This window comes from Corvus moneduloides, chromosome 2 (assembly GCF_009650955.1).
Source record: "Corvus moneduloides isolate bCorMon1 chromosome 2, bCorMon1.pri, whole genome shotgun sequence".
Taxonomy (NCBI): Eukaryota; Metazoa; Chordata; class Aves; order Passeriformes; family Corvidae; genus Corvus; species Corvus moneduloides.
In genome coordinates this window covers 93,796,781-93,859,919 of record NC_045477.1, presented here as the reverse complement: position 1 = coordinate 93,859,919, position 63,139 = coordinate 93,796,781, and the positions used below count along the sequence as shown (strand labels likewise).

General features: G+C 40.1%; 2 protein-coding genes across 2 annotated transcripts; one reads left to right on the top strand and one right to left on the bottom strand.

Moving 5' to 3' along the window:
- The first annotated feature begins 9,217 nt into the window (after positions 1 to 9,217).
- MFSD9 (major facilitator superfamily domain containing 9) lies at positions 9,218 to 17,317 on the top strand. Its single transcript, XM_032100415.1, has 6 exons — positions 9,218 to 9,575; positions 11,530 to 11,617; positions 12,898 to 12,941; positions 14,147 to 14,276; positions 14,681 to 14,890; positions 15,413 to 17,317. The coding sequence occupies exons 1-6, from the start codon at positions 9,474 to 9,476 to the stop codon at positions 16,195 to 16,197; spliced, it is 1,359 nt and encodes a 452-aa protein (XP_031956306.1). The 5' UTR covers positions 9,218 to 9,473; the 3' UTR covers positions 16,198 to 17,317.
- A 4,519-nt stretch (positions 17,318 to 21,836) lies between these two features.
- On the bottom strand, positions 21,837 to 56,499 carry SLC9A2 (solute carrier family 9 member A2). Its single transcript, XM_032100414.1, has 12 exons — positions 56,217 to 56,499; positions 50,250 to 50,713; positions 44,727 to 44,977; positions 37,952 to 38,169; positions 36,395 to 36,597; positions 33,744 to 33,833; positions 32,354 to 32,424; positions 30,750 to 30,911; positions 30,058 to 30,154; positions 29,027 to 29,158; positions 27,038 to 27,128; positions 21,837 to 24,990 (listed from the first exon to the last, which is right to left on the bottom strand). The coding sequence occupies exons 1-12, from the start codon at positions 56,497 to 56,499 to the stop codon at positions 24,620 to 24,622; spliced, it is 2,433 nt and encodes an 810-aa protein (XP_031956305.1). The 3' UTR covers positions 21,837 to 24,619.
- Positions 56,500 to 63,139: the final 6,640 nt, after the last annotated feature.

The following is a 63,139-nucleotide window of genomic DNA, read 5'->3' as shown; positions in this document are numbered from 1 at the left end:
ATGCTTTCCCAAACACATGCTTTGGCCATTTTGGAAAGTTATGAGGTAAAACATTTAACTTACAAGTCCTCGCTGTACAAGAAAAAGGCTTTTTCAATAACTTCATTTCATGCCAAGCAGGCCTTCTCAGTCATCTCTCATGGCTTACAGGGCATGCTTCTATAGAAATTTATAGAGTTTATAATGTGCAACAGATCTTACAGTCCTTACCCAATAAAATTTCATTGGAATTATTTATCACCAGAGTAGAAAATTTTCATTGATAACGTGTACTGGGAAGTGCTGGGCTCAAACGAATTAAGCCAGTTTACTCCAGAAAACACTTGTCACAGCATTTTATTGCAATAGACTTAAGACTCCAGAGGGACTCCTACTTCCAGTATTGGTTCGGACAGTGCATCAGCATGCTTGAGGAGAGCAAAGAAAACACTGTTTCTACCACCTCCATTTCTACACAGATGAACTGGTGATGTGTCCTCAGTGGTTTTATAACACTACACTATCTGCCCAAAATCATATTCACATTTGTTATGAATCGTATTTTTTTCAAACCTGATACTAAACTAATTTCATACACAAGCACATCTAATATTTTGTGGCCTTTTTGCACTTCAGAGTTTCAGTGTATGCAGAGCAGCAAATGAATATTCAAACAGACTTTTTGTCATATTTGCTTTTCCTGACACCACTGATGCAGTTCATTTTGATACAGCAGAAAGAGGTTTTAGAAAACCTAATTTTGGAAAGTGATGTTTTATTGTTCATTATTAAAGAAAACAAAAAAAAAAAAACCACAAAAACAAAAACAAAACAAAACAAACAAAAACAGGAAAAAGAAGAACACATAGAATGTGCTGTAAAAATTATTACTTCAGGTTTGGAATAATTCTTTAACTTTTGGTCAGCCTTGAAGTAGTCAGGTAGGTGAATTAGATAATTGTTGTAGGTCCCCTCCAACTGAAATATTCTATTCTGTTCTGTTCAATTCTATTCTAATGTGTCTTAAAAAAAAAAAAAAAAAAAAAAGTAGGATTCAGTTCAGCACTAACATGCCCAAATTTAGACAATTTCATATAAGCTATATGTCTTTCCATCACAATCAATAGTGATCTGGCTCAGTGGAGCCAGAGAGCAGTTCATCACAACCTAGATTAGTCTCAGAGGGCTCAGCTCAGTCACTCGGGCAGACACCTAGCTGTAGCCAGAGTATCCTGCTGGCTGTCAGCTGCCCCTCCAGAAGGGCATTATTTCCCTCTCTGTTTTAAAATATCTGCTAGCCCCACGCGGGGTCTTACATACCCCCTCTCACCTTGGATGACACTAGGACCCTGCATGATGGTGACTGAAACATGTCTGAAAAGAGGTGTACGGTTGCCTTACTGTCATCTCCTGCAATCAGGTGCTCCAGGATGTCTAAGACATCTACATTTGGCAGGCGGGTATAACAAGGGATTTAGAGGAGGCCAACACCTTTCTTGAGTGACAGCTACAGGCCAGGTCCACACCACCTGAAAGTGATCCACGCTACCTCTGTTAAGATGGCTGAATCCAGGCTCCATTACCTCGTCAGGCCATCCTGGACACACCGCTGAGTGTTTTAGCCAGACCTCAATCAACTCTGGGCAGGAAAGACCCATGTTTCACATGGAGATGTCTGAAAGCAAAAGTCTTAATTTGCAACTGAATCCCACACAGTGAATTGGACTTCCCAACCATTTTGCTGGTGTATGGGTGGCCTTAGAAAGCATCAGCTCAAAGTTCAAGAATTTTATTCAGAGAAAATCAAAGATATAGATAGTCACAACATAAACAAAACCCATGATATGAAGTTTTTCACAATATCCATTAAAAAATTAATTCTGATGCACTGTTTATCACTTAGCTCATCCTAAATAATGAGAGGTCATAACTTCACAACAGTGAACTTTTCCAACATTAAATCAGAAGAAAAAAGAGAACTCCAGACCCCTGTCTTAGCCACTGAACTACAATTAATAAAACAACCAACCAGAAAATACCAAATGGCTAGCTCCAGTCACATTGCACCTACCTGGCTTCAAGACAGAAATATGTCAGTGACTCTGTGAGCCCATTTCTGCATGAGAGCAACTTACTGTTGTGAGTAGCTTCACTGAAATCACTTTGCATGAAAAGTTTCACTGAAGTCAAATGACAGCTGAATTAATGCCTGTGCAGTGCAAGTATTTATTTTTAATATACTGTACATGCACTCGGGTCTCAGTTTAGCGTGTTCATCCTGAGAGGATCTAATTTAATTATTCTCTTTTATATTTATGGCACATTCTTTGGCAGTGTTATCTTCCAAATACTCTAACATTGCCAGCATTATGCCCGTCTATGTCAAGAATGAATCAGAAGCCATGTAAGGACTTGTTATGTCAGCTTAAAAATTCATGTTATCCACCACTTGAATACTCAAAGAAAGTCTCAGGGCACTTTTTCTTTAATTAAATTAAATTCTGAAGGTTCCTCAATAGAAGAAAGTTTCAAGGCAGAGAAAACAGGGCCAGGCTTTTTAAGCCAAAACAATCATTATTCTGAATCTTAAACAAAGTCATTCCCCAACTCCTTTCAAAACTCCTAATTTCTGCAGAAATACTGTCAATTTAAACCAAAATGACTTTGCCAAATTTATCCCTACTATAATGACAATGAAGTAATTAAATCAGTTTTAATATTCAATCAATTTGGCCAATTAAGCCCAACATTCATTGATTTTGTTGACTTGTAGTGTGAAGGTTGAAGGCCCCACATAATGGATGGATTCCAATCTCATTTAACAAAGCTGGCAAAAGTTTTGTGGTTTTATTTCTGCTCTTTCACCAGATAGATAGGGCTAAACTAAGTCCTGAATCTGCATATTTTATTTATGTATATAATAGCTCCAGTTTCAATATAGTATCTGAGCCCCTCCTTGTATATAAAAATAGAAAAAAAAAATTAAAAAACAATAGCAGGCTGTTTCTTCTTTCCTTTTCCATCTGAAGGGGAAAAATGATATTTATGGGAAGGGGAGGTTGTTTATTTGCTTGTTTATGTTTGTGTGTGATTACCCGAGTAAGTGTCGGGTGCGTATGTTTGGAATTGGCAGGCAGCTCCTTATCTGTGCTGGCAGATATGTTCATGATCTAAAAACAGACTTTTAGAACTGGCTGCAAGTCTCACTGTATACCAAGAAACAATTTCAGCAACTGCCACAGAGCTGAGTCCTTCTGAGACCTCAGTGCTCATTTACTGTTCTGAACAGTAATGGGAGTATCTCACCCACTGATTCCAATCCTCATCCTGTCCATCTTCCCCAGCTGGGCAGGATGGTACCTATTGCGCCTACATGATCACTTGTCAGAAGAGTACTAGGCAGACATACAGCCACACACTTTACACAGCATACCTGCACACATCTTGTCCATTAAATGTCTGTCTGGAGCCCTGCAACTAAGCTGGTCACTTCAGGTTTCCTCTACAGTCATACATCACTTTTATGGCATAGTCCATCTGACCCATTTTTGGATGACCACCTCAATGTGCAAAGAACTGTGCCCTAAAAGTACAATTACTTTGGTTGGTTGGTTGGTTGGTTGTTTGTATGGTTTGGTTTTTTCACTGACTAAGAGAGAGTCTGGAATAACTAGTTTGAGATATGACCACTTTTTTCTTAATACTACAGTAAATCAGACCACAAGTCACACAGTCACAGAATGATTGAGCTTGGAAGGAACGTCTAGAGGTCATCTTGTCCAGCTTCCCTGCTCAGGCAGGACCACCTGGGACTAATTGCCCAGGACCATGTCCAGGTTGCTTTTGAATATCTCCAAGGCTGGGTACTCCAGAACCTCCTTGTGTGACACGTGCCAGTGTTTGACACACTTCACAGTAAAAAGTGTTTCCTGATGTTCAAAGAGACCCTCCTGTGTTTCAGTTTGTGCCCACCGTCTCTGGTCCTGTCAATGGGCATAACTGAAAAGAGCCTGGTTCCATCCTCTTTCTACTTTCCTTTCAGATATTTATATAAAACCCTCCCTGAGCCTTCTCTTCTCCAGGCAGAGCAGTCCCAGTTTTCTCAGCTTTTCCTCATAGGAGACATGCTCCAGTCCCTCCATCACCTTATTTGTCCATCATTTGACTCCCTCCAGAGTGTTCACATGTCTCATGTAGTGCGAAGCCCAGAACTGACACAGCACTCCAAGTATGGCCTTACCAGTGCTCAGTAGAGAGGAAGGAACACCTCCCTCAACTTGCTGGCAATGCTTTGCCTAATGCAGACCAGGATACCATCCACCTTCCTTGCAGTGAGGGTACATGGCTGGGTCAGGTAAAACCTGACTGGAGGTTGTAGAAATGTGCTGAAGTCCTCTACAAATGGAGGAAATAAAGCCATTCTGAACACAGCTATCACTGAGTCATTCATTCTGCATAAGCTATACTGAGATCACACAGATAATGATGGTAAGAACAAAAGGGACATAAGCAGCCTTTATGTCATCAAAAGCTTCAACAGGAATTCTAATAAACCAACAAGAAAAATCTTCTTTATGAGGCATTACTTCTACACATCTCCATGTACCCAGGACCCACTGTTAGACACCCGCAGGAACACACAACAGACTTGCAGTCACCCTGACAAACAAAGCTGTAGGGTGTACAACCCGTTTGGACACTGCCTTACACCCTCTCTGTGCTCAGGACTTTGACACTCTAAAAAGCATCACAAATTTATTCATCCACAGAAAGGAAGACAAAACTTCAGTATGACTGAGTGGATCACTCTGTTTCATATATCCCATTCTATATTATATCTTGCATTAAATCTACTTTAGATAAAATAGGTAAAAAATATGGCAAAGCACAATTTCTTTTTTAATTGTGTCATAACACTGATTCAAGGTGTGATGAATCCATGTCCTTGCATGTTGGGCAAGATAACTAGAATCATCAGAGGTACAAGAAAGTACATACAAGAAAGTATGTGAGTTCCCTTATCACATCACCATTGTGAGTGCTCTAAATTTTTTATACTATTATAGGAAAGCCAGGCCAATGCCATTAATTTTTCCTACAATACTTCAAAGTCATGACATATCACACGTGTAATCAGAAATGAATGAGTTGCCTAATTCTAGGAGGTATTCCAGACAGTTTCCTATGAAAGCAGTTATGCATACATAGTCAGAAATTAAAAGCTGGCTTCTTCTTCACCATTTTTATTGCTGCCCTACATGGGTCCTTCCACAGCAGGATGCTATTATGAATCTCGCTCTGAGGCTGTAACACCTTCCATTTACTGCATAGACACTTTTTAAGATAAATATTTTTGGATTTATTCAGGAAGCTTGAGGAACTAGCCTTTAGTTCTTTCTGTACCTCTCCAGCTTCTACAGAGCCACTGATCTTGAAATGAATAATTAAATAAATAAAATCATAGACTGGGTGAGGGATGTGTAAGGGGGAGATGTGTGTGATGTAAGGGTACTGTAACATGATAGAAAAGAGACTGAAGTTAACAGGAGTCACCCCAGCTACCTTCTGCTCCAATAATATCTAAACCATTCCCCATGTATTTATTTTATCTGTTAAACATTAATTGAGAGAAACACAGAAAGATATGCGGCCTTAGTTACGCTGCCATGAAAAACTCCAGAAGGGAAGAAGTAGGCCCAATGCCTGAAATAATTCCTTCCTTTAACAAGCTGTTTTATAAATGCTTTCTAAGTCTCTCTGACGTACCCACCTGATTCATTTACAGCCTTGAGGGTGGAATCAATTAAAAGGTTTCTTTCCACATTCGTTAAATTTGCAGATCTTTTCAGACAGATTACATTTTAAATGTCTTTAAGATTAACAGCAGATTCCAAACTCAAATTCATTTACAAGTACCTCTTAAAAAGTTCTGGACCACTGGATTGTAACTTTTTCTACTTGGCTCAATTTGTATATGAAAAGTTGAAACGACTGTTGAAGTTACCCTAATGATCTGAAGCAGTAAACCAGAATGAAATAAGTCATTGTTAGATTCACTAAATTGGAAAACAAATTGCACATTTGGGGGTCTTGACCTTACCTATTTGTAATGCAGGAATTCAATAATATATTACATTTACTGGAATAAATCAGTGTAGTTGTCTTAGATCTTTTTCACAGAAGTAATTTAAAAATTTTATTTAAGAATTTATGAGGTTTAAAATTTTCTCCCCTACTGAAGAAATGTAAAGATCTTTTTTTAAAAGAATTTTATTGGATTTCAGATGACTTCCATCAGTACTTTCCCTATGTCAGGGCTTGGAGCACACACAGCCTCAGAGCTGGCTGAGGAAGGGCAGCTGCAGACTGCATCAAGTCCTCACTTAGCAGGTGACACCAAACATTTACAGTAGATGTTTTCACTAAAAGGCTGAAGATTCCTCATCCCTTCCCCTCACTACCAAACTGAATCTCAGACATTCTCGCACAGACTAGTTCTCCTCCCATTCATAATCTAAGGCAAGAATACCCCATCAAGGCTGTGGATAATCTGATCTCCAGCAGCCCAACACTGTATGAAATGTTCCTTCTGCCATTAAAATGTCTCTCTTTTTTTTTTTTTTTTTAAACCCTGTTTATTCAAAATTGATCTTCAGTTAGGACAGCAGACCTAGACACAATGTTGCATTAGTATACAAACTGAAAAACTGATACAGATGTAATAAAGTCTTCCTGCTTTTTTACTTCTGGGTCCTCTATTTCTTATCAAAAGACGGGTGCTTTTCCAGGGGGCCACAAAATAGCAATAAAAACTTATGGTTGCTGGCTGAGTACTACGCCTACCAAGTTCATCTCATAATCACTGTCACAACAGAGAGGCGCTCCTCCTCTTGCTTTGTTTCTAGCATGATACACTTCACACTTGCATTACTTACATATAATGGAAACAGAGTACTCTGATTGTGTAGTGACAGTAGTCTGCATATTCTTCCTGGTTCTAGTCTTATCCATAAAATCAATAATGTTCATTCAATTGCTACTACCAGGTCATGGATAAAAAAGATAGAAATAACAGGATCATCCAGATAATTCTGGATACACATGCTGCAGCTTGCCTTTCTGAGTATCTATTGCATTCCCATTTTTAAGAATCATCCTGTAACAAGTCAAACACCTTAAAGTAATGTACGTGTACTATATGGATAATATCATTTTAATCAACCAACTATGTAATTCTGCCCCCAAAGATATTAGACTAGCTCTATTTCCCATAAGACTCTGATAAATGGCCTTCATTGTATTTCATTCCTTTAATTGCTAGTCAATTCCCTTATCAGCCATAAAATCACTTTATTTGAGAACATTTATCTTAAGATTTCTTTATTTGGGAGCCTTTATCTTAAATTTTGTAATTACAATGACACAACATGAATGGGAACCTTGAGGCAGCTGAAATCATCTGCCCTCAGTTCAAAGGCAACAGAGATATTTGTCACATTTACTATATATTAATACCTTTTTCTTATATATTATGTAAATTATGTAAGCATGTAATGTGCACAATTCTTTAGCAAGATGATCAAGTTCACCAGGACAAAAGCAGTAAGAGATCAGTTAAAGGAAGAGACACCTATATGTTCTCTAAACGCTTGTTTTTTTCCATGAACAGTTTGCACTAATGTCACAAAGTTTGGTTATTCTCTGCTTTACAAGTCATTCTGCATAGAGGCAGCTTGAAATAACATACAAAACTATTGGCAGGGAATTCAATATTCCTGCCTGCAATATTTTGTCCCCATCACATTTGATCATTCTCATCCTCAGAACCTAAGAAGAATGCAAAATAGCTAACTGGTTTCAGAGACTTATGGCAGAGACTAACACATAAAACCTTAAAAATTTCAGTTGGGCTCAGTGTTTCCACAGAAGTCAATGTCCCTTAGACCCAGGAAAAATACCTAAACCCTCGCAACATCTTTTAATCATCCACTTCTTTAAGTTTCTTCTGATAAATTTTCAGGCATTTTCCATTTCTTCTATCAGTTAAAATGACCAAGGGTAAAATTAGTGTAATATTGAGAAGACAATGTAGCAGCAATTCCCAGGATGCTCTAATATTTCAGTATCTTGTCACCATTTTGTCGATTTCAGAGGAATTGTGTGCAACTGATCTCCATTAGTGTTGTATCCAGAATTTTAAAAACCTCACTGAGAGAATTTGTTATTCAAAGTGGCCTCAAAGAGATAAATTAATAGGATATATTGGTTAACCCAACACTAAAACATAACAGCCAGTGGGATATTAAACAACTGAGTTATTCTTGTCTGGACTCTGATAACATCTTTGTCCCTATGCATATACTAAGTTAAGTTTTGCCTTGGTATCTTATAAATAAGCTGCATATCTAGAAATATGTCTTGTTTTGGTGGTTTGGGTTTTTTTAAATTTAGATTTTAATAACCGTAAGGAAAACCACATTCCCCTCTCCTTTTTTTTTTTTGTGACCTAAATCTGTAAAAGATCCTCAACCGTGTGATATTTATTTCTTCTGAAAACATGCAAATAGAACTGAAGTTATGCTATTGTCAGTTATTGAATGATCATTCTCAAACTTTGTAACTCGTGCTAGCTTTTAAAGCATGTGTCATCAACATTTTCAAAAGTTTCTTCTTACTGATAATTAAAAACAAGTTAAAGCATCTCCTGTTTATTTGTGCATTTTTAGAAGTATTTAAAACTGCAGCACTTTCACTGATACCTGGACAAGCAACTATACAAAAGAGCACCTCTGACTCCAACATAAAGTTAGATGGTCACATTTTGCATATCACAGTCGTTTCCACCAGTGCATCTGAGAGATTTATCAATCTCTCTTTGCTTTGGATGCAAAAGCATTTCAACATTGTAGTCATCAACAATTCCAGCTATCCCTGACTTTTAAGAAAAACACAGCACAGCAGTGAATAAGAAAACACTGCTGCCAGAAACACTTGCTGCAGGCACCGGGCTGAGCCCGAGAGATGGCCGAGGAACGGCAGCGCTGGGACACGGCCGCTTTCCACATGGATAGGCAGGATCGGAGGTGCACGGGCCCAAAACCCATCTTTCTACAGCAACCGAGAGAGCGGTGCAGGGGATCCATTCCCATGCTCCTATGGCATATTTGTTTCCAAAGCCTCTCGGCTCCACCTGGCTCTTCTGCCTTCCACCCAACCTCAGGCCCCGAGGGGAGGGGTTGCAAAATTCTCCCCGTACAAACACGCAAGGGGCCGAAGGGCAAAGTCCTACAGAGGTGTCTGTGGGAAGGTGGAGGCAGGGGTCCCGAGGCTGCCAGGGACCCTTACTCTTCCTCGTCTTCGCCCGAAAAAGAGGACACACGAGGGATACCGTGCCGAACGAAACAGCCCCCGCGGCTCTGCCCCGCCGCCGGCCCCGCCGCCTCCACGTTTCCGCCGCGCCACGGGCACTGCGCAGGCCCGGCGCCGCCGCTCGCATGGAGGAGGAGGAGGATGAGGATACCGGAGGCCGGAGGGCCGCGGGGAGCCCGGCCGCGTCCGCCCGCTTCGTGCGGTGCCTCTACGCGGTGGGATTCCTGGTAAGCGGGCGGCGGCGGCCATGGGGCCCGCCCCGCGGGGCCTGCGGCGGGCGGCCGCGCCCGGGAGCGGCAATCTTCTCCTTTCCAGTCCAAGGCTGCTGGGTTCCGGGGTGCATCGCTGCAGCTGCTCCTGGGGATGCCAGTGTTCGTAGTGCTGGTGGTGGGTAGCGGCTGTGCTGTTTTACCCGTGCAAACAGCCCCGCAGTTTGACACACAGGCCGGATTTTTATCCTGTGAATGTCATGGAATAGCGCAGCACCCTAAAAGCTGAGTCTTGCCTTGTGCTTATAAGAGAGCTGTTCCCTGTTTCCTTGAAATGCCCGTTGTTCCTGTAAACCTACCAAAAAAAAAAAAAAAAAAAAAGGACAAAAAACCCTAAAAATATGTTCTTTCTAGAAGAAAAAAAAAAAAAAAAGTCCGTTATTGAAAGAACACAGACTTTAAAGAAGGTTCATATTCTGTAGCAATTCCCGAGCCTCAGGAAAGTGTCATTTAATTAATTTGAAATTAAAAGCGATGGCTTGGAAAATGAATACAAAATGAGTAGAAGTTTGCACTGTGAAATGTCAAGATACTGTCTTACCTACTTTTAGATTGAGCAATAGAAACAACCCAGTTGGTTTGTGTCCTGTGAAAGGTGCATTAGAACAAGCTTTGCTTCTTTTAACTGGCTTTTAAATGCTGTGGTTCTCCAGCCCTGTAACAGCTTGTTGATACTGAGCTGGGGCACACAAGAAAACCAACCGAGTGTCCTTTTAGAGGGTGTGGTGATGCAAACTTCCTGTAGCCAGACAAATAAATACAGCGTATCTATCATTCCACATGAGGAGTTAGATGTGAAATGAGAAGTAACTACCCCTCAGAGGATAGTGGTTAACGGGTCTTGCTCTACCTGCATGCCTGTGACAGTCCAGTACTGCCACGGTATAGTCTGAGTCTTGTACTTTTTAATGTCTCTGTTGACAACCTGGACAAGGTCGCTGAACCTCTCTTCAGGTTCGCAGATGACACCTGAGATTGTTATGGAAGATGTTTGTAAGTGGTGTGCTCTGTTTGTTCATGCTAATGTATTTAATGATTCTAACCTTGTAAGCCTCAATTTCAACCCTCAAAAAATAATTGATGACAGACTGTGAGAATTCACTTAGTGATACACACCGTTAACAGTTAATCAGGCTTTGAGGTAGTCTAGTTCAGTTCAAGCAGTCAGTGATGAAAGATGATCTTGCTCCAATAGATCTTCTCCAAGGGACTCTGAATGCTGTGCCAGGTTGTAGTAGTACTGAAAGAACTACTGGGTCAATGTGGTGAGCTTAACAAAAGGTAATAAAGCAAAAGGAATGAGTAGGAGATCCTTGTACTGCTCAGGATGGGCAGTGTCCTTTACCCTCCTCTTACAAAATGTTTTTCAATTATGCTTTGCCTTTTTTTCTTTTTTTCTTTTTTTCTTTTTTTCTTTTTTTCTTTTTTTCTTTTTTTCTTTTTTTCTTTTTTTCTTTTTTATGAAATGTCTTTTCACTACATTTCTTAAGCTATACACAAAGGCAGTATGTAAGTAGGTTTAAATCTACTGTAGCTTATTCCCCATTGTAGTAGGGTTAAAATACTGCTTTTCAAAATATACATTCTTTGCACAAATAGCAAGTATTTTTAGGTGATCGAAATTAGACCACTTTGAATTTAAAACTCTGGTTATGAAGTACTTTTCTTGTTAAACAGGTAAAGTTTAATGTGTATTAAAGGAATATTTGATGTTTTCATAGGTGTAACTCCTCTGTGAGGCAGTCCTTTATATTTCAGTTTATATGTTTTGTAATATGAAAAATTTTCTTTTGACCTAGTGTTGATACGGAGATAATTTACTTTTTTTTTTTTTTTTAATGTTGGCTGTTATTAAGCCAGGTTGCTATTATCTTTGTGAAGGTTACTAAAACTTTTCTTGACTTCTTTTCAGGACTTATTTGGGGTGAGCATGGTTGTTCCTTTAATGAATCTTCATATCAAATCTCTAGGAGCAAGTCATACAGTTGCTGGAATCATAGGTAAGTTGCAGTACTTGATTTACAAAATGGCCTGGATTATGCCTTACTGCAAATTGGACATTGTAACATAATGCTTCCTTGCTAATAGCATAATAAAAAGTGAAGACAATTTCCAAGTAAAACTGTAAGGGCAGCTGTACTCTGTTAGACCCAGAGACCTGTCCAAACTCATGCACTTACAGTAGCCAAAAGCATGTGCTTTGGAAAGAGCACACTTGGAAAGAACAAGGAAGTCTTGCAGTAGCATTTGTACAGCTCCTTTTCCAGCATCCAAGAATTCACAACTTAGCAATTTAGGGAGCCAGAGGTGTTGCTTGTAGTTTTACTGCTATTTACACTTTGCAAATGGTACTTCTGCAGCTGGTTCTCCAAAGCTTTCCAATGCCCGTGATTGCTCCCAGTTTGATTAAAATCCTTACAGCCGTCTTGGCAAAATATTTATTCACTTTCAGGAGTGTTTACAAATAAATTCTGAACATTTGAAATTTTTTCTTAAAGTATTTAGCGCTAAGGTAAATTCTGTGGCTTTAAAGTGCCTTTTATGGCATTGTTTATGGTGTCGAGTGATACAGTATATTCTTTATGTGGTTGACTTTATGGGAGCTGTTATTCAGTTTTATTATTTTGCTTTTTTATTTAACACGTTGTATGAAATAATTCTGCCTCTACACTGAGTTGACAGTATTATTTTAAGCAGCAATTAATCAGAAATATGTTTTCATTTCAACAGTCTGCATTGATTTTTAACTTCAGAAAAAACTAGGGTTTGAGGTGTATTCTTATAAATGAAAGAGTCTGGCAGATGTTTCTCTCTGCTTCTCTTTGTTCCTTCTCTTCTGTCACTAAGTGCTGCTAAAGTCCTAGCCTCCAAAATGAGAAAGTAGGGTCCGTGTTTTCTTCAGGGCTTCTGTGGTGCCTTGCAGTAGACTGAAGCACCAAGTGGGAAGTCCCTTTCAGTAGTGAAATTCTCTCCTGATTCTGAGAAAGCAATTACAAATGCCAAGATCTGTTTTGTTTAATACACCATACAAAGCAACATCATTTTAACTTACATAGTTTTTTGACTTTTCAGCACTTTTTTCTTTTTTATTTTGTCATTCCCTGAAATTATTTCCTTGATTAAATGCTAAAGTCCACCCTTGGTTTGCCCTGCTCCCTCTTCCCATTCTTCTAGTAAACTATTCCCAGAATTCCACATTTTTTCATCATTTAAAATTTTGTGCAATTTTCATTTTTGAAAAAAAGCTTAATTTTTAACATTGGTATTTTGTTTGTTTTAGGATCTCTCTATGGTGTAATGCAGCTATTTTCCAGCACATTTGTGGTGAGTTCTAACACTGCATTCCAGACCATATTGGTATTTCTATGGATTGTAGGGGGAAAAAGGGTGGGGTTAATAATAGCATTTCTTGACATTTTGAAAATGCATAAACTGTTCATATAAACATTTTGGTTGGAGAGACCAATTATCAGTTTGCATGAAAAATGTCGGTTTCGTTTATAAGGAATTGCCAGGTTTTCCAGACCCAAACAGAACAGAGTTTCTAGACAAAAACTAGAATACAGATCTTGGCTCAGACACAATACTGAGCAGGTTGCAGTTACACAGGGTTATCGTCTCTCGTGTTGGTGCTAGTAAAGCAGTTTCCTTCTATGCAGTAGCCTGTCCAAAAAGCAGTCTCATGAGTCAGCTCTTCATAGCCTGTGATCTAGTTTGCTTTCCCTGCTTAATGAGCAGTGACTTGTAATTCACTGTATGGTCTAAAATTAATCATGCATCTTTGCTATTTCTTTGGGGTTTTTTCTATTAGTTATTCATTTTTTTATATCCTAATATTACCCTGGTACTAGTTTTCTAGTTTTGAAGAGAACAGATTATGAGAATGTCTCATAAAAAAACTGTTTCAGGCTTTGTTATGCAGGCCACCTGGGATAATTTCCTGCTATAATTTTGTGGCATTTTCTTTGAATTGCAAGACCATTGTCTACTTTCTTAAAAACTATTTCCTCTTAGGAATCAAGCTGATTTATAAGCATGATAAATGCAAGTTTTCTGTTTGCCCTCTGCATAGCTACTTCTTACATGTCTACGCTCAGATGACAAACTCCTCATAGCCAAGATCATTGCTGTTAGGATGTTCCAACAAGTGTCTAATACATAGCAGCCAGTGATGCAAACAAATATTTGTGGTTGGTTATGGTAAGATTTTCAGAAGGCTCTTACTGGTAATATTTTGTGATACTTACTGCAGGACTGTCTTTTTAAAAGGGAGATTTTTTTAAAAAATAAAAGCTCTATATGGTAACACTAAATGGAATCATAGTTTTGGCAGGTACCCTGCCAGCAGGCCAGAACTCTGCTTGTGACTTCCAGATTTTGAGCACTTAGGAATGCTGTGTAATAAGCTTATTAGGCTTTCATTGACAGTCCTTTGATCTCTTTTCTCAATTTAATTTAGAAGTACTGATTGATCACTGCACATAGCTTAGTGTTTCAAAAGCTAATCTTTCTTTCCTACTTTGTGAAAGGGATGCTGGAGTGATATAGTAGGAAAACGGTATTCCCTGCTTGCTTGTATTCTTCTCAGTGCACTGGGTTACTTCCTTCTTGGAGCATCCACCACAGTGTTCCTGTTCGCCATTTCTAGAGTCCCTGTAGGTGAGTAAACACTTGGCATTTTGCAGTTTAAATTCCCTGTAGTCTCAGCTTGAGAATTACTGCGGGAGAAATCATGGTAGGTGGATGGCTGTATAAGCATAATCACCCAACAGCACCAACCGAACCTTAGTATTGGAAAAGTCTCTACAAATCAGGAATTCTCATTATTTTTTCCTGCATATAATTTGAAATGTTGAAGCTTTACCCACCAGACAGCTAAACCTCACAAAGCTGCTTACTCTAGCACTGAAGAATTTGTGATTAATGGAATTTTAAAAATATGAATCATACAGACTTGGACCATTGTTTTTTGAGATACCTTCTGTCTTTTTCTTTTTTTTTTTTTTTTTTTTTTTTTGTACTGAGAAATACATGTTTGTGAATTGATTTATATTTTGTTGCAGGTATTTTCAAACACACACTTTCCATCTCTAAAGCCCTGCTGTCCGACCTGGTGTTGGAGAGAGATCGCCCTTTAGTAATGGGGCGCTTCAATGCAGCCTCCAGCGTGGGCTTCATTCTGGGACCTGTTGTTGGTGGCTACCTTGCAGAGTTGGAAGGTGGCTTTTACCAAACGTCCTTCATCTGTGCCTCTATCTTCCTTCTGAATGGTGGTAAGTTGTATGCCACATTTTGCATCTTGGGTCCCTTCATTCCTCACTTTTGTGTCTTTATGCCATCTGTAATACCTTGCTTTCATAGTGTGTTTATCATCTATGGCATAAATATTTTGTGTGCCAATACTACTCTTTGAATTTGAACTTGTATGGAAGGGTGGGAATTTCAAAACAGTTATCCTCCAGGTGCTTCTCCTTTGTTTTGCCTATATCTCGTTTACATTCAGACACAAATGGGAATTTCTGATGTGCCCAAAGATGAAGACTAGAAATCAGAATTTTGGCTTTAATGATTAGATTTGTTTATATGGTGTGAATGGCATCTCGGTGCTTTCCTTTCTTGCTTTCACTGCATTTAAAATTGAACTGATACTGTGAATAACACTAGACTTAATATTTGCAAATTTTTTAAGGACAAGTATTGTTGAATTTTTTTTTATATTGTTACAGTCAAACTGAGATCTTCCATGTAAAGTTGATGCAATTGAATGAAATCAACTAATTTCTTGATCTGTGTAGGTCTTGTCTGGATGTTACCCTGGAGTGAAGAAAACACTGGCAATAGGGAGCATTACCAAGACAAAGGAACAAACAGTTTCTCAGCAAAATTAAATCATGACGTGCACTTGAAATCAGCAACTAGTAGAGCTGTGACAAACAGTTTTTTCCAGTCTCCATGGATCCAAGTTGCAACAGTGCTGAAGAAGATCAAAGGAATTGCGTGCTCTAATTTGTGGGATATATTTTTAGTGCGGTTCCTGATGTCTGTTGCTATTCTGCTGTACTATAGTAATTTTACTCTGGCCTTGGAGGAGAGATTTGGGGTGAAACCCTTGTTTGCTGGATACCTGATGAGCTATAGCAGTGTGCTTGGAGTCCTGGCTGGTTGTCTACTCGGACCAATAACAAAACTCTATGGGCACAACACTTACAGACTTCTGTTGCACTCCAGCACTTTCACCTGTGTGCTGATTCTCCTGTATGCGTCAGCGCTGAGCATATGGATGGTCATTTTGTCCTCTACGTTCTTGGCCTTCTCCACTACTATAGGCCGTACCTGTATCATTGATCTGGAACTGACTGTTGGTGGGAATGAGGCCAGTGGTACACTCCTAGGTGTTGGACAGTCTGTGACATCGGTGGGACGAATTATTGCCCCACTTCTTTCTGGAATTGCTCAGGAGTTCAGTCCTTGTGGCCCTCCGAGTCTAGCCGTGGGACTAGCATTAGTTGCTATTGTGATAATGAATGCAAACAAACAAAAATACTGTAGTCATGGAAGTGTGAAGTTAAAAAATCAGTAGTCCCAATACTGGATTGCACAGATGTATCTTCACCTGCCAGGCTTTTACAGTAATTGCATGATTTTTAAAGGGAACACATTGTGTTCACATGGAAGCAAGTACATACACATATTTCTGCTGCAGGGATGTTAACTCTAGACAGACATTATTATAACTGGTACCACTGGGACATTTCTAAGAGGGGCAGAGGTTGCTATATTGTAGTGGTTGTGATTTTTTTAAATGGATTTTTAACCGTTTTGGAAGGGAAAAAAAGAATGTCAGTAAACGCACAAATCCTGCTTGTGACTAATTTTTGAAACAGTGTTTAGATTGAAAGATTGTTTAAAAAAGCTGAATCAAAGGTCAATTTTTGTTATTTAATCAGGCGATTTTGCAATATGTTTGGCCTTAATTTCTTATGCTGTGGTCTGTTTCCCTTTGTCTGCTGTGACAGTAGCCTATATAACAGGGTGTTTGCTTATGTGATTTTTGTGTAGCCTATTTTGTCCACAAAGCTTTCTGCAGACCAAGATTAGGCACTTTGGGGTAATCAGGCAACCTCTGCTGATTCCTGGTCTTTCCCAAGTAACAGAATTGGGTATATGCTAACTTCATGTACTAGAAGACCTAATTTTAGAGTAATACAAGGCCATTCATACTGAAACTGAGGCTGAATTTAAGTTTTATTGAAATTTGAACTGGTGGCTTCTGTTTAGTAATAACTTCTACTGAGCAACTGTGTCATAAATTATTTGTTTATATTTCCTGTGCCATTTTTCTACCTTCATTTTAAGAATAGATTTCCTTTTTAATTCTCTCAAATGACTGTAAAGGTGTGCTGGAGCAACTAGCCGTAGTTCATGGATCTGGATTAATGCATCCTGTCTCATCTCAGGCATAAGTGACATTTCAGTGACAAGAGAAAAATGGTGCTGTTGATATTTTAGTCTTCATTTGTGTGCACGGCTTAACTGTAGAGAGGTTACTCTCAGAGCTGTACAGAGAGCTGTGGCACTCCTGTGCTATTTACTGTTCAAGCTCATTACTTGCCAGTCACCACTGTTTGTATTTCATATGAAACATGGAAAAAATGTATTTTGCGCTGATAATGTTCCATATCAGCTTCGTTATATTACTTGATGAAAGTACAAAGTCAACTATGTATAAGTGTTTGGTTGGGGGTGGTTTGTGCAACTTAGTTATCTCCTTGAACACATCAGTGCAAACACTCTTCCTGCTTCAGGTGAGTCCTGGATGGTGTTCTGCATTTTTCATTTTCATTTTCTTCTTTACCTTTTCCACTGCCTACTAGCATTCAAATATTTGTTGAAACCTTAGTGATTCCAGTGGCAGCACCATAGGAACTCATATATAGAATTCTGAATTTATTTATTGGCATAATCAGTGTATTATTACTACTGTGATTTCAGTACATATCCTCAGAATTCTTTATTACAATAATCTGTGTTTCACTTCTCCCTAGGAGCTTGAGGCATTTTCAAGTCTCTTATCTCATCTTGCCTTTCTTGGTAGATGCCCAAAACATTATTGCTCTAAATTTCCTATTTTCTTTCTTTCCATCTTTTTTTTTTTACCTAAAACCACCCTTCTGTTAGTAAGGGGCTTTTGTTTTGCATCTCTAGCAAGGGGTTAAGGAAAAAGGTTGAAAGCAAATTAATATATATAAATGATTTAGTATTTTTTCCAATACTCATTGATTATATGACGTTACATAGCATTTACCCTTCTAAATTGCTGCACTGATTTAATCTGACTTCTGTAAGCATCTATCCTAGTACATATCCTATTGGTTGTAGAAACCTCCCAGTTGAGAAATCTGTGGAAGCATGTCGTCTTGGGGACATGTTGCAACACATTTTACAGAAGTTTTTTACTTGTAGACCAAAATGATTTCTGAAGTGCCACAGAAACATTTCTTTTCTGTACAGGTACAGAAAAATTGCGCTTTTTTTTTTTAAGGACTAGAAATAAAATGAAGTGACATTCCACATGTATCATTTTGTCACTGTGTTTTTTTTTCCCATCTTCCTCTGCTGAAGCTACAGCACAAAGTAGAAGTGTTCAAGTCAATATGAAGTGCAGATACTTTTTTTTTTTCCCCTCAAGCTATGGTTAAAATCATTTGAATCTCTCTACAAAGGGCACAGGAACCAAGGATTCAACCAAGAAGTGTCTTGGCAGTGAATGAAAAGGAAAAAATAAAATGGAGGACTCAGAAATTTTGAGATGAATTCCTTAAAGCTGCTATCCCTAGTTCCTGGAGGCCGCATTTGCACCTCTTGTGTTGCCTCTTAGTTGCCATAACCATTCAAGTTCAGAGAGGGAAGATTCAATGATATTCCTGCAGATACAGAGATGTCATTCCCCTTTTTAATTTGAGGGAGGAGCAGTTGCAGCTAATTTTGGCTACAGTCTAGGGCAAACTACTGAATTACTCAGCACTTTCTTGAATCCAGTTGTAGTATCTGTAGAAGACTGTAACAAACCAGATCTGATTATGGACTAAAGAAAAACAGTCTTTGCCAGAAAACCACCACAAATTAAGATTTTTCTCTTGCTTGCTGTTACTTTATTTTGGGTTGGTTTCTTGGGCCTATAGGAAGGGTTGGGTTTTGGTTTGGTTTGTTGGGTTTTTTTGCTCTTTGCCCTTCAAAATTTTCCCTTTGGTAATAGTGACTTTTTTGACCATTTTGATCAGGTCTTGTTGAAGAGGCTGTGTACACAAAATAGTAATTTATTTCTGCAGAAGAGCTGGTATCATATGATATGTACTGATTTTGTTGCTTTTAAAATGATGAACAAATGTAAGATCTTTTTTCCTGTTGGGGTAGGCTGTGTAGTTTTGAAGAGATCCTTTATAAACATACCAACTGTGGGGAGTTGACCATGGCTAGACACCAGGTACCCACCAAAGCCATTCCCCTCTGGAACTGGACAGCAGTGAGAAAATACAACAAAAGGCTCATGAGTTGAGATAAGGACAGGGAGAGATCACTTGCTGACTACTGTCACGAGAAAAACAGACTCAACTTGGGGAGATAATTGAATTTATTACCAATTAAAATCAGAGCAGGATAATGAGAAGTAAAATAAATCTTAAAAACACCTTCCTGCCACCCCTCCCTCCTTCCCGGCCTCGACCTCCTCCCCTGCGGCAGCAGTGGGAGACGGGGAGTGACATTGTCAGTTCATCACACGTTGTTTCTGCTGCTGCTCAGAGAGAAGTCCTTCCCTTGCTGCAGTGTGGAGTCCCTCCCACAGGAAACAGTCCTCCATGGATTTCTGCAATGTGAGTCCTTCGCGCAGGCTGTGGTTCTTCACTAACCACCCCAGCGTGGGTCCCTTTTCCACAGGGTGCAGTCCTTCAGGAACAGACTGCTCCAGTGTGGGTCCCCTGCGGGGTCACAGGTCCTGCCAGCAAACCTGCTCCACCGTGGGCTCCTCTCTCCATAGGTCTACAGGTCCTACCAGGAGCCTGCTCTCATGTGGGCTTCCCATGGGGTCACAGCCTCCTTCAGGCATCCACCTGCTGTGACATGAGGTCCTTCAGAGGCTGCAGGTGGATCTCTGTACCCCTGTGGTTCTCCATGTTCTACAGGGGAAAGCTGCTTCACCATTGTCTTCAGCACAGGGTACAGAGGAATCTGTTCCAAGGCCTGGAACACCTCCTCCCCTCCTTCTGCACTGGCCTTGGTGTCCGCAGGGTTGTTTCTCTCACTCCTCTCTTCTCTGGCCACAACTGCTTCTATGCCATAACTTCTTTTTTCCTTCTTTTATATATTATTAGCCACTGATTATCTTGCCCTTGGACAGCAGTGGGTCCATCTTGGAGCCAGCTGGCATTGGCTCTGTCAGGCAAAGGGAAAGCTTCTGGCAGCTTCTCAGAGAAGCCACCTCTATGTCCCCCGTTACCAAAACCTTGCCATCCAAACCCAATACACCAGTTCTGCAGACTTCCATTTCTTGTCCATTTTTCTTTGTTCTGAATTTACTCACTGCGTAAATCATCACAGAGGTCAGTACCATTCTCATCTTCTGAGAACAAGTTGACTATTGAGCAGATAATGCAGCAACAAAACAGGACAAGTGCTGTTTATGATCTGGCTTGCTTGTTGCTTCAGCCTCTCTGTAGTGCCATTTCATTCCTGCTGCCGGGAACCTCTGTGGGTGCTGCCAGTCCCCATTTGGTTATGGGTGTTACAGGACACTGGGTAAATGATCCTTTATAGCTTGGCACTTTGGCATCTGAAAACCCAAAACTTGCCTGTGCTGTTATTGCTATAATATTGAAGACTCATTCACAAAGAGCTGATCATGAATCTTGTAAGTGTGTATTGGAGTCTGAACTTTGAGAATCAAATGATAGTGAGTGGAGGTCAGACTGCTTTTAGAAATGAAAGAGTATACAGTTTATTTTAAAGGGAAGTCCTGACAAACTTGTGTTAATTTACAAAGAGAAATTAATTCAAATTTTTAATTATTTTAAATCTCAGCACCAAGGAACCCTTTTTTGAGATGTGCTACACAATAGGAACCAGTCTTCCATTCTGCCAAATATCTAATAAATAGGAGGTCTCAGAGAGGAAAAATGAAGTGAGCTGAAGTATTTAAAATTTCTTTTCCTTTTTGTGGCAAAAAATTACTTTTTGAAACAAAAACTGTGACAACTAGGGTGCTATGTTTATGCACACTTACAAGGATATTTTTATAGGATCAGAGCTCTTGTGGTACAAAAAGCATCCCAACATCCAATTTCAAAATCCTTCATCTTTCCTTCGGGGGATGGGGGATGTTGCCAGAACTAGGACAATTTTGGAAATGGTGACCAGCTAAAGCATTTCTTGGCGTGTCAGCTGATGTCTGGAATTGGTAGACTTGGCAGCTCTTGAAAAAGTTGGTGCAGGGTGCCATGTGTTTTCTCCCAGAGAGCCCAAGATACTCTTCATAACAGCAGGCATGTTATTTTGGCAAAAAAATTAAATTTGTTTTTCCGTGTGATTTCTATGTGGCTTTAGTGCAGAAGGATATTCTAAAGTTTTTAATTGTTATGCAGCATGGTTTTCTTTTGTTGAACTGGTTTTAGTGGAATTTGCATTCTACTTTAGTACCAAGTAGGACAGCCCTTAAAATTTTGCCTCTTTTGGCAAATTATTCTTGGGGTTTTTTTCAAGTATCTGCCTAAAAAAGGTAACTGGGTGTCTATCTCCTCTAGGCCTTGCAATACTTACTTTCTTATCCTATTTACTTTCAATTTATAGGCCTCTCAGGAGCTGAAGGGGAAATCCTCAGAAAACCCTAATTCAGAGTGGAACTGAATTTTCCTGCTATCCCTAAAACTGGACTTTCTTCATCAAAAATTCATTAAAATATCTATACTACAGAGTGTGCTGGGGAGTCTATCTGGAAACAAAATATTTGTATGTGGCTTTGGCAAGTTTCCCAGTCACTGCTGAAGATCTGGTTTCCTCGAAAAAGCGAGAAACATTGTCTTCAGTCAATACATGACTTTCCCCATCAGGTGGTGCTCGAGGACAGATTTATTGGGCATCTCATTCTCCAGCAGACAAACTGATAAAACATGAAGGATGTATCTCCTCTGAAGGCTCAAAAAACTGCTAACTTGTTTTACTTTGCAGGAAAGAAAAAAAAAAAAAAAAAAAAGAAAAAGGCAAAACTCTGACCCAAACCAGAGTAAGAGTTGAATGGGAAGGGCTACCGAGGATGGTGCCCATTTCACCTGCTGCTGTCATTGCTACTGAAAAGGAGAGTATCCAGGAAATCAGTTCCCAGACATGACAAGCGGCTGATTCAGCAGTAGTGGAAAAGAGCCTGAAAAGGGTGGGAAGAGCAGAAGTGAGGAAGGCAGAGAGGACTCTCAAGGACACAGAGTCCCAGGAGATTTGTGATTCTGCTTCACAGTGTGACCATGCTGGAGATGTGCCTTGATGCTTGTATTCTGTGGATTTCAAAGTTCTTTGGAAAGGTAACAACATGCTATCATGTTTTGGAGCACCAAGAGCTTAAGACCATATTTCATAAAAACGACCTTCAATTTGATGTGCTTGTACTATGGGGCACCACTTTAAGCACAAATAATGTGAGCATGCCCTGCATTAATGGGCAACCAGCATAGCAGTAAGGTTCCTGAAACCTGCATTCATTATTTAAAATTGTACCATAAAAAATAACAACTGTTTGAAAAAAAATGAAAGGCAGCTCTCCCCAGACAGAAGCCAAGTGCTTGGTCATTACCAGCACATGAACAAGAAAATTCCACAGAGAGTAAACTAAATGTTGATGTGCAACATTTCACATTTATTTATTTGGTCAGATTTCAGATGGGCCTAATATAAAACAGCTCATCTAAGCAGTCTGATCTGTCAGAAGGATGTTGCCTCAAAACTGAAATCAAAACTCGAGGCTTTTTTCTTAGTCAAAAATAATGCAGTGACAGAGCATTCCCTGACAATCTTACAGATGAAAATACTTTCCTGTTGAAAGACAAATTTAAATTTGTTTTTAAAACTTCCTGGATTTGTTTGAACCCAATTTTATTTCCAAACACGAGATGATCATTAAAGGACAGCTAAGTGTTGATTTCCACAAAAATCATTTTTTGAGAATAACCATGAACATTTGACTGAGGTTTATAGGGTTCACAAAGCCATTCCTCTGCAGCTTAGACTTTGCATTTGCCACACAGCAGAAACTTCCACAGCTGGAACAGAGGAAAAAGATCAAAGGACTTGTGCTAAGGAAAGAGTTTAGGAAGGTTTGATATCTCAAATACATACATGAAATAAATGTTTTGGAGATGCTGTTGGAAGAAGGAAAGTCTTACATTCCCATTTATCAACCCCCACCCATGAACATTTGAAAGAAATCTACCTTGTGATCTGAAAAGGAAACTCTGATTTTTAATAGTTCTTTCAAAACAAGCTTAAATTAAAAAAAAAAAAAATTAATCTTATTGCCCACAGATTTAGAAATGTGCTAATGAAAGAGAAAAGTTATGATTTCACAGTGTACATTCTTCAATGAAAGTTATCAATCTTGTAACAAGTAGAATGAAAATTATTTCTGCATTGTACTGAAATGTGTATTTGTGCTAAAGCAAGCTCAGTACTTAGATTAAGTGGGACAGAAAGTGCAAATTCCTGAGAGCTACAGTTAAGTATCATTTATTTCAATGCACCCTCCCTTCCCATATGCCCTCAAATGGCAGCCATTGACGCTAGCATCAAGAAGTCCATGTTACTAAGGTGCACAGTGACTTCAACTGATTCCAGGGCCCCACTGTGCTACTTTTCTGTAAAAACAAATTAGATGGAACATTTTTGTTCCTTGGAGTGCATAGCTCAGACAAAGAAAAGATTATCTTTCCCCTTTTACAGATGAGGAAACAAAAAGTAAAACAAATTAACCAGGGTCACAAGCTTGAGTGAATGAGCTTTCTTGAGTCTCAGTGGTCCCTGACTCAAACGGGAGACTGCTCGCTTTGTCTACGCGCAGTGCTCTGCAACTATTCTACTGCCGTGTTTGCAAGTAACTAAGGTGCAAAAAAGCAATTTTGATTCAGAACATTATTTATCCACTTGAAGTTTTCTCTTCTTAGGCCTTCTGGTGTCCTGCTAAGTGCTCTCCGTTCTTGCTGACATAAGTGAAAGCCAAAGCAATTCAGTTTCTCTTTGGTGATCCTTAGTACCTTTCAAAGGTAACATATTGCCAAAAATTCAGAAAGTAAAAATTCAAGCTATTCAGGTCTTGTGTCTGTTGCGAGTCCTTTTTATAAGCTGTATTTGCAATTCTGCCCCTACAGCTTGTTTCTTCTCTTCTTCCTCTTTTTCTGTGTCAGAGGTCTTTGAGCAAGCTAGGCTTCAGGAATATATTTATTCTTCTTTAGAAGTCTATATGATAGGTGCATTGTGCAATTTTCAGTGTAATTCATATTAAAGCTCTGGTTAAAATAGGCATTATTGATTATAAATAAAATCTGAAATGACACACAAGTTTGGGGGCATTTTTTAAGAATCCATTCATCACTGGACTTTCAACAATGATTTATTTCAATGGAAAACTGTGTATTGAACCTTCATGACTTGGTTCCTCAAGAGACGATGTTTGGTAAGGCACATTTCCATACTATCTTAACAGTGAAAATAATGTAATTAAATTAAAGTATTGAAATAAGTTATTTATAAAAGAGATATATATATATATATTTTGTCTTTAACTTTGCAATTGATCCAGTATTCTTTTCACTTAGTTAATGGAGTTGACTTAACTCAAATGGAAGTGGTTAGACCCAGAGTGAGGCTTATTTTGTTATTTTAATGGATCCCATAGTCTGATCAGATAGTTTAGAATCCTAATTCAGTATGTCCATGGTTTATTATCAATAGTTCTTCTTTGGCTATGTTCAGTATGGCTGGTTATCAGGCTTATTTCTCTGCCTTTCCCCTTGTGATGCCTGCCTAACTAACCGTGGTGGTGGCATAGGTCTTGCTGACCCATGGTCTGCAGTCAAGTCTTCCCTGCTCAGAGTGCCAAATCTTGGTCTTGTCAGCAGTGGCTGCCTGAACCCAATGGATGGCTGAGGCAAGGTGCTTGGGTCCTGCTGCTCTCCTCGTCCGTCCTGGCTCCCGTCAACTTCATTCTTCCACTCCACCCTAAACTCAGGGAGTGGCCTCTGTTGTCTCAGTCTCTGGTCTCTCAAGATTTTCCCTGCTCTAGGTCTTAGATTGAGCACTGTGGTAGCAGCATCCAACTCTGAGTCACTGCTGTCACCCACTGTTAATTGAAAACAAAATTATAATTTTAGGTGCAGAATATAACTGTTTCAAGAATATTTGAGTAACAGCACACCGAGCCCTTGCAGCCACACAGTAAAGTTTCCCCATGTTTTCTATATTCAGTACTTTCTGATTAGACCCAGTAACAGCCCCCTAACTCTGCCAAAATAGAGGACAGATTTGACTTTAAAATATCCCTCCCCTCAAAAGTATGATTTTTATGAAGGCCTCACTCAGCTGCTCCTTGATTGCCAAGTGCCCCCTTGATTGAGGTGACATTTCCCCAGTTCTCTGAAATTTCCCGTTCTCTGGACAGAAAAATCTGTCTCTCTTTGAGCTTGGGGTCTAGTCCCTGCTTATATCCAAGCAGGATACCAAAATTAAGATTTCTTGCCCTCACATCTCATGAAATCTAAACTGAGAGGCATTTCCAGAGCACAACATGTACAGGGGCTCTAGAAACCTGACTTTGGAAAAGGAGCATCAATACTCTACCAGGCAAAGGATCTCTCAAGGTCAGTGTACAGATGGGTGGAAATATCCCATCTTTAATAAGCCTGAATGTAAGACACTGAAACAGAATCAACAGAGCAAATCTTATAGGTGGCAAGTGCTGCAGACTCTTCCTCCCACTCACAGCACAGTAGATAGAATATGCTCTAGGGAAAGCTGGCATCATTGTTTAGGGAATGCTCCTAAATGATCACTGCCAGGTAAACCAAGATGGTGATTGCCTGGACGTGCACGTGTCCCATATATTTTTCCCCAGCTGACTTCTTTAAAATGAACTAACAACTTCATCAAAACTTGCACGCTTGAGTCATTTGGTAATAATTTCAACAGGAGTTTATGAATGCCTCAGATTTGTTCTTAGACTTTAATCAGATATGATGTTTTAAATATATCAAAGTAAACAACTGTGTATTGTGCAACTGTCATAAGAACAACTGAGATTAGTAGCCTTCGTGTTATTTCTTTTAAAAAGGTGAGGAAGGGGTCAACAAAATATATCACCATGTAATTGTCCATTCACCCAGATAATTATATTTCAAGGAAGGTCTTCATCAGACTGTGTTTTCAGGCTTTTTCCCTTCTAAATATGTCAAATAATATATTTTTTGACAATTGAATAATCTGGAGGCACATTTTCTCTTTAATTCTAGGTGACAGTAGGTGACCTCTGCAGACTAACTACAGAATAAAAGGCATCCTGCACTCAGGAGAGCAAAGATATAATTAGTAACAGACAAAAACACAGTCTATTGTTAAATTAATTTGGAATAGTGGAAAACTAATTGGGATGGAGATCAGGAAATTTTAACAACTTTGCAGATATATCTTCTTCCCAGTAAGAGATCTTGATGACAGCTTGTCATGAAAGAAAATGCTCCCGAGTATGGTATAAGCATGGTAATGAAACCAGTAACAATCAAAAGTAATATATAGATTGGGCAAAGTTTTCACATCAAATAGTTGTGCTCCTACAGATTTTTAAAATTTTCTTTTGGTTAGAATTCCAGAACTCCAATACAAAACATTTGTGAGTTTAGGCAGGGGAAAAAAATAACAATTTGGTTGTAAACCACAGCATTTTTGAGTTCTTCATGACAACAATAAACTAGACCAAATGTCCTCATTGCCCTCTCTGCTTAGGTTCTCAGAGCAGTGTCCTCTACCCTGATTCCAGAGAAAAAAAAACCAAATAGGCTCATAATCCAAGAGGAATATCTGGACATTATGGAATAAAGATGAGGAGAATGAACCATGGCAGTGTTCCTGGTGCAAAAGAGTTGCAGGCTACTGCTTGCAGGAGGAGATGAGAAGATGTGCTGGGAGGACTATGCCAGTGTGGAATAGGAAGTGAGAAAGCCCCACAAAACCCTGCTGTCCAGGGCATATCTCTACACTCAAATTTCTGCTTTAGGACCCAATGCTTTAAATGCTCTAACATGCTGATTTCTCTACATCATCCCTGGAAAAACTTTCCTTCTATGTAAGCAAAATGATTGCAGCACAGTAACAGAAAAGCAGAAAAATTTCATTACCTCTGGAAGATGTTTTATTTCGCACTCGTAGTTTCTCTGGGAGTTTAGTGTTCTTAGGAAGTGAAAGGAATCTTTTTGTATTTGCTGCAGCCTGCATGCAAAGGAAACAGAACATTTTAAGTCACTGCAGAGTAGAGTACCTGCATAATGTATGTTCAGATATACAACTGAGGCTTGAACAGGTTTATGCAGCCAAAGGGCTGGAGAGTAGTTTGGGATTAGCTAATATGTGATGTTTTACTAGATACTCAGTGCTGATTGCTGGCTGAAGTCTGTGCTAACTAAGATAAAGACTGAATAATCTCAAGCAGTTTAATCAAATGAAAGCTTAGTGATATGCCCTCTGAGATCAGAGTTAATAAATGTATGGTCTCGAACCTCAACCTTGCCTGCACAGGTTTCCCCAAGGAAGGCAAATGCTGCAAGCATGGCACTTCATGTAGCTCCATGTTTAAAATTGGTTTGAAACTTTTTATCAGCCAGCTGCAAAAGTTTGGTTAAGACTGAATCTTAGGCTCAAGAACTAATCTGTATTCTGATCCTGCAAGTGCTTTATACATATAAATGACTTTATGCAGTTGACTAGTCACACTGAAATTGATGAGGAAGTTAGGCACCAGCATGATCATTTACCAGTTCAGGGCATAAGATCCTTGTTTTCCCCAGACTTAGCTTTAAAGGCTCTGGGTGCAGACCACACTTCATACTTCCTGGAACATGAGAGGTACTTTCCAGGACAAGTTGCTTTTTTTAAACTCAAAAGTTTCTCAAGGACATCCTTTCCTACATTTGCTAAAAAGATTTTTAAAATTTTTACAGTCTACCAGCTCTCCTCTGCTCATACCATTCCTTGTGGCAGACCAAAAAGGAACCTGAAATTTTTTTTCCCTTAGAGATTTTCTCTCTTTGGAGTTTTATTCTTTTCCTCTTTCTCCTCTTCCCTCTGTGGAGGATTTATCCAAGGATAATTATTCTTAAAACTATAGTCTGTGTTTTAGAAAGTTATTAGACATCCTTTTTCTCCCTGTCCCAAAAGTCCTGCTGAGTCTCCTCACTATCCCACACAGTAAATAATTCAATTGTATGAAAAAGACAACATATGTAACTGTGTTTGAGAGGAGAAAAAATCATTCAGGAACAGTCTTATTGTGATAATTAACACCACAGTAGCTCTGGTAATGATCACCTATAAGATACCGCCCTTTTAGAGATATTATTCCAGCCTCAGCTGCTGAAGGACAACTGTATCAATGAAGACAACAGTCACTAAGTATTCGCAACATGAAAGTAGATATTTATAGGATGGCTAATTTCCTTGATACCTGATATGATTCAGAGGATCAGTTTCCCTGCTTAATTAGTGTGTTCCATTCCAATATGGTTGGAAGTTTACAATTGTAGGATTGCCTCAGAGACCCAAATATTATCATGCCACAGCAATCCTTGTAAACGGAAGTTTTCCCAACCAGTGTCAAAATCTGAAGGCCTGACTACATTTTATGAGTACTAAAGAGCATACAACATTTTTCAGGTGAAGAGCTGCTCTAACTGATGTGGTCGAAACTCCTCTCCCATATTGTAAGCAGCTTTTCTATCTCAAAGTCATTTTTAATCTCAACCATCATCAAAACATCAACCTTCACCAAAATACTGATAGAGAATACCGATCATCCCCACATTGTGTACAGAGCCTGTCCAGCTTCTCTGAGGTAAAATTATGGCAGCAGATCCCACTCCCATATCACATTCTACAAGACTGAAGCTTTGCTGAAGGTGTCAACACAAATTAAGGGGCTCATGTGTGCAACTCAAGGTGTGTGGTATTATATGTGCAGTAGTCTTCCAAATTCAGGATTTTTTCCCACATGTCAGAAGATTGTTTTTTCTGCATGAAAATTAGCTACAAAGAGCTGCTTTCAATAAAAATTAAAATTAAAAAAACAAACAGACAAAAAAAAGAAACCAAAAAACACCACAAGATGCAAGTACCGGTCTTTCCCTTGACAGGCTGTTTGTTTTTCTCAGGCTTTCCCTAAGGCTGTGCCGGCGACGGATCAGAATTTCTTTGGCCTGCTTTTCGTTTGCATCTGCAGCCAGGCTATGTCGGTTGTAGGACATTGTCTGAAATATAAAAGCAGTGATCACAGCCTGGAAAGCATGATGTCAAATGTGTCAGACTATATGAACAGGGAAAAACAGGCTTTTTGCTTTAATAAGCATCATAAATCCTTGTGAACAAGACTGTATTGCAGATGATTAAGAACAAGCAGAATAATTATACTGAGAATGTTTTTATTCATGTCCTTCACAAGCACTTGTTTCTTTTGTTGGTTTTGTTTCATTTTTTTTTAACCTGCTGATATTTATAATGAAAGAGAAAAATGAAGAAGCTGGCTTAATACCGTGTTTACCCCCCCACTGTAGTAGCTTGGTCAGTATGTCAGTAGAGGACGCATATTTGAAAGTGATGAGTCCCCTAGAGGGAAGTCATTTTTACCTCCAGCAAGCTGAAGCTTGCTCAGTTTTTGAATGTTTTCCAAGGGCTTGGGCATTCAAACTACTTAGCCACAGGAGGATAAATGTGAAATGTCCTTTTGCTTTTATTTCACTATTTTTCCAGCTCACCATCTCTACTCTTAATACAAACAATTTTACAACTGGAGGCAAATAGGAAATCTAACCCCATATCATGAAGTGACCAATACACTGATACAAGGAGACAATGTTGGCTTGAATTGGCACCTATGATCCTGCTCTAATACTGTAGGTGTATTGGAGGTAGTAAGACAAAAACATTTAGCCTTATCAATAGTGTAAGATCAAGTAAGTATTTATACAAAGGATTGTGAATATGCTACTGTATATATGACAGAATATGGATTCAAGGCAACAGAAGTAAATAAGATCATTATTTTTATTATATGATAGAGCAGATGTACTAGCTCAAAGATGTGTTAGGAAGATAATCGGTATATTCAAAGAGCAGTAGGATATTTAAGTAGGCAAAAGTTCATCCTTACTCGATGTCGTATTTGGTAGAGATTCTTTGTCAATATTTCTCGCATGTTTTCCATTTCAGTGGGAGAAAGTGGCTTTATCTTTCCTTCATGATAGTCACTGTGACAGAATGAAAAAAAAAAAGGAAAATAGGGAAGAAAGAGAGAGGGATGGAGAGAGACAAGAATGTTTTTATTTTTATGGTCAGGAATGACATTGGAATTATTTCCTTTGTTAGAGCTGGAAACAACATTTCAAAACAATCAACTAATATATGAAAATGTAACATGTAGAAATGAAATCTTGATTTCATTTGATTCAGTGATAAGACACAAAACTAAATCTCCAAAATGTGACATAAATTACAATAATTTGTAAGTTTTATTTAGGTACTTTTCAAAATGCCCCTCAGGCTTCCCTTGTAGCTATTCTCAGCAGACAGGCAGGCACATGTTCAAGTCCACCTCCACTCTACACAGCAGATCAGTGTTCCAGTGAGCAGCTGTCCCAGTAAAACTACATACCCGGGAAGAACACAGCACTTCATGTGAAGCTACAGGCGAAAGGCTCTTGTTTCACATCCTCTTACTGTTCTGGTGACATTAGGACACAAAGCATCCTAAGTCAAAGTGATTATCCTGCCTACAGCCCAGGCTGTGAAATAAATTATGAGACCCAGCTGAGATGCTTGGCCATGCTGGCATCGCTTGCTTACCTGAGAGACACTGATGATGGGACCTTGCTTATCATTCCACTCTCTGCCATCTCAATGGCATGCTTGATTTCTAGCTTCTTGTATAAAGAAACAATGCTGGATTTGGGCTGGTTCTCACGGATTAGAAGTCTTCGCAGGTATTTATTGTCGAACTTTTTAAACCTGTACATGAGGCAAACCAGCCCAACCAGTTAATTTTTACTGTGCATAGTTAAGGAAAGCCAATATATTGTAGTTAATGAAATTTTAAAGGACTTTACTCTCTGGGAATGTGTCTGTTCATGTTAACAACCTAATGCTGAGTAACCTAAGAAAGGGTCAATGTCAACTTTACTTCAGATAGATAGTCTTAACCTGTGTTTTGGTTCATATGTTAATGGACAGTCTCCCTAGAAGCAACTTTAAACTTTCAGGTATTCTGTGTTATTAAAAAATATTATTTTTAATTCTCTGTTTTCATCAAGACAAAGAGAACATTAAATATTTACTGTAATAACAAATAAAAGGCCAAAATTTGTATCAACTGCTTCTTCTTTGAAATTCTAGCCTGCTTTTTTAAAACTTTAGAAGTTCTTCCTTTCTCTAAAGCAACTGCACCCTCTTGGATGTTTATTGAAAAAATATTGATTACAGCTGGTGTTGATTTTGTTTGTCAGAAAATATTTTGCCCTACAGACATTCTGAAATTATTCTTGAATTCGGGGGTGTAAAGTTCATGAAGAGCTGGGACTCTCCTTTGCTCTGTAACCTTTTCTTTAAAGATCTCACACAGACTGGAGGAGAACCAGGCTGACTAAAGAAAAGTTGTACCCATGTCACAAAAGTTGTACCCACGTCGGGAAAGTATCTTCACTGTATTGCCCCAAAGTCATTTGGAGAGAGCTCTCCTCAGCCATTCCTGCTGGTGCTATTCTCTCTTTATATAAAACACTTAAATTCTGCTTGGAGCAGCAACTAGAGGGTGATGAGCAGTGCCCATGCTTTGGGTCTAAAGAACTTGGGTGTACAAGGAATTAGATCCAACCTAATGAAGATGACGATTCAGCAGATAAAGTAAAAATATGAATTATTCAGGTAATCTTCTTAACTGATACTAAGTCTTAAGTAAAAGCATCAAGAACTGTGGAGCTGCCTGCCATTAGGATGTCGCATGTATCTCATGCAAGCTGCTGCATTGATCTTTCTAGAGGAAATCCAAAAGCTTTTGTATGTTTGCCATCAAATAGGAAACTAACCCGTCACTTAACTCCCCTAAGAAATACAGTTTGCAGGAAGACAGCTGGGAAGGATGAAAGGCTCAGCAGACATACAGGAAACGCTCTGCAACAGTCAGAAACGTGCACCCTCAGAAGGTACCATACTTCACCCTGGGATCAGAAGGCTGCCTTTCTTCCCAGCTGGCTATTCTGTTCTACTTGCTTGTGGTTTAGTAAAAGACATTGTTTTGCTACTTTCCCTTTGAAACCCACATGTTCTAAAAACAACCATCCACTTTCAAGAATAAATGCTGAAAATGAAATATGATGCCCAACAGCCTTTGTTTGTTGCTGCTGAGCCATTTCAACTTCTCCTGTATAACAAAGAGTTTCAAATGCCACTCTTACTTATCTCTCCAAAAGTTGTGACCCCAGTGTCCACACACATCTTCAATTCCAGTCTTCACGTGGTCAAAGAACTAAAGGAAAACATTGGTTCATTACATAAACTTATAGACATCACTTGGCTTGTCTTTAGACCTTTTTAGTTTCCAACTTACTTTAAAACAGAAACATTTAGTCACAGCTCAGAACAATGCTCCGGTCTTACAAAATGCAGTCCAAACCAAGCTCAAAAACAGAATCTGTTTCTTTCCCCCTGGATCTTCCTTAGCTCACAGCCCCAAAAGGACAGAAGTTAGTTGCTAATTTCTTCAATGTCAATCTTGCTCAGCTCCTGCCTGAAAGTAAGGTTTTTTCCCATAATTTCACTTATTTGAAATTCCCTAACCACTCAGTGATATGCCTGGAACTTCCCCAGGCCTGACAGTGAGGCAAGTATGACTTTGTGGAGAAGAGAATCTCAGTGGACAGAAGCTCCCCCCATCAGCACTAGCCCTCAGGATGCAGAGACAGAACTGAGAGCCAGCATTAGGTCCTGAGCTCCTATTTTAGGAATTTGTGGTCTAGCCTCATTTTAAAGCACCCTGTTCACCTAATATTAGAAACACACTATTCCTATTATGAATTATTATGATTCTATTATGAATTATGAAAAACTGAATAGGTTCAGCTAAGGTCTCACTTGATCACAGAGGCAACACTTTTGCTTTTAATTCAGGAACCACAGTAGGGGTCTCTCAGTCTCACGGAAAATCCCTAGTAGATATGTCCAAAGGATAAGCTCTGAAAGGACAGACTTTTAGATGCCTAGATTGGCTTCTGTCCTGAATGTGGGCCTTACTATTCCTCACTTTTGAAATTTCAAGCCACTTGCCTCAGGTATGCTGGAAGGAGAAATACATTCAAGAAGATGCATGGCTAATAATCCGCAGCAATTGGAGACACACATGTACCAAACATACATCCATAAAAAGGTTGATGATGTAAGACTTAGGTAAGTTTAACAGTGTGTTAAAGGGAAGTTTGCATCTGTTTAATTAGATTAACTCAAATGCAGTGTAATGTAATTAAATAAAGCCAAAGTTTTCCTGATGTAGCCAAATTATAAAATAACATGTATCTCATGTGTGAAATAGACTACAGAAAGTTAATTTACTTCAAGATCTGAACAATTAAGAAAGTGAGAGATTCCAAAATAATGATATGTAACAATAATTTTGGTAATTGCCGAAAGTTAAATATAAGCTTTACAATTATTGTGCTTATAACAGCTATCAAAAAGAAATCTAGTACAACCCCTCCATAATACTGTATGACGAATAGTTGTCTTTCCGAACATGACTAGGAATTTCATCTCTGCAAGAGTTTCACCTACGACACTGAGGCTGCAACATACCCTGTTATAAATTTCTTCACTGACAGCAGGCTGCTTTTTATTTGACCTTTTGACATCAAGAAACTCCACTAGTGGGCGAATTGTTATTCCCTGTGAAGACAAAAAGAACACACTAATTATAAAAATTAATTCACTGTTTTGATTAGCAGGTTTTGCACTTATCTATGAAGCCCTTGTCAGCTCAGACTCCACTAATGCAACGGAAGGAAGAAAGGGGCACCCTAGAACTGAGGGATCCAAGATGGTCAACCTAACTGAACCTATCAGGAATACATCACCTATCCCATCCATAGTAATTATAAACTTTTTTTTTCAGTTTTGTAATGTGCTAGAAAAACATGAACTAATAAACTGACTCCCTATAATTTCAAAGTGAACATGTAAAGTCCTCTTTTTAAGTGATTACTTCCAAAATAGGTATTCAAAGATATGTAAACAGTACTATTATTGATATTTAAGATCATGACACTAAGGTTTTTTGTAAATACGTGTCCTTGCCTGACCATTCTCGGAGAAAGAACAAAACATTTTGGCTATCCCTGAATGATATAATGGTTTTGAACAATTATTTGTGGAAGAATTAAGATAATTTGTTTACCTGTATAGACACACTGGCATAGGGGAGAGGAATGAACCTCCTGTGGTGTTGAGATCAGTCCCTACTATCCCAGACAACGTGGTCACATTTCTTTTCGTAAATGAATCAAGCTTTATCTTAAAAGTAGTTAGGTTTCTTTGCCCCATTGCTCATAATGGAACACTCATCTTGAACCTTATTGTTCTGACAATTAGAAAGCTGCTTCTTAATTGCATCATGGTCACTGTGTACCACTTTGTTCTTGTGCCAACATTTGTCCTTTTAGTTTAAACAGTGTTCACTCCCTCATATAAACAGTAATTATAGTCCCTCTTCTCCTTCATCTTGCTAAGGCCAAGGCATCCTGGTCTCCTTTCACATGACAGGCTCACCAGTCCCGTGATCACTCCAGAACGTGCCACTATGCCCTAATGGAAATACCTGTCTCAGTATGCCCTAAGATCAGATTTGCCTTTCTTCTATCCCCACTGCATTGTTGACTTAAAATCTACCCCATTACCAACTAGTACACCTGTATCTTTTTCCCTTTCTATTTTTTTCCAAATGCAAGGTTCCCATTTCACAAGAGAAATTCCTAGTAAGAAAGTCCTAGCAAGAACACATTTGCACATATTACTGTTCAATATCATTCTGCTCCTTTCATATTGGCCCTCAGTTCTTTCTACAGGATACTCTATCTCACGGTTACACTGAGAACACTTTTCAAAATCTGTCATCAAGAAACATCAGCAACAAAACCTCCTACCTTTATGTGCCATCGTCAATTAACAAGAGTATTAACTTATCCTTGAGGAATTCCTTTAATAATATCTCGTTAGGCTATTATCAGGCCAGGGTGGCTGAACACTCAAGAAGGTGCCCAGAGAGGCTGGGGTATCTCCATCCATCAGATACTCTGAACTCAGCTTGAAATGGCCCTGATTAACATCATCTAACTTAAAGGTGGCCTTGCTTTGAGCCCAGGGCTGGACTAGAGACCCCCAGAGATCCTTTCTGACCCAAAGGACAATCTGCTTCTATTTCCATTTAAAGGAGAAACTGTCAGCTCCTTCCTCATTCATTTTACAGTCATCCTAATGTAAATCTAAACCTCAGTTTAATGAGTAGTTACATCAACAATCTCCTCTGTAGCCCCCTCCCCAAAGATTTTACAATAGTCCAGTTAAATGAGTTTACTCTAGAAAATAAATTGCCTTATGAAAGAATGATACCAGGTTTTTCTTTGATAAATCATGCTGCATCTCATAGCACATTCCATTTATCTCCATATTTTAAATTATTCTGTCCTTCAAAATCAGTTTTCATAAATCAACTCACTGACCTCCACCTTGCCCCTTTTCCCAAGCAGGAGCACAGATACTTTCTTCCCACAGCACCTTTTTCCATGTAAAATGCAGAGTAACAAAATTCTACATTTTTTCCCACAGATCTGAAATTTCATTAGTAGCCACTCACATGTCTCTCACTGCTCTGGATAATGATTAGTCTGATATGTTTATTTGACAGGCTTGGCCTCCTCTACATTTTGCAGGTTTCAGTCTCTTGGTCGCCCTTGACCAGACCTCCATGGCCAGGTGGTCACCAAAGACAAGTTCTTCATGTCCTTTCACACACTTGTTGCTTTTTTAGGGATGTCCAGCTGGTTTGCAGCATCACTTCCTAACACCCAGACTCCAATTCACCTGTCTGGGCCCTTAGTGTCTTTCCCTACTCACTGTGCATTGTATCCAACACTGAACTCCTGAGTATCCACACACATTTAAACATTCTAAAAAAAGAATTAGTGCTGGAGCTGTACCCAGATTATCTTTTATCTCTACTCCAACCCCACTAGTCTTAAATACTTAATACTACTTATATGTTAGCATAAGTACTTAATATCTGGCATACTTTTGCTACCTGCCTGTGGTATGCATAGCATTTTTTCTACTATGACTATGGTGAATACCTTCAAGTATGTTCCTTACAGTAAGTTAGCACATTTTTTTTTCTACCCATGGCTTATTTACAACCTGTCTGAGAAAGAAGAAGTCCAGGAGAAGAAAGGTACTACCTGAATGAAAACAGTAAAGAATATCACCACGATAACAGCAGTGATGAACAATTTCTTCCTGGGAAACACAGCAGGAGGAAGCAGAAATACAAGCGAAAAACAAATTGCTCCTCGAAGACCTCCGTAGGCGATAATAAATTGGTCCTTAAAAGTGAGAGGTATTGTCCGGAATACATTAATGATCTGAGTCAGAACAAAAACACCTGAGGGAAAAAAACAGAAATATAAAGAGGAGGGGGAAAAAAAGGGAACTTAAATTACACAGAAGTAGCCCATGATGCTAATACTTGTTTAGAAACACTTCTATTTGCTCCTTAACTTTTATTTGCTTCTTCAATATATATTATTGAAGAAATGAAACATTACTTAGCAGCCTGAAAATACCATAATACTAAATTAAACAGCCTTAGGGACATAATCTTAAACATATTTAGTGAGCTAAACACCTCAGGTCAGCTGGATTTAGGACCTGAAGCAGCTAATAGATCTCCACGAGACAGCTATCTACTAGACTGCACCTCTAGAACAGCAATAATTCTCTGTCAGTATAGACCAAGACTCCTAATTGCTTTTTAATAGGATTTGAGGTGATTTTAAAAACTGGCTTGTCCCTTCCATCAATCTGTGCTTAGAATCCTGCAAACTCCTATTCACTCAATTTTACTAACACAGACAGGAAGGATGCAGGACTGGGGATGGGGGAGAAGACACCAGTGCAGGCAGGTGAAGGGAGCAAGCACAGGGGGGGGCAAGAGCTGGGTGGTAACCAGGCTGTTTGGCTGCTTTTCAGCATAAAATATTAATTCTGGGGTTGCAGGCGCAGTAGAAATATAGTCCAAATTTCTGCTCTGTAAAGAGAACTGGGAGCTGAATGTAGGATTGCAGATTTGAGCATGACCCACCTTTGTACATTGAGGGACTGAATAATTTCAGATGAGGCTGGGCAAAGGAGCAGGTTTAAGACCTACCAGCCTGCCCTACACTTAGTTCTCTAGGTAAAAGAAAAAGAGCTAGTTCTGCAAATTCAGGAGGGATTGAACAGTTTCTTACAGGAGGTTTGTCTTTGCAATATATACCTGAACACTTCAATTACAGCATTTCCTGGTTTGATACTATTTATGTCAACGACTGGGAAAATCCCAAAGCTAGTAAACATAAATTCAAAACAAAACAAAACCAAAAACAAAGAAAAAAATCAAACAAAAACAAAACCCCACAAAAAAAGCACCACAAAAAACCCCACAAACTTTTAAATTGTTGTATGACTGCTAGTTCTTTCCACCAAAATTTGCTTATTTGTAAATAAATGTTTACTTAAATACATGTATTGTGATTAACAAGCAGACTGCCTCTCCCTTTAGATGGGCAGGATCAGGACAAAACTGATTTTTAGGTTCCATTTTGGGGAAAGGTGGAAGTTCACCTTGCATGTTACTAATACAAAAACCACTCTACAAACTGATGGGTCTCTGTCTAAGTTTTGGCATTTTCTACTTGACAAGAGGTAAAACATTTCACTTGCAAAGAATACCGACCCATAGTCTGAGACTTGCTTACCCAGTGCCCTCCAGATTAAACAGAAGAGGAGGGTGAAGCTAACAAAGGCCCAGTTCCACTCATGGTTCTTCCCAACTGTAGACACACCCATGAAGATGAAGATCAAAGTCTCACTGACACTGCTCAGCATCTTCATGAAATATTTTATTGTTGTGTAGGATTTCTGAGAAACATTTTCCTCCACGTATTTATTCATGGTCATGGCACAAGCTGTAATCCTAAAAGGCAAACATTATCCCATATTTCATTGGCTTTATGTTTTTTTTAACCTCTCTCATATCTACAAATATTATTCATTTTCCATAGCTCTCTTTAAAATGCAAAGCGTAACTTATTCAATAACCAATCTCAAATTTACAGGCTTGGTGAACCTACAATTTTGGGCAGGATTTTTTTTCTGCAATGGGAAGTTTTCTGAGAAGACATCAGTGTATGGAGGGTTTTTTCACATACTAAATGCACATGATCTGTGCAGGGGTCATTTCAACTCTGTTTTGAAAGAGGCAGAAATGAGGAGAGATAGGGACAGCCTTGGCAAACAGGATTTGCTGCATCTTTTGCTGCTGAGGCACATTAGACAGGGTGGAAACTGCACATCCTGGGGCAGGCCAGGACTTCCCTCCTTCCATACCAGCAGTTGTCCCACCTCAATGGCAGTGACAGTAGTCAGCTCCTCTTCCAAGCAAAGTAAGCAGCAAGGCTACAGACAATTTGTCATCCTTCACCAGTTTAGGCCTGCTCTGCCTGCACATAGGGCTGAATAAGAGAAAAACACCACCAGAAATCACACAGGTGCTGCTGCACATTTAAAGCATCTACAAATGAATGAAATGGGCATCTCAGCTGATACATGAGAGGAAAGAAAGGGCTTACTGTAAATACATCTACAAGTCCATTTTCTGTGTTAGCAAACAGAGTTTGTTAATCCTCAGGAAAAGCAAAGAATGACATTACTGGTTGTACATCATTTGCTGAATACGGCTGCCCACGGTACAGGGATGGCTGAGGACCACTCAGCTACACATTTACCAGTTCAAGGGTAATTAGCAGAGCTGGCTGGAGGATAAGCTCAAGGTGGTGTCTCAGTATAGGGAAGCACAGTCTGAGTTGACTAGTAATTATCAGGGTGGACAACTAAGGCAAGGTACATTGTGAAACAGCTGTCGTTCTACTGTCTAGGGCAACAACATCTGCTTTGATTCCCACTTAAGAACATTATACATATCTATGTATGGGTTCTCAGTCAAACTATGCACACTAAATCTAAACAGAGAAACAGAGATGTATTTACATTGTCTCTCTGAATACAGCCAACTTGTCCACGCTTATGTATTCCAGTTACACCAGGTTTTCAGTTTATAATTATTTGCTAACATAGGGGATATTTCTTCATGCTGAAATCTCTACACTTCTCTCTCTCATGGGGGAGGAGGGCAGGTTTGCTAGCATCCCTGAAAATTTCTCTTGAAATCTCCCAAGTTCTGTGAAGACCTCACTGCAGAAATTCTTCCGCTGAGCATGTCCTGCTTCTAAGCCAAGAGCCCCATCTCTGAAGCACTCTGAATCAAACACCCCTGAATGTGAATGGAAATGGACAGGCAGACTGGGGCAGAGCTCAGAAAAACCTCATTGACATTATGAACACACTTGCCTGGGCTCTTTCTTCAAAATAAGGATTTTTTTTTTTTTTTTAAATGGCAGAACAGCAGAAATCCCAGAAGCAGCAGTAACTTCAAAAGGACCTTCATATAGTGAACTTCCTTAGCATTTTGCAAGAGGGAGCCCATAGCAGCAGCTCAGGTTATAGTCACTGCCAGACTCTGAACACATTTCTCCTGATTAATTAAAGTTAGTTTTGTCCAGAAGTTTCCTTCTCTTACATGGAGCCACATCTACATCCCCAAAGTGCCTGAGCAACAATACTTCTGAGGGACAAGCCTGGGAGGACATGTGGACACTGGGAGCAAACACAGTGTACTCTGCTGACCTCTCCCAAGCAGAAGAGGCCCTGAATGTACATCAGAGTGAATAAAACCCAAGGAAGAGGATGTGATATGGGGACAGATGCAGTCTGATGGGGCAGATAGTGGCTTACAAATACAGGCAGAATAATGCACCTGACCTGGCCTTCACTCTGCATTTTTGTCCACCTATACTTGGTGATAGAGAAGCAGATCCAGTCAGCACAAAATAAAATGTCCATTGCCATGCAAAGACTAGCTCCAACACTAAGAAAACTCAAGTCTAAGAAGGAAGAAAGCCTCACTGAGACTGTCCCAGACCCCCATCTATATTTAGGACTGATAAAATTGTCAGCCCTCTCCTCATTGCCAGCTGATTTCACCAAGGTCCTAAACAGAAAGATCCACTGTGGTCCACAGGTAGCACACTTCCGGGGAAGCAGAGCTCATCCTGGTTACACAGGCTCCACTGCGGAAGATACAATGTCGATTTCATAAGCACGCAAGCTTTCTCCCTGATACTCTAAGTAGTTAAGGTAACTTTTCCAGTTTGAGCATGTGGTTGGGACAACAGAAGTCCTGAAATTTTGCCAATACTGACAAACTGATGCTTTTCCCAGCTGTCCTCTTTGTTGGAATCTTCAGTTGCCCAGACTGGGGACTTACAACAAATCCCACAAACTTATGTGCCTGAGGAAGAAAGCGGGAGAGGACCTGGGCCATGCACGGATTTTGTCCTGACAAGAAGCAGGACATGCACTCAAGCCCAGAAGCTGTCAACACTCCCAGGTTCCTCAGTTTGCACATAGTTCTAATGATCAACCACAAAAGCACATATGCAAATCTTCTCAAATCTACTTAACACTTTGACCCTCCAAAAGTCTCATACTCAGTGGCAAACCAGTTCTTCACAAGCCATAGGCTGCACTGACACACCTACAAACATCTCAGGCTATGCCATGGGTCATGACAGCTCCCCTGTGGGTACACTGCTTATCTGCACAAGTGTAACAAGTCTGATGCAGTCTGGCTGCTCCAGCTGATGGCACACTCAGTGGAGCTGGCAACTGCAGGGGCAGAAAATGCAAAAGAGCAAGAAGGCAGTGGGTGGGCCACAGTCATTTCAGAGTCCCAAAGCAGCAGCTTAGTGCCCTGAAGCATTAGGACTGTCAGGTCTGCATCAAAGGCACAACAAAACATGCAGTACTATTTATTACCTTCCTAAAATAAAACGTTTTCATGATTATAGTAATGTAGGAAAGCCCTGCAGCATGGGGAGCGGGGAAGCATTCTCTGGACATGGTTTGTTTTTGGAACCTGAGGTAATGGAGACACTGTAAATAGATGTCTGATAAGAATCTGTCACCATATTAATCAGAATCCCTGCAAGCTGTAACTTAAAACACCTATCTTGCTTAACCACTAGAACTTAAAGGGACAACACTCTTATTTTCAGGCACATTTTGCATTCATTCAATTAGTGTCAAGCAACTGAGGAGTTGTTCAATGCTATAACAAATATAGCAGTACATTAATTGTTACTCTTCAGGTAAGTAATATTCCACAGCTAATCACTGCTCACTTTGAATCAGATATTTCTTTAGAGTATTTTTTTACATTAGAAAAAGAAGTTGAAGTCTCTTTCATTTGAAAATTGTGTGGGGACATAGTGTTAGAACTTAATATAAAACCAATGTCTTTATGCAAGATTTTATGTACATTATTATACTAAGTTCTTCAAAAACCAAATTTTTACTGTCACAATAATCAAAGCCAAAGCTTAGATGTGTTTTATTTTACATTTCTCATCCATATACATTAATTCTGGCTTCCAGTTCTGTGACCTGAGTAGTTGCCTTGGTCAAGAAGGGGAAGGGAAAAGCACTTCATTGCAATTAACCTGCAACATTCTGTACTTCTAAAGAATAAAAGTCTCACTGTATAAACAGTACAGTTTCTGTCAGGACTGCAATAAACTAGGCCACTGGATTCAATCCTCAAGTTTCCTTGACCTACTAAACTTACAGTAGTTTCAATGTTTGCTCCTTTCTGCCTGCTAATTTATTGTTGCAAAAAAAAAAACCCCAAACCTATATTAAAAGTTCTGCTGCTTCACAGCCTTTATGAGAAATTAGTAAGCAGAAAATGCAGCACTATAATTAGAAATGGAAGCAAGCGAATAAAGCTCAGATTCACATCTGCATGTTTTACACCTGAGATCCTCATTCACACCCAGCTCTAGTTACAGCAGAAACTCTTTCCTCTCCTTCTGAAGATTTTCTCACTGCTGCTTGCAGGGACATGGTTCAGTCCCTTCAGTATTTCAGCCAAGTAACCTAGTGCAGGGGTTATATACGGACATTTCAAGAATCGTTTGTCCTTAGAATGAGTACACAGACTTATCAGAAGAGGGACAAGTGCTTTTCATTCCCTTCTATTCCTCTGCTAGTGAATTCCTACTTGCCCAGGAATGAGGCAATCCATGTAAGTATCTTATTTATTTGGTAACACTGTACGTTCCTGTTCATGTCCTTCCCCTAAAGTATGGTACAGCATGTAACTACAAGGTCTCACTGAGTATCTTCATAAACCTGGGAATCAGTAATTTAACAGACTCGTGGATATGGGTGAAAAAGGGGAGACCAGGCAATTATTCCTCATAGGCTGAACTGTAAAGGGCCAGAGAAGCAAGTAATAAATAAACAATCTCGTTTGTAAAGGACATTCCAAGGTCACTTGTTCCAACTACCTTCTCAAAGGAGGGCTGACTTTTAAGTCAGACCCAAGCAATCCTTACATGAGTCAGTCGCTGCAGAAAACGACAGGGAACTCAACACTGGTGTGTGTTTTTGCACTGTGACACAGAGCAAATTACTCTCTGTAGTTCAAAGGCCAATGAAATGTGAAAAGAACAGGGTAGATTTACTCCAAGGGGATGCAGAGATTGCAGGAGCTCCAAGGTTCTCAGCAGCACTGCTGGGATGGGACAGGCTTTATGGCTTACAGCAGCTGAGACCCTACATGGCAGCAGAGAGCCCTTCTGGCTCAGCCGGGATGTTACTGCTGTACACAATTCTGTCAGCAATTACAAAGTATGCTTAGAGTCAAAAATGGACAGAACATTTTAAAGATAACTCATTTTCTATCATGCTGTTTGAAGGCAAAAATACTTTGTGTTTCCTCTTCTGTTCTGCACCCACTCAGGGACCACTGCACAAATGAAAATGAAAAGGCTGTTAGTGCTGTGGGAAGCACTGGTCTGCTGGTGGCAGGCACTGGCATGTGGTGGGTCCACCGACCCTCCAGCAGACCCACCATGCCCTTTCCTTTGTGTCCTGGATGCAGCAGGTCCAAATCAGTATTTTCATAAACACTGCCACAACTTTTTCCATGTACAGTTTAGCCACACGTTTTTGGTTCAGAAACCCTTTAAGTATTTGATCATAGGATGTCAAGGACATTTGGCTTAAGAGGTGGAGGAAACTGGAAACCACACAAATGCTATGAATAGAAGCTATGAAAAGAGATGGCACATTTATGAACTCGGTCAAAGTGGATGCATATGGTGCTTTATTTAGGCTCATATCAGAGGAAGAAACCCAGGCAATCTTTAGCTCTTTACTTACATTAAAGTTCCAACCCCTGTTGTTTCATGGCATATTCCTATTTTTATACTACTGAAATCAGTGTAAGTATAATCATCACCTGTAAGTTTCCTTGCAAATCGCCTCCCAGCCCCTGAAAACCTTATACTGGCATGACTATGATATTAAACCTATCTTCACTTGCCTAGAAGATAATAATCAGGTGAGGTATTATCAAGTATTAGTGATACTCAGCAGTAACATCTGAGCTTGCAGAAAAAGCTCTGCTCCTAATGCCTGAATGACTCATATTTGCCACTAGAACAATACAAATTCATTAAAGAAAGTTGGCTTTAAAAATATTACTTGGAACCAGAGCAAAACATTTAAGCATATCAAATGTCATAAAGGCTCTTTCTAATGTTGAAGTTGTTACAGTATAAACAGAATGAAGAGAGAGGCTGTGCTCTTTTTTTACTGAAGACCAAGAGTGGAAAACCAGAAGTGAAAATATTTCTATCTGTTGGAAGTGGGAAGAAAAATATTATTTTATACATAATGATGCATACAGAGAACATTGTAACACACAGGCACACGTATCAAGATACTAAACTATAGGATTATATCACCATAGGACTGAAAATTTTACATTCACCCAATCTTTATTATGCCTGTAATCCAGCAGGAGTTTGCCTTAATGATATATACATTGTCTTCATTGAATGGTACTTACTGGCTGCTCACATGACTAACTTTTAAAGATAGTTTCACAATATATTGGCATCAAAAGTGAAGCCAGCTCATGAAGTTCCCTGCTACCACTCCCACACCCTCCCTGCCACCACTGCCCCTACAGCACCATGGGCCACTCCTCACCCATGCCATTATGACTAGTTGAAAGGTCACATGAGGACACAGGTCACCAAAGTGACCTGGGTTAAAAATAAGCCCACTGAAAATACAAGTGAATATTTTTAACTTGGAACATTTCAAGGATATGGCTTATGATGTGATGCCATGAGCAGTTTTAGTGACACAGCTGGTGTGGTGGCAAGCTGAGAGAATGGGGTGGAAGCAGGAGGGAAGAGGCCGGAAATCCTCAAGCCAGTAACTCTGCCATGCACTGTGGAACAATGCCACATGGCAAGGTTTGCAAAATCTGATCCTCTCTCCAATTTCCTTTGGCATTCTTACTTGGATGCTATGATTACTGAAGTTTGGGGTACTTACGCCATGATGCCCGAGAGATGAAACATTTCAGCTGTTATGTATGACAAGTAACTGTACAGGAAGACAAAGAGTGGCTCAATCACTCGGATTTTATGGGTGAAACGGGTGGTAAAGGCTGCTACAAATCCCAAAAGGATTCCAATCAATACTCCACCGATCCCCACTATAAAGAAGTTAGCAATCCCAGCGAATATGTCAATAACCTTAATTGTGCGCATCTGGCAGAAAGACTTGAACAAATTGTACAGGACCTATGAGGAAAAAGAAAGCACATTATCTTTTTGAACTATTCTCAATTTCCCTTCATGCCATTATGTTCCTCTGCTTAAAAGTTGAACTTGAATTTCTCTATCTACCTTGAATTCACTTTTTAGATATGCTGTTATTTATCTCTGGCATAGTATTTGTCATCCATATATACTGGGGAGATAGACAAAGACAGATAAATATAACTACTCCCATTTTTGCAAATGGGACAGATTTCTTAACCTGTGCCACTCTGGGGGCCAGGAGGATAAATCTATCTAATTCTTCTTTAATTCTTCATTTATTTACAGAGCTTCTAATTTCTCCACAAATGTCCATTTCAGATTTTCCCCAGATTAAAAGAAATAGAAGGAGAAAAAAACCCCACTAGTTTCACAACCAGTGAAAAATCAGGTTATTTTCAAATCTGTTTGATCTACATGACACTGAGAGGTAGAGTACTGAACTAGACCACAGATTCATCTAAACTGGTGGGATAGGAGAGGGTGTAGGGGGAGCTGGGAACAGACAGTGAGCACCTCAAGGAGTAAAAGAAACATGGTATTCATGAAGCCATCTCTCTTGCTCAAAATTATCGACCACTAGGAATCCAATATTTCTAGAGATTTGGATTTCATTGCCATTAAAAAAACTGTTTCCAGGTGTTTGCCCAGTTTAATTTTCAAAGTGTTTATAACCATCCTCCAAAACAAACTAGGTCAATGGGATTATCACGTTTTCTTAGCCAGAGACCCTTTTTGTTTTATACAGGAAACAGTACAACCTAAAGTCCACATTTCTCTAATATCCGGTATTTTAGTTTCTCCAAAACAGAAAACAGTGGAATCAGTTACTCATAAAGAAACCTTAAAGGGTTGCCCCATCTGCAGACTCACCTGGGAGATTCAACCCTTCCCTGGTGCTGCATGTATGCTCCCAGCCCTGCAGTACCAGGATGGCTACACTGTCCCCTTGTACAGAGCTAACTTTGGTCACAGGCACCTATTCCCACCACAGTGGGTTCACAGGCTAAGCCAGTGAAGACCAGTCATCTTAGCTTGCAGGAGTTAACACTCTGCTTTCTTTCTGGACTTCTTAGTAAACCAAACAGGTTTCTCTATCAGGAATGCTATTTGAGAGAACAATGTTTTATCAGTACTTGCATTGTGCTAACAAAGTAGGTGTTTGAGTAGTGGCTGTGGAAGGATTTCTCATGTTTGCAGTCTAGTTCTCTCTCACAGGACAGAATATAAGCTGTTCAGCACTTCTTAGTCAAAACTGGGTAAGTCTTACAGAACTAAGAGTTTAATGCAAAGACATGGCTTATTATGGGTCGTTTGGGCTAAGTGAAAGAACTGAAACAGAAAAGAAAAAATATATTCCAGAGCAAGCATGAAAATAGAAGGTTAAATGAAACCTAGAATAGTTACCAGTAATTTTCATTACAAAGCAGCAAATACAATAATAGCAGGATTATGATTCTATTTATTTGATAACAGTGACCTCTCAGGATGAGTCCACTTGGGAGAAGTCTCCTTTTTCATCTGGACAAACCCCCTGCTGCTCTGAGGCAGACTCCCAGCCTTTTTGACCCATTCCATGTTACTGTGTACTGTGCAGGACAAGAAAACAATGTCATAGGCTCCACAGTTTTTCCACCTGTTTTGATTTGTGGACCTTATGGATTTGCATGGAGAGAAGTATACCAGAATTAAACCTACTGACAGTAGGAGTGCCTTTGCTGGTCACTTTACAAGGTCCTCTTGTTCCACAGACTCCCAGGACTCCTTGAATCACAGACCGAAGAATACTGTTGACTTGAGTTGTGTGCAAGGAGTTTCCCTGAGTCACCTGTTGAAACTTGGGACGATCCCAGAGTTGTGTTTTTCTCTAAGACACCTGCAGAATTTGACCTGGCAGAATACTCTCTTGGTACGTATTACAGAAGCTGACTATTTTCTTTAATTTGAGTTTTAAATAGCATTTTTTACATTTTAAAAAATAACTACATAAATATATACAAGGCTAGCCTCTAAAGTAAGAGAACTGCAAGGTTCTTGTAAAGAAGCAGAGAATTTTATCTATCCAAGGCTTTCCATAGCGTCACCTCATCTTCACAGCAAAGTATACCCCCGGCAAATAGAATGGAGCCTGTTGCTCCACATGGAGACATCTTCATAAATAACAAGTCTAATGCCATAAGTTATTTGACAGAAGAAAAGCAATTTTCTCCTTTGTACCTCAGCCATGGTAAAAGCAGCAGCTATGACTATAGAATGTAATGAACATGATTTTAACCTCATTCCCATTGTTGTTTATTTACACTGTTGCACATGAGATCAAAATCAGGTTCGTTTCCCATTCACTCTACAGCAGTTCAGTTTTACTGAGCTTTCTCTAAACTTCCAAGTGCATTAAACACCAACTCCGGTGACATTTTTAATGCATTTGGTATGAGAACAGGGGAATTTTTTGACGTTCAAGATTTCCATTAACTCAATAGCCTTCAGCTGAACTCACTGAAGGTCACACCAAGCAATATTAGTCACTGATCACTTTTTAATCTTGTCTCAGAGTATCTCTGAAATACTAATTGCTTATTTTCCTCAGTTCTCAGTTATTAAGTTTTTAATTCTAAAATTACTTTAAAGCACTCTAAAATAATGTTGTCAGCAGAGGCAGAATACAGAGTATTTCTGTAATGTTTTCTAACATGGGAATAATATTATTATAATGATGCTGGCTCCTTCTTTCTGATTTTAAGCCCAGAATTGGAGTTTGAACTGCTAACACTCAGCTGTGATCTTACCATTTAATATCACCTTGCTAGTTATGTCTGACAGTTTTTTGGTAAAGTACCAACTCTGATCAAGAATCCAATTGTCAAACATTGTCCTCTGCCAAATTCAAGCTCCAAAATTCCACCAGTGGGGGAAATGGAACATTCAAATGCACAGACATATTGCAAAAACTATTAGGTATGAAAGACCATCTGAAAAATGCAGCAGAACTGATATTCTTGAGAAAACACACCTTTCTTTCTATACAAGATGAAGGTGTAGTAGCACCTTCCCTGAAAAGGAAAGCATAGGTGACACTGCTATTCTAATAAAAGCACCTTTAGTAAAGCCACCCTGTTTTGCACTGCCTATCTGCGTAACCCCAGGTTTTTGATACTGCAGTGGCCATAGGAGTCAGGCGGCTTCCATGGAAGGCCAACCTACATTCAACTCCCATCCTACTTCATCCCCACATCCCACTTCAGGTCCTGCCAGGGCAGGTAGGACTCAAGGGCTCCAGCAGATGAAAGCTGAAAGGTTCTGAGCTCTGCTGGTCATGGGTTTTAGCAGCTCCCCCTGTGAAACAGGGGCAGAGGAAGGGAGAGTACATAACATCACCTCCTCAGAGCACATGGCTGAGAGCCCAGCAACGGCTGCTCCAGCAGCACCTGCTATGGGAAGGGAAGGCAAGGTCCTCTAAGGGCAGCCCCAGGAATCTGTGTGACGGCCTGGGTCACATTTTAGGTATAATCACATGATTGCAGGTGTGCAAAAACATAACAAGGAACTATTAGCAGACCAATTCTGTGCATGTGGAAACAACTTGATCTCTGTCCAAGTGCTACCTTCAAGCGATAGGAAGTAAGACCAAAGGTACTTTACATTCCTTTCTCTCCTTCATAAATATATGTAAGGCCAGTGCATTACTGGACTGTCCCTAAAGACTCCTCAGGTTATCTTCCCTCTGTTAGGGCATCTGGGGAGGTAGGCCATAAGGAAACCTCCAGAGAAGGCAATAATGATGCCTACAGGAAAGCTACACATTAAATTGCCATGCCAGCCCCTATAAAAATGGTGGTTTAGAGAAAGTTGCCTTTGGGAAATAGCACATATGAATATGCCAGTGATGAGGATGAAGGGTTTTCCTAGCAAATCATGCAGTACTAATTGCTGCTCCAGTGGCTGACTTTGTGATTGCAAAAAGTGATTTTGTTTGGAAAAATCCACCAAACAACAAGTTTTAAATAACTAGAGCCTTTCCCCCTAGAAAAAAATCTTGTATGAAGAGACATCGCACAAGTGGCCACTAAGAGTGACTAGAGACAGACCCTGCTACGGCTGAACTGCTAAGCCTTTTGAAACTCAGTATGTACACCTATTTATTTACAGGACTGGCTTAAGTATCATTTTAGCATTGGCAGGCAGTTCCAACTATAAGCTAATGAGAAAAGCTAGGCTTTAAGGCAAGCCCATAAGAGGAGATGCAATTCAGCTGACTGGATAGCAACAGATTCAGGTAAAGCGTGCAGTGTAAGTGAAAAAATAATATAGTATTCCCACAGACACACAAGATTTTATCAATACCAAGGCTCAGAATAAATGATGACATATACATGTGTTAAGGAGGTGAGGAAAAGTCCAAGAAAAGGGAAAAACTGGTGAGGCAAAGTCCAAGAAAAGGGGAAAACAGAAGGACAATTGTGCATAGAATGGGACAGGAAGAAGAAGCCAGGGACAGAGACAGGAAAGTGCAGACCCAATTCACGAATCTTTCTGATCCTTCCAGCATATGAAAAACAGGGCCTCTATGCCTCACAAAACAGAAAGCATGCTAGGACATGGTTGGCATGGTCAGGATTTCAAGGCATGGATAAGTGGGAGTAATGCCCTAGACACAGTGTCATCAGGTACAAATGAGGGACACTGCAGGGGATAATGGAATTTGCAGATTGCTGTCCTCAGGTCAGCACCACAACCCTAGTTCAGCTAGTTAATGATTAGAAATTACTGCCTCCAGGTGGCTGTCTTATCTGTAGCCTGGGATATATGTATTGGTGGTTTCAGGGCAGCTCCAAGTGCATGGGCATACGCAAAACGTTAACCTCAGCCAGGTCCTGTGCTATCTCCATGATTTGCCATCCTCCCCATTAACACACTGTGACACCCACACTGGCCTGCTCCCTTTCCTGCCCAACATTTCTGCAGGTGAGGAAAACAGAGAGTTTCAAATTACAGAAGTAACAGAATTACAAAGATACAGAAACTAGAGTGATCAGGTAGTAAAATCCCTACAGTAAATATGCTACCATTACTCTCACACAGTAAGACCACTGTGGTTTCTAAATCTAAAGTTTAAAGAATTAGATAGTCACATTAGCACTCCTTGACTTCCATCTATTAGCAAACTGTAATAAGCAGATACAAAGAGATACAATGGAGTGGCATGTAAACAATCATTCATCATTTTTATCAATTAATCATTTATCAAGTAACTTACCACAGTTATAGCATCATTCAGCAAAGACTCTCCAAACACCAGGATATAAAGCTGCTCATTGACATGGATATTTTCAAAGACGGCTAACACCGCCACGGGATCCACAGCTGAAATGAGGCTGCCAAAGAGCAAATTCTGCAGCAAAGTGATATCAGTCAAACCAAATGCACTGATCTGGCAAATTCCATAAAGGGAAATTCCAATGCCGATGGCATTCCAGAGTGTACCCACCACAGCATACCAGAATATGGTACCAAAGTTCTCAAAGAACAGACGAGTTGGCATAAAATATCCAGCGTCGAGTACAATGGGTGGTAACAGATACAAGAAAAATACGTCACTGTTCATTACAGGTGGGGACTTCTCCTCTGCTCCAAAAATAATCCCACCAAGAAGCAATCCAACCAGAATAAGGAGACAGCTTTCAGGTACTATTGAGGGCAACTTGTGATAGAGATGAAAGCCTTCAAAGGAAATTCAAACACAAGAAAGGGAAATGATTACTTGTGCCGAATCCATAAGATTATTCTGGATTCTGTTGTCTTCATTTCTATACTAAACAAACAGCGATTGCAGAGCAATTTCATTTTCATTGCAAAGACTGAACTGGACATCCATAATGGGTCAAGGCAAATATGTTGGCTAGCACAGTTAATTCAGTTGATTTGGTGAAGAGACAAATTAATAGGTTGACATTCCACTTAAGAACCAGGCTGGATGGAGCAACTGTGTGCAAGGGTTCTCTGTGAAACTGTCGGGTAATTTTTTAAATGTGGAATCCTCCAGAAACACAATCCAAATGCTTCTCTAGGGCAAATTACATTTAGATAGAGAAAAAAAATCATACTAACCACTTCTTCCTCTCTGGACAGCTTCACAAAGGAGTTTAAAGAGTACATTAATTTCATTTTTACTTTCAGAGTCTCAAAGCTAGTGAGGGGAACTAGCACATGTGACCTGCACCTAGTCACCCATGATCACTTCCCCTACAACAAGGAGGAAGCATTTACAGATACAATTATTATTTTTAGTGAAGCTGCCAAATTAATTTCACAAGAATCAACATGTTTTCCATAAAGTGACAGTAAGTTGTAGCCTGTATTATTATATTCATTCTTCTGTATCATAAGAATTGTGGTAGAGTCAGGATTCTCTCATGAAAATCTGTGCAAAGTACTGAAGAAATGAATTTTAAAAGGTTACAAATGTGGACTTAGAGGTTGAATGTTACTTAGCCTTCTAAAACTCTCAAAGCCATGCAGTTTTGATTTAAAGATTCTAGTTACTTATAGAAGTTGGCTGTTGTAAGGATAATTCTGGTAATGAATGGGAAAAGTTTTGAAGGAGCTTACTCTGGCCAATCTAATGGAATGATCAACCTTATGCACCAAGGTCACATTCCAGGTCCCAGCGATGCCAATCTTTTCCAGACTCCTCCTTATCTATATTTGGCCCACATAATTATATAGAAATTGATCCACACCCACGAGATCCCACAATCCCTGCCTGACTAAAAAGCATTTAAATTATTTTAAATGAGAGCTGCACGGAAACACTGGGTGTGGTAATAACGGGCGTCTATTTCAGTAAAACTATTTCAGTAAAAATCCCACCTGTAGTCGAAACAGTTAAACTACTGCAGTCTTCATATAGTTTACATCCACTTTCCCAGTTTTGGGGTTATGTATCTTGTAACACCTATTTTGTTAATCCTCCTTTCACCATAGATTTTTTTTCCAGTTAAAAGAAAGCCTGAACTTATAATTAGGAAAAACAAATTGTTAAGGAGCAAGAGGAAAGCTGTTTTAATCTACAGACTTTTTACTTATATATTCTGTAACTATTAAAACTATTTTTAAAAGCAAGCAGCTCAAGTTGCATTTTTTTTTCCTTTTTGAATGAACACAGACTGCTTTCAATAATTAGAAACACAGCCTATGTGACTCATTAGAAGGACTGCCAAATTCATTGCCATTCTTCAAAACCAGAATCACCAATGTCCTATTTTGGCCGAACAGGTAACGATCCTGGAAAAATCAAGAATTTGCAGTTGGAGACTTGACTCTTCACCTTTCAGCCTCTTCCATATAGACATTTTATGATTTATCTTAAGTTTCTGCAGTGACAGAAATAGAATTCCTATTCAATGGTCAGGAAGTTTCCCCTGAGTAAGTAGGTTTTGCCAAAAGTTTTTTTAAACCCTTCAAAAGTAAATTTTAAATCATTTCCTCAATAAAAATTCAAGAGGAGGGAAATTTTGTAAATGCAGCTTTTGATGAAAACAAAAATAGTCCCAACCGCTTGTAATGCAATGGCAATGAAATGTCTACTGTGAGTAAAAAAATTAAAATCTTTTCTTTTCTTCTTTACAAATCACTCTGGAAAGTTGATAGCCTGTCAGAGATTTGGGATTCCACCTCATTCTTAAAGGTAATGGAAAGACTCCCACTAAGCTAAACATGCTTTTGATTCATGCAAACAGCATCAAAATTCTTGGAAGACTTCCTGCCTACGTGAAAAGTATCCAAGGGTGATTAGGGACAGGCTATGGTTCCTGATTTGAAGACAGAGAGCTAGGATTTAGAATCCAGTGCACATCAAGTCGTAGCAGATGCCCTGCAGGATGAGGGACATCTTCCCTTCTCTGCTGGTTTCACAGCCACAGGGTCAGGAGCGCCGCGGGAGCAGATCCCCTGCAGTACAGAAATACTCAGACTTTCACGCTGAATGCAGGACTACAGCTGCTTTCTTCTCCTCTGACCCTATTCTTGGGCTTCAGATTATGCAGTGACTCAGCTTCAACAGCATGGAAGATGCTTATTGAGTAAACATCCTCCATATATCATGGCAAAAATGGCAGTAGGACACTTGCCTAAAGTGCAAGTTAGTTATGTTTCAAGTTAAAAGTCCTTAGAATCCCAGTTTCCTGGGGATGAATTCCAGTGCTTTCTGATGCTGGAAATGCCACTAAATGAGTACCTCTGAACAGCTTAAACCTCCTTTCAGGAGAGCAGGGTTGGAAGGGTATCAGCTCAATTGTCAGAAGAAACACCTCTCATGCATATGTGATTAAACATAAAAGTAATGGGAATCTGGATCAGTTACACAACATTCTGTAGGTTTAGTAGCATAAAAATTAAGTAAAACTGGGCATTAAGTATACTAGTCTTACTACTTAGAGATTCCAGCATATTCAGGTGCAATGGTCCCATCTAATATACTCATGGAGTCCATCAGCATGTGAGTAACGCACCTCTGGTATCAACACACAAAAGAAGAAATAAGTAGAGGTAGTTTTAAAATAATTCCATTCAAGGCAGTTTATTAGATTTTAAATTGTGCTCATGTCCTATACTGGAATAAAAAGCACCACGTTCTTAATGTCTTCGTGAAAATGTATCTTGTCAAAATGTTCAAGTTCTGCTTGGCAGCCTCAGGTTTTCCTTTTTTATGCTTTCTTGCTCCCTCTAAACCAAGCCTACAGTGACATGATCACAGGCAGGATCAGACAAACCTTTCAGGTAAATTCCCTATAAAAATTAGCAAATACTGGAACATTTCAGCTCTGGTGAAACTGCACTTCTGTGAAAAGATATTTGCTAAAAGATTCATAACTGGGTGCTGCAGTTGAGTTTTCTCTGGGATCTTTCACACACTGAGAGAGCTGTTATTACACAGGACCCTATCTTCTGAGCTCCTCACAGCTGAAAAGACCTTAGGGATCTGTTCATGAAGGTTTGATACTCGGCAGTGCCAAGCATAAGCATTCAGTGCCTAGCCCCAGAAAGGAATTTGTGATGCCAGATTAAGCACCGAAGTTTCCTGGGCAGTGCAGGAGTCTCGAGGTGGATTTCACGCTGCCTGGCATGTCAGGGGCAAGACGCCTGTGCTGCCCAGCAGGAAATGATGAGGAGAGGAATGCATCAGAGAGGCTCCTCTCTCAGAGGGCCGCTCTTGGGGCTACAGGCAGTGACATGGGCTGGGAAACCCATATTCATCCTTTTGAATCGAGACACATGTAGTAACCAGTAGGACATGGCAGAGCAGCATTTAGGTATCTAAGCAGTTCAAAACTGCCTATCTGGGCTATCCTCAATAGAAAAGACGGCACAAACCAGTGAAAATTTGACATGGAATGTGACTTCGGAGCAATGGGAGCCTGACCTGGGAAGGTTTACCTGATGCACTCACTGGATAAGGAAGCACAGACAGAGCTCCAGGAGCAAGAACTGGATGTTCCTAATTCCAGTCCCGGAGTCAGGGCGCCTGCAGATAGGTGTGGTGAAGCTGAGAACTGCCACACCTAGGGCCGCTCCTGGATCTGGCCCTCATTGCTCCGAGCACACGCACTGACAACAGCATGTCCTAGATTAGCCACACTTGCTTTCATTTGGTGTAACTGAAAGGTTTTTTAAATTATATGCATTCTTCTTCAGCTGTGCTGTTTGCTTGCTTACTTACTAGAGTCACACTGGAAAATTAAAGTAGTCAGGCAACATTTTTTTTGTTTTAACTCTTTAGATGCCTATGCACTGGCAAAATATCATGATAGAATGTATAGTCTTCCAGAAATTATGTATTATTGTGTCTGTATGTGTATTTACATGTTTCAAATGGCTTACCTTTTAATGAAAACCTTTAATAAAACAGAAACTTTTTCAATAGTTTTAGCTTATTCAAGAGTTTTTGCTTCATCTAAACTCAGAAGCCAGAGCAATTTTCAGTACTCACCGGGCTAAGTTCTCTACCAGACTCCCTGTTTTCTGGTTATTACAGTTCATATTATATTTGAGTGTATCATATTTGAACTCTGTTCTGATTCTGCAAACACCTAAGTGCATACTTAAGACTAAGCATGCACCTTTAATGCATTAAGATATATGCATCAGGATACATGCCTGCTTAATGGCTGCAACACACAGTATTTCTGCAGGAAATAATGATGGCAGAACAAGTTACTTGGGTCAAGGATCAGGCCTCCAACCACAATGTTAGCCATGGCAGGAGGTGAGTACAAATTTTTGGGTTTTCAGAATCCTAATTACCTGATCACTGACGAAATTGTGACACAGTCTATTTAAATTTCACAAGCAGAGGTTAAAATTTTTAACTTTGATAAAAATATTTTGTCAGAACGAGCATGATGGTATTTTTTAAGGTAATCTGTGCTGCAAAGTCAGAGTTCTGAATGGAACAACTGTAGTGTGAGTAAACTTACTTACTTGGTCCCAGAGCTTTATTCCTTCCATTGTCCTCTAGGTAAGAAGACATAAAGTTCATAACTCATAGAGATTTACTGGAATTTAAATAGCTGTCTAGCACACCATTACCTGACATTTTTTAGACTATTATGATGTACACCTTTCTCTGTTTGGGACGTAGAAGTTAACTAAAAACATGATGTATAAGCTGCACGAAACTCATTGAAACTATGCAATGCAAATGTTTTCCACATGAGGGAAGAGGTGCCCTTCCTTACTCGTAAGAGTGCTGTCTTTTATATCTTTCTCGGGACATAAGTGAATGGTGGAAAATCAGAGTAAGAAGGAGGCATACTCTACCCTCATAAATATTTTCTTTTCATCGATCCGTTGTTCTGGTTTGAGACTGTCATTATATCCGGCGTTATTTTAAGAAAAAGAAGACCGTGCTCAAATGACAGCAGAGAGATCAAGAAAAAGTCAGTCATGCACCGGGTGAACTCCGGGTTTTACGGTCCTCGTAGTCCGGGGCTGACCCGTCTATTTTGTTCTCCGCACCTTTCCTAACTGAGAGAACCCCGACTCCTGCCAGCCAAATCCCGCCCGGACATCCCGCTCCGCGGAGGAGCATCAGCCCCCGCCCGCCCGCCCCGCGCCCCCCGCGGCGGCCGCGGACCGCCCCAGCCCGGCTGTGCGCGGCGGCCCCGGGAGCGGCGGCCGGCCAGGTACGGGCAGGGAGGGAGGGTCGCCCCACGGCCCCGCTCACCGATCTTGGCGAGGGAGGCCAGCAGGATCCAGAGGGTGATCTCGAACGGGATTTGCACGTGGGGATAGTCCAGGGTGAAGACGTGAAGCCGCGTCTCCTCGAAAGCGGTGCCGCTGGGGCTCGGAGGGGTGCCGGTGCCCATCGCCGCGGCGCCGGGCAGCTGCCCTTCCGAGGTGGCCCGCGCCTCCGCCGCGCCGGCCGCCAGCGCCGCCAGCACCGGCAGCAGCGCGGGCACCGGCAGCAGAGGCGCGGCGGGGCGCGGGGGACCGCGGCGGCTGCCCATGGCGTCCCCGCTCCGCTGCCCTACAGCCCCGCGCCGGCCGCCGCCACCATCCCCGCCGCCGCGGGCACCTGCCGCCGCCGCGGCCCCGCCGGCCCCGCCTCCTCCCCGGTGACTGGGCGAGTCCCGGCCCGGCGCCGCCGGCCGCCCGCAGCGCTCCGCTCCCCCCGGGCCGCCCCCGGGGCCGCCCCCGCGGGGCCAAGCCGCAGGGTAGCCCCGCCGCAGGCTCCCGGCCACCGCCCCCGCCGCCCCCGCCGCCCCGGGCTCCGGCCGGCCGCCGGCAGCCTCCGCGGCAGCGCCCGGAAGGGACCCTGGTCCTATGTCCAGGTCCCGGCCGCCGCCAGGTGCGGCGGTGTGAGCGGGAGCTCGGGCACCCCGGGACCAGCTCCTGCCCCTCAGCACCTGCGAGGATGAACGGGGCTGCACAGGTGTAGGCAGCGCCGGGGAGTGTTCCTTTAACTGCAGGTTACTCTAAGCGAGATACGTATGCAGTCATACAAATACATACATATATATTTATATAAACTAAAGTGTCAACACACTCTATATGGATACGCCTGTAGATACATATACAGTCTCTACATACGTATATCTAAAAGCAATTTATGGACTTTATATGTATGTATGTATATCTATACACATACATGTAAAAAAAAAATATATATGCATATGAATGCTTATATGTATATGTATATAGTAATAAAGTATTTTTTACATATGAATATGTGTGTATGAACATACGTATTTTGCCATTACCAAATATAGAAAAGGTGTTTCTACCACATATATGAAAGACAGCATTCTGTTCACACTAATTAAAACTCTCTTAATTTGGAGAGTTAAAAGACCACGCACTGTATACATATATGTATGTAGATTCATATATATGTATATCCATGTTCTAGAATATAGACATTTTATATTCTATATGTAGTTATACAGTATATTATATATTTAATACATAATATAATATATAGTATATTGTCTATATGTTTCCACCTCTCAAGCAGGTGATAGGAACAATCCCATTTCTGTTAATTAAGAGATATACATTCTATTATTTCAGGCAGTTAAAAGTGCACACTGTATAAGCATATATGATTGCTCATTCATGTATTCTCATATATGACTGATAGTATATTTATGTACATGCGAGTGTGTGTTGCAAATACTGACCATGTGATTTGCAAAATCTTGTTTCTGAAGGCACTGGGAGCTGATTCCGTCAGATACTGCTGAGCACCACATTTCTGGATTTCCTAAAAGAATGGAATCTCACCCATGATTTGCTCATGACTTCACCACATATGAGTAAGACAGTATTCCAAAGCTCAAACTCATAAAATCTTTAGAGCACACCATTGTGCATGCCTCTATAGCAAAGCATGTCTTTCTTGACTTCCAATAAAACTAAAGCAGGAAGTAGGAGTTATTTTTTTCACAAATTTATCAGTGGCTGCTGTTTCTGTAGGGTGTTAAAGTTCAGAATCAATTAGCTGAATACCTGTAGTTGTCATTTACCTTCAGAATCTGAAAAAAGGGCACTAAGCCTGTGGTTTCAATGACAAATTTTAAGACATAATATTTATAAAGAAATGTTCATTATTTATCTACAATTCAGTCAGGAAAACATGTTTTGATATCAAACCAGTATATTCACCATCTGACTCTCTAGCACAATGCAGTATCGTCATATCTTATTTGTTTTATTACATTCTCTGAAATAGGGGAAACACATAAATATTGCCGATTCTGAGGACATTTCCTTTATATGGAAAAGGAATACGAAAAGAAAATGGTCTTTAATTTTTGAATCTCCTTGTCCCAGTCAGACCATCCATAAGAAAAGTCTAACCCTCAGGTGAAGGAGATACCTTTATTTATTATAAATAATAAATTTAATTCAGTCTAAAATTATAAGATCTGTAAAGGTACTTGCATGTCTCATTTTATGACCTTTTCTGCAGATGAAGAAAACCTTTCTGAAAAATGCAGTTATGAAAACGTCAATACATGCTCTCTAGGATCCCTTCTAGTTATCTACCTGCAGGATGCTGCACTGAACTGAGACTCATCTTCAGTAGTGTCAGTGAGAAGCATTGGCAAGAGCAAGCTGTCCCATCGACCCTCTTCTCTAATATCACCTCATAATTCTGGTCTATGCTGGAATTCATACCCCCATTCAATAACACAGCCAAAATGCACTGTAGAGCAGGGAAATGAGCCACTGTGCAATAGCCCTGCAGGTCCACCAGCTGCCAGACCAATATTTAGAAATTTGTGAACTGGCTGAGGAATTTCCCTTTTTCCATAAGAGGGGAAGGAGGACTTTAAATGGGAAAAGACTGAGTCATACAAAAGTGGAAGAAGATCCATTCTCATGGAAAATGTTCCTCATTGCTGCCCTGTTCATTACAGGCAGTGAGGGATGACAGAACACGGCTGCTGCGTCCTGGCAGAGACAGAGAGATGCTTCAGTACCCAGGTCATGTGCTTTTAGTCACAAAGTTTCGCCCACACACGGGAAAACAAACCCTTCCTTGGGGCACCATCCAGATATTTGCCAATATTTGACCTCTTATTTTCCTCCACTCCAAAAACAAAAGGGCACACACAACAGAAATCCTTCTAGCTCTGACACTGCCGTGGGTCTGGTTAATAGGCTAACTTTCTTTTTGTATTAAGCAAATGAGAAGCTGGTAAATGGGAATTAAAAAAATGAGGGAAAGATGTCATTAATCCTGAGGCTGGAGACTTACATGCCAGTAATAAAAAGGGAAATAGCACGTTGACACAGATCCCAAAACACTGGAATAAAAGAGAAAATGGGAGTTGAAATTAATTATTAGAGTTGATAGTCTATTACTACACCAAAATAATGTATTTTATGGATGGATTGTATAGATAAGAATATCCACCATTTGAATAGGAATTGCCTTTACTGGATAGAATGATGCAGCAGGGGAGTGGGTCCTATTTGTCTTTGGACCTAGCTGAAATAGATGCAGTGAAGCTCAGCAAGGTATAAGGTACTGAAGTGATTGTGAAGATTCTGTCACTATTTTGACACATGCCGCTTTTCATTGCCACCAGCCATGGTCCCACAGATGCTGAGAGTTTCACCAGGCTGGAAGGACTTTGCATCCAGGCAGAGCTTTGCCTGAGACAGCAGAATGGGGTATGATATTCCTGTTATCTCAGCTTCACCCAGATAGGTTGCATGAGACAGCAGCAGCAGCTTCACCCCCCTCCAGTACCCCTCACACTGTGTCCAGCCCTGTGGGTATCTGTGCAAGAAGCAGCTTCTCCTGAAACCATGACTGGGGACCTCACCATACAGAGAAAAATATCCCTGAGCTTCAATGCTGCCCAAGAAGGGAAGGCAGGGGGTCAGGGAGAGCTATAGAGGAGACGTGAAGGTGTGTTCCTGGCGCCGTGGTGTCTCGTCATGGCTCTGCGCCTGACAGCTCAATGCATCTGCTTCCACTTCAGAACAATTTTCTGTCGGGTCGCTCCGCACCATTTCAGTGATAGCACAAACAGAAAGCACGTACGCCGCACTTGCCTGATTCCAGCTGATCCATAGAGGACCTTCCCGCAGTGCCCCCACCGCTGCCTCACTGCCCACGCAGCACCATGCCATCTGCGCCCGGTGTACTTTCATCTCTTTAATTCTGCTCCCAGGCATTGTCTGTTTTACCAGATACAGTGCTAACAGCACTTCACGTGACAAAGTGCATGTTATTTCATACATCAAGATGCTAATTCACATGACTCAGTTTGTTTACCTTTTAATCCATTTATTGATTACTACTGGAAATTACTACCAGAGCAAGGGACTGCCCAGGGTACCCACAGAGTGCTGTTTGGGAAAGGGAGGCATTTGCAGACACACCACACAAGTTTGCAGTAGCTTGAGTGGCTCATACAGGTGTTTGGACAGTTCAGTTTTACTTTTGTTGGAGTAGGCACTGGGACTTTCTTATTGTAAGCATGGCTTTGAGTTACGCGGGTGTACACTGTCTGTGATTATTAATCCAGCTTTATCTTTATAGTAGGAAAGATAAATCTATGGCTATTAACAAAACTTTGCTTTCACAGTGAAAAGGAAAAAAAAGGTAATTTGAAAAAGATGAGAATTTTCACTGTATCATAAATTTAGCTCCATATTTTAGGGATTCCCTAAAAATCATCGAGTTGTAATTTCATACTTGATTTTCTGACCTGTCTTTGTCATCAAGAAAGCATTTCTGGAAAATGTCACTGTGACTATTTCAGTAACTGGATCTCCTACAAGAAATTTTATAGGTGTTCTCTAGAAAATATAATCAAAAACCAAAATGGTTGGGGGGAAAACCATAAATATATTAATAAATATTTGTCCATCATTTTCATTGCTGTTCTAGTTTGACAGACATTTTAAGCAAAAAAAAAAGTTATATTCTATTGCTGATGTTTTATTTTAATGGAAATTAGCCCTGTGCAGAGAAGCTTACTGTCTCATACATCTTAAATGTTCCCTGACACAGCCCATATAGAAATATTGTAAAATCTGTGTTCCTGGTTCAGTAGAAAAGCATAAGTTTCACCATTGTTCCTAATAAGTTCTCCAAAACAACCGAAGACTTTTTCCAGTTTTCCCCAAAAGTGTTTTCCCCTAAAGCACAGGAGACTTAAAGGCAGACCACTTTGCTGAAATATATTAGTGCGTTACTAGAATAAATTTGTTTAAAAATCTAGTTTTCCATTAGAAAAAGGAAGGGAGTTTCTGGGCTATATCAGGCAAAGAGATGGTTCATCTTGACATCTGCAGCTGTATGGGAATCACAATAACACAAGGTTATTGTGCCTTGTAGTACATGCAACCATGATGTTCCAAGAGTTAAGTGAAAACAGACACCAAAGAGGGGACATAGAGGTTTTTTTCTTATTTAGAAGTAGCCTCAATGAAGATTTAAGAATTATAAAATACAAACATGCTTGACTGAGAGTGGTTTTCTGGGAGGGGGACTGGTCACTCACCCATATTATGTTAACAATCATTTTTCAAAGTCTATTCCATTAGGGGTTAGACTCTTTTTATAAGTACTGTGTCATCAGGGCCTTGGCTGAATAACTCTGTCTCTAAATCCATTAATTAGTGAATGAATATCTCAGCTATCAAGTGATTTATTATCTGAAATCAATAGTCCATTGAGGATGTGTTTTTCTACAGCCTTTTCCAGGACTCCTTAGCAACCGTCCCCGTAAACCAGGTCCACCAGAAGCATGATACCTTGCTCATATGGGCACTTTAATGGCAGCAATTTAGCTGTGCAGGTCTGAACTTTGGTTAGCCATTTTAAGGCCCTTACTATGTTAGCTGTTGTCTCTGCACAACTTGTTTTTTTTAAATTGGAAAGAGTTGAGAAAGAGGATAGGTACCGGCAGTCTTTTAATATTCCAGGATTCCAGGAGTGGTAGAAGCAGCAGGTTGCCTGGCTATAGACACAGAACATGCGGGAAGGAGCATACCAGTTTTTTAAATCTTCAAAAGCAGCCCTGTAAATGAAGTGCTGAATTGAGAGTGATGAACTCTGCTTTTCTGGGGTTTCCTTGGGCCATACTCAGCATCAGTCACAGCACCAGTCACAGTTATTCCAGCGTGAAGCCCTGGGGGAGCAATGTGTTGCTGCCTCTGTGGATTACAGGCAACCATCTCCTGAAAGCCAGGGCTAATCTGGGTATCAGATTAATTGCACCCATGTGAACACTCTCCGAAAGACTTTTCCTAAGGCTTTCCCCAGCCAGCAGGTGTGTACACTGCACTCTGCTCACCATGAGTAAGCATCTCTAGCAGATTCAGACAGGAAGCTCTGAGAGAGCATTTTGTGCCTCACAGCAAATAACAGAGAGGTTTTAGCAGCACCACAGGGCATCAGAATTAAATATCATTCCCAAGAACAGAAAAAGGGACCTGCCATAAATTACTGTTTATGTGGACTAAGTGATGTTTCTGGAGCCAGGGGAACATATATAACCCAGGAAGACTAATAACCCATGAAGTTAATTTCTGCTTTTACTTCAAAGTAAAGTGCCCTTCTGTTTATAAGACATGCAAAATCAAGAGGAGGTGCCCACAGAGTGGTTGTACTGTTTTTCCTTTTATTACTTGTGTTTCAGGTGATCTTGGTATCACTGAAAAATTACATTGTTGGGCACATTTACTGGAAACCTAGAATTCGAGATGACAGACTGGTCTCCTTTGCTTAAGGCTTAGAACAATCTAATTGTTTAATAGCTAAGCAACATGTTTAATGTTTAAACAGTAAATCCCCTCTTTAGCTCACTCTGCACCAGGACACTTAGTCATTGAATGATTTCTGAGGCTGTGTCCCCATTCTGGCTGTCAAAAGTAGCCACTGTTCTCAAGCTTAGCACCTGTCACTGCCATGAATACAGAAATACTAATTTAAATGTTTAACTTTGAGGGCAAAAAAAGTTAATGACTAAAAGAATGCCTCCAGTTTTAGCCTTGCAATACCATCAACAAAAATGAGAATTTTCCTTTGAAAGCAGAGTTTGATAGATTATGGTAGAAATGATGAACATATTTCTTAACACTTTCCCATGAGTTCAAGTGTTGAAATTGGAGACTGAAGTG

Bases quoted from the DNA above. Each gene is read 5' to 3' on its own strand.
- MFSD9 (XM_032100415.1), top strand. From the start codon at position 9,474: ATGGAGGAGGAGGAGGATGAGGATACCGGAGGCCGGAGGGCCGCGGGG. The intron at 11,618-12,897 runs GTAAGTTGCAGT...TGTTTGTTTTAG, and splicing joins TACAGTTGCTGGAATCATAG to GATCTCTCTATGGTGTAATG. The intron at 14,277-14,680 runs GTGAGTAAACAC...ATTTTGTTGCAG, and splicing joins CATTTCTAGAGTCCCTGTAG to GTATTTTCAAACACACACTT.
- SLC9A2 (XM_032100414.1), bottom strand. From the start codon at position 56,499: ATGGGCAGCCGCCGCGGTCCCCCGCGCCCCGCCGCGCCTCTGCTGCCG. The intron at 32,425-33,743 runs GTATGTTGCAGC...GTTTTCCTTTAG, and splicing joins GTGAAGAAATTTATAACAGG to TTCTTTGACCACGTGAAGAC. The intron at 30,912-32,353 runs GTAAGAGTGGCA...CCTCATGTACAG, and splicing joins CACAACTTTTGGAGAGATAA to GTTTAAAAAGTTCGACAATA.